A 64,030-nucleotide genomic window follows, 5' to 3' on the forward strand; every position below is an offset into this window, starting at 1 on the left:
GCCGTAGAGAGTCCTCTGGTCCCTGCCTCCAGACCCCCTCCTCCCCCCCGGTTCATCGATGGTGGCCCTGTTTACACTGTCCGCAAGCTCCTGGCAGTCCGGCGTCGGGGCCGGGGGTTCCAGTACCTGGTTGACTGGGAGGGGTACGGCCCTGAGGAGCGTTCCTGGGTCTCAGCCAGCAACATTGTGGATCCCTCCCTCATCCGGGACTTCCATCGGGCCCACCCTGGCGAACCTGGGCCGTCTGGAGCCGGCCGTGGGGGGGGGGGGTACTGACATGCCTCAGCTGGATAGCTGAGTTCCCTTTTTTGTTTCCCCTAGTGTGTTGTCTTGTACTTCCTGTTTTATTTTGAGACTCACCTCTTTTCTCGTTTCAGGTTCCTCACTTCCTGCCCTCATGTGTCCTCCCCTTGTGTGATTACCTGCTCTGCCCTAATGTGCTGCACCTGTGTCTCATTGTCTTCCCTCTCCCTGAGTATTCAGTCTCTGTGTTCCCTCCCTTCTGTGCCAGTTCGTCTAGTTCTGTATGACTACGTTCCAGCCTTTATTCCCCATGTGCCTTACTCGTATCTTGTCTAGTTTTTGGTTTTTGACCCTGCCTTTGCCCACCGATTTTGATACCTTTGCTCCGCGGACTGATCTCCAGTGTACCGACTTTTGCCTGATTAAAGGACATTGTGAACTCGCTACTGTGTCAATCTGCATCTGAGTCCGAGCCATTGTTCAGCCCTGACAAAATACTCACATCAACGAAGCTTCTGAAACCCACAGCTTTTGTTCAGATGGCCAGACTCTCCCAAAGGTATTTTCATGTCCGCACTTGTGTCTCAGTTCAAAGAGGCCCCTCCCCTCTCTTACAGAAACATAAGTGTTCTCTGCTTAACATGATCATTGCATTGATCATTACATTGATCACTGTATATTTTCAGCCAGACAGTTCAAACGACTAATTCGATTTTGTCATGAGATCAGTTTTTTACAAAACACAACCTGTGTGCTCAACCCCTGTATTCTGTAATCCTTTTATACACCAGTTTAAGACAACAGACAGAGCTCTGCTTCCCAGGATCCAGCGGCATTTTCAAAATCAGTAACTTCAATCATATTTAAGTATTTCTCAACTCAAATATTTTACTTTAAATGCAGTAAAGTTGAAATCGTTACTGAGTAAAAACAAAAGTCACATGATGAGGTTATGATTAACCATGGGTGACAACACAACAACTGAAAGAGTCAAATCAGCAGCTTCAGCAGCGAAGAAGCTGCTGATTGGATGCACCATCTGACGACCTTGGCATGTGTCCCAAATCAAATCATAAGCTAATGCTAAATGCTAAAATACTGACAGTTGATCCTTCAGCTGTGACTTCTACGTTCACTTCCTCCGTCTGTGAGGCGTGCACCACCTTTCTGGTGTTTGTGATAATCCCTGTTGTGACTGCGGAGCTCTTTGAGCTCAGTGTTTCACAAGCATTGAGAACCAGCGGAGAAGTGGGATGTAGCAACAACATGTTCCTGCAGTACCGGAGAATGCAGTTTCAGGACTGTCCTGAAATTGCATATACTGTTCAGACTGGACGTTGGATTTTGGTCACTTAACAACACAACTTAAAACTAACAAAATAACAACATCATCTGTCGCCAGTCAAATAAATGTTGGCGTTAGACGTTGTCCTGACATCAGTGTCTTTTACCTGCTGGGTAAAAAACATTGATGACTCTTCAGATTCTCTTATAGTGAGTTAGGTGGAGGCCTGCAGCAGTGACACACTGACTGAGCTACTCATCACTAGTTTGACAGGAAGAGACAGCACAGTGTGGTCTGACCACACCTGAGCTGAGAAATAGAGCTGATGAGCTCTAAAACTGACCCTGAAGGTTTTCTGACCACAATCTGACAGAAGCAGAAAACAATCAGCATCTACAAGAGTAGTTTGTGGAAAATATAAAGCAGCAATAAAAGAAACTGTTGATTTAATCACCTGTGTGTCTGTTTTCATTTGTCACATATCTGGATGAAAAGTAGAAAGATAAAGAAGAAGTGTTGGTAGAACAACTATCACTGAAAGCTACAGATGAAAGCTGAAGCAACGTCTCCACCACAGGAAGACTGGCCCTCAGCTCTGTGCATCATACACACAAACAACAGGGTCTTCTTGTAGATGTAGAACCTGGAGTCCTAAAACGCTCATACTCTGGTGTAAACACACTTTTCAGTGCGGACAGTGTAAACTTTTGAAAGTAAGAATGACAAACAGTGCAGTTTTTGGATGGATAGCAGGACAGGGAACTGAGTCAAGTCTGACATACAGACATATACAGTATATGTGCACATATTAGATTTGCATATGACTGGTTGAGATCGTGGCACAGGCTGATTGGTTACCAAAAACACCAGACGTGTGGGGTGAGAGAGGGGGAGAGCGAGAGACAAATGTGAATGAAAGAGGCCTAACGATACAGGAGTCTTCCTGATTGAACTTACGCTGAGCTTCACTCCTCACATTGTGGGAGCAGCTGAAGAACTCTGCATCAAGACAATGATAGAAGCAGATCATAGCAGAAGTTTCCTCAGGGCTCTTTTCACACAGAGCTGATCTAGACTGTCATATGTACAAATCACTTCATTTACAGACACACAACAGGAACAAGACAGGAGCAGTGGGGGAGGTGGGGGGTGGGGTGGGATGGAGGGGATTTGGGTTGGGGTTGGGGGGCTTGAGGGAGGTGGGGGGTTTGCCTCCGTCTTGCATGTGTGTGAGCTGGATGCCTCCTTCTCGAGTGTGTGTGTGAGTTGGACGCCTCCTTCTCGAGTGTGTGTGTGAGTGTGTAAGATGCCTCCTTCTCGAGTGTGTGTGAGGTGGGGAGGATGGAGGGAGGGGAAGTTAGGAGTAGGGGTATAGGGGTGGAGAGGGTTGGGGCTGGTGGGGGTGGTGGGGCTGGGGTGGAGGGAGGTTGGGAGTAGGGGTATAGTGGTGCTGAGGGTTGGGTTGGTGGGGGTAGAGGGAGGTTGGGGGGTTGGGAGGGTGGGTAGGGGGGATTAAAGGCACCCTGACCTCCAAGACTCCAGCAGGTCAATGGTGTCACAGAAAGGAGTTCCAATCTTCTCTCTAGGTGTGGAAGCCTCCACCACGTATGTCTGTGAGGGGGGAGGCAGGAGAGAGGTTGAGGGGGTTGGAGGCGGGGTTGCAGAGGGTGGTGGGGGTGAAGGGAGGTGGGGGGTTTCGGGGAGGATGGGAGCGGGGTTGGGGTATGGGGTATACAGGGGTGGTGGGGGGAGGGGGGAGGGGTAGGAGTTTGGGGACGGGGATATGTAGGGGTGGTGGGGGTTGTGATGGAGGGAGGTGAACGCCTCCGACTCAAGTGTGTATAAGTTGGAGGCATGCATGGGAGGGGGGTTGGGGTAAGGGGTATACAGGGGTGGTGGGGGGAGGGTGGAGGGGTAGGAGGTTGGGGGTGGGGGTATGTAGGGGTGGTGGGGGTTGTGATGGAGGGAGGTGAACGCCTCCGACTCAATTGTGTGTGAGTTGGAGGCATCCATGGGAGCGGGGTTGGGGTATAGGGTATACAGGGGTGGTGGGGGGAGGGTGGAAGGGTAGGAGGTTGGGGGTGGGGGTATGTAGGGGTGGAGGGAGGTGGGGGGCTCCATCACCACTGTCTGTACTGCGGTGACACACAGCCTCTTCTCTTGCTGTGTGACCTCAGGCTCAACAGCAGACGCTGCAACACAAACCAACAACAACACAAACACTGATCAGTCACTGAGAGTTTGTAACATCTGAAAACCAGACGCTGCTTCTTAAACCTGCTCTGAGGAACATCTTTAGTGCCAGTGTCAAATAAAATCACAATTCAGATTCATGTTCATGTTTCTGACAAGTTATGCTCCTCATTGTTATTCATCACTGTTTTCATCACGTCACATGAAAACACACAGTGATCCACAGAAATATTGTTGCACCTTCAGCCCTGGTGGGAGCCTTCCTCCTCACCCTCTTCCTCTTTTTGCCCTACACACAAACAAACACATTAGGCTTTCCACCTGATGTCAGCGACTGTGTTGCATCATCGTGTGTAATGATGTAAACATGTATGAGTTGTATGTCAGTGTAGTGTACATACATAATTCTGGCTGCAGGACCACTCTGGGTGTTGCTGGGTGTGGCGCCGCCTCTCCTGCTCTGCTTTCTCATAATATTTCTCCTGCTGCTCCTTTGACAGGGACTTCCACTGTGGACACACGACAACACACTGTCAGCGCACACATGCTACACTACAGGCTGACTGGTGCCCAAACACAGGCATGAAAACATGTTACCAGATACACACAGATCCACATTAATAGGTGCAGGCCCTGCAATGCAAACTCCCACATGTGTCATAAAACACTGGAAATCCTGTCTAAATGTCAACATGTTTTCTGGTCATGTGACAGGAAACAAAAATCATTCTCTTTCAAGAATAAAAATACTCCCAAGATGTGAAGATTTGTGATTAGAGGAAAATTTTAGAAGTGTTGTTTAAAACAGTGCATCAGCTTTTACCAAACTGTGATGAGGAGTCTCAAACAAACAGAGCAAAGACACTCACCCTCTGTCCCAGGACGGTGTTGACGACCGCACTGTTGCTGTTTTTGAGTTCGGCCACAACATTTGGCCTCTGCTCCTCCCTGAATATCATGAAGGCATTTGGTGGCTTCTTGACATAGGGCCGGCCTTCATCCTCCAGGCTCTCATGCTTTCTCTTTCTATGGGAAAACAGAAAAAACAGAATAAGAGCATCACCACAGCGACTGTGAGGAGAGACGTATTTTAGAAACAAGCAACATCTTGGTAGACAAATAACAGACACCTGAAGCTGTGAGAAATGAAATATAAGGTGAGTGTGATTTGATTGTTGTGGTTTTCCAGTTCCAGATGCTGAGCCAGTCAGGCTGACTTACTGTGACAGGGAGGTGTTGGGTGGAGGAGCAGCAGGAGCAAGAGGAAGCCCGTACACCACCTCTCCGTTCCTACATGAATAACATCAGACAGATACATTAGATAGCAGAAAAAAGTGTGTTTGAAGATACAGAGGCTCACAGATGTGCACGCTCATGTGTGTTTGTTTGCTTTTGTGTTTGTGTGTGTTACTTACACTATTCCAAGAGGAACCAGGTTCTCCTGTACACCATCAGGGAGCCTCACCACAGGAATGTTGTTGTACTGGAGACACAAACACACACAAAACAGGTGATTAGATGAGCTGCACCATCATCTGCAGCACCTGTCCAGCAGGTGTCAGAGTTTACCCTCTCTTCAAGTTACAGGAACTGCTTTAATGAACTTCAGAAGCACCTGTGGAGACCCCCATGAAAAACTGTTCAACTTTACAGCAGAGATAAACATGTTTACAGCCTGGTACAGAAAAAAACTGGTACAACATTTTCCCCTTCATGACGATCATCCATATCACAGTGATGCTGCTAAACCTGCTGTCTCTGCCTCTTCAGAGTGGGTGTGGTTAACCAGGGTCTTACCTGGTGAAGAGGAGCGGCTGCTGGTTGGACATAACATCCAGGCCACTGATATGGCAGGTACTGTGAAGAGAGAGGGGAGGTTAGCCAACTGCAATACACACTCTAAATATTATCTTCCATATATATGTAAACACTGGATTTTTTCTGTAAACCAACACAGGTTTAGTCCAGTAAAAATCACAATGAGCACCACAGGAACATTTATAGTTTGAGGAGATTCTGTTTGCTTGCTCAGACAATTACAATACAAGGAGACTGAATTACCAACAGACATATGGTAAAACTGACACATATTTATTCCTAACCCGGCCTTCTATGATCCCTGTCCTGATCTTAATATTGTCATCCCAAACCTGACTTAACAAACAATGAAAAAAGAATAAAAAAACAACCAAAGCAAAGATGAATAACATCAGTAACCTTTCATGTAGGTGCAATGTTGTACATCCCAGAACTCCTGCCTAAAGATAATCCACAGAAGAACTAAAGTTTACAGCTTGTGCTGAGACAATTAACTGATTCATCAATCAGCCGTTCAGGAGAAAATCAATCAGGTAGTGTTCAGATTCTTATGAATCTAACCTATACCTAGTATCTTACCTGTCCCTGGCTGTAGGCTGGGGGTGGAGGTGGGGGTGGAGGGTTGGGTGTACCTCCCAGCATTTCATTGACCATCGCCAGCACAGTGTCATGGATCTCATGCCACTCCATGCCCGCTATGACGCGTTCAAACTCTTCTCTGAGATCCATTGTATCTCTTACTGAACCTGTGACAGTGACAGGAAGCTGGTTTTGAGACATTTTTATAGGGAACAGCATCAAGTTATAAAAGTACCAATTACAAACTACTACTTCACTACATTTACCTGACAGCTAAAGTGACTACTTACTTTGCAGATAAAGAGTTTATGTAGCTCATTTAATATATGATGCATTTGTTAAATATTAAACTGTCCATAAACATATAGTAATTGTTTTCACCTCTGCATTAAACATTTGAAAAAAGCTTACAAGTATTAATAATCCGCTAATATAACCTAAGGATACAACCTTCAAAAGAAGCCAGTGCTTTTGATTTTAAGCAATAAAATGTGATTAAACTTAAGAAGTTAAATCATAAAATTTCTTGTAATATTTCTACATAGTGGTTTTGCTTCTTCTACTAAAGTAAAGAATCTGAAGTCTCTTCCCTGGGCTGTAATTGTATTAACCATCAGTCAATATCCCAATAAACTGAGTTTCTTTACTTTTCTCAACTATTTTTTGGTTTGAGAAATAATGTTTTATTGATAGCAGTTGATAGAAGTGTGTGTTTAGAGAGTCAGGTCTATCTAAATTATTAAAACTAAAACTACTGTTTATGCATTTGAGAACAAAAACAATTTGAAAACACATTCAAACCTTGCTTTAAAAGAATGTGTCATTTCAGTACTTACCTGCTGCGTTTACTGGTGCTGTGGTTGGTTAACAGGTTGTGTATCTTGTCTTTACTGTGGGTTTTTCAGTTCCCAGTTGTCTCTGACTCTGTTAACTCTGTAATATCTTCAGGTGAACTGAACCAACTCAGTGTCTCGTTGTGTGTCACGTTCCATAGAATCATCATCACAGAGTCATTTAAATATTCTGTTCTATTCTATTCCATTTTAATATTCTCATCCATGGCCAATACAGTTTACTGGTAACCATGACAACCACTATCAATGTCCCAATCTCTTTTCTGACCATTCACATGTTACTGGGTGCTGGAATGTAATTAAGTACATTTACTCTGTTTTGAGCTGCTGGTATTGACTGGTGAATAGGAAAACTGAGGTCAGTGTATTATTACAAAAATGTAAAAATACTTCACTACAAGTAAAAGGAAAAATCCTCAGAAAAAGTACTGAAGTATTATCAGCAGTTATACAGTATGTATTAGTATTGTTAGCATATATCATGTTAACATATGTTAGATTGCTAATACTGCGCAATAATTTGTACATTGTAAAACATATTTCAGTGGTACTGTCCATATGACTTTGTTTTTAAAAGTATATTTATACCAATAAATTAATTTATTTTTTGTTAAGTTATGTGCTCTCATCAGACATATTATTTTGTATGAATTTTAAGATGTATTGTGCTATTTGCTTTAATATGTTCACATAAGATGTAGTTTGCAACTTATGTATTTTGTGAATGTTGCATACACCTGTGTTGCAAGCTATACGTCCTGCTTTTATTGTGAAGTAACTTCCTGTGGGACTGTCGTAACCTTTCTGTGAGAGGGACACTTTACGTTAAAATCATTCTTGCTTCGTGAGGAAGGCGCGGGCAAGTGGATCATTTACCATGGCAACTGATGTAGTTCCCATCGCTGTGAAGAAATACTGTGTAGCAGGTGCAAACTGTGTGATCCTTCCTCAATGTGGCTAACAAAGCTGAAAGTACAGTATTTTTATTTTTTATTTTTTTGAGTTATCCGTAAATAAAAAGTGTGAATATTTTCGTAACTTAGTATTTTCTATAATAAAACTAATTTTATAGGACTTCACCATAAATTGATTTTACAAAACTCAGTTTTAACAGTTTATATCAGAAGTAAAACGACGCGACCCGCCCATTTGCAGCAGCCCCGGCCAGTCTGTCACTCCGGTCTTCTCCAGCAACTAAAGACATTTTTCGCAGAGTCAGTCTAGGAGGGATAATACTTTACACAACACATGTGAGTAACTGTTTGTATTGTTTAAAGTTAGATTTTACCCGAATTACCGTAATTCATATCACGCACTTTGCAAAAGCATGTCCGTGTTTCCTCCATTATGTTTGCTAATGTTGCCGCCGCCACATGGCGTTATGAATGTGCTCTAATCTCAAACAACTGGTTAACTTTAGCCAAATACTGTTTTCACTTTGTGTGCTTTTTATAATTAACAAATGCCATCCCCTTGTTGGCGTAGGAGTTTGACATTTTAAATAAATTGGCCATTAATCTTTTTTTTTTAAAAAAAAGCAAAAATGATTTGTCATTTACCATATTATTGAGCAGGCGTATTATTTCTGTGTGGGAGTGTCCTGCGTTTTGCGGTCATTACGGTCACATTTGTGTCTCAGCACCTACATACAGGGGCGCGGTGCGGAGCACAGACAGAACCAGGTGTTGGTGCTTCACTGCCCTGATCCAGCTGTCTGTCAAAACTAGAGCAAATTTTGTTTGGAAGTGTAAATCTCTCTATGAAATATTATTTTCATATGCTAATTTAACCCTAATGTTTGGAGCCCTGGAGGCTCAGAGAAAATCATATTGTTGTTTTATCAGCCTGACATGTCATGACTTTACCCAATTTTACATACACATTGAAGTTTAATAAGATCATAAAATATTTGAAGGATGCAGTTATTAATATTTTTACACATACAGCAGAGAGGCCTGTCACATTCCAAACAACAATAAAGTAAATTGGCTTCAGTGTCAACAAAACACAATGGCTAATTAAATATTCTTCAGGGAGTACAGATTTGAATATACTGGTATTATGGCTTAACAAAAGTCTATGCCCACTATGAGCAATATACATAATGCCTAACCCAATTTCATAATTAAATTGTTATATGATTTTGTTGGTTGCAAGTACCTAACCTTAATCTGTTGATATATTTGTCTGAACATTGTTGTTACATTTTAAAACTATTTGTTCAAGTGAAAAGAAGTTGCAATTTTCTTGTCTAACTTATTTGCATTAACATCCTTCCTCCAGATATTATCATAAGTTAACTACCTGTATTCTTTCATTTATATTTCTTCTTCAGAAGACCATCAGAGCTATTGCAATTTGACCAACCCTACGAAGCTTTGTTTGTCATTCAGGTACACATTAGGTAAGTACCCAAGTGGGTCAGACTAACATAAATGTCTCAGGTTGTTGCAAAACATACTTTTGTGTCTAACTATTATGTTTCATTTTCTTGAATAAGTAAAATGATAGTTTGGTTTATTTGAAATGGGCATGAATGAGGTGCTTGTCTATTATCAGTGTATTGCCTACAGTAGATATGGGGCGGCATGCTTCCAGTGGGGACAAGGGAGAAACACATATGGTAGCCAAGGATCACATGAAAAATCAATATCTGTTTATGCTATATACAGAGCATCCAGAAAGTATTCACAGTGCTTCACTTTTTCCACATTTTGTTATGTTACAGCCTTATTCCAAAATGGATTAAATTCATTTTTTACCTCAAAATTCTACACACAATACCCCATAATGACAAAGTGAAAAAAGTTTGCTTGAAACTTTTGCAAATTTATTAAAAATAAAAAAACAATAATATAACATGTACATAAGTATTCATAGCCTTTGCTCAGTACTTTGTTGAAGCACCTTTGGCAGCAATTACAGCCTCAAGTCTTTTTGAGTATGATGCTACAAGCTTGGCACACCTATTTTTGGGCAGTTTCTCCCATTCTTCTTTGCAGAACCTCTCAAGCTCCATCAGGTTGGATGGGGAGCGTCGGTACAGCCATTTTCAGATCTCTCCAGAGATGTTCAATCGGGTTCAAGTCTGGGCTCTGGCTGGGCCACTCAAGGACATTCACAGAGTTGTCCTGAAGCCACTCCTTTGTTATCTTGGCTGTGCTTAGGGTCGTTGTCCTGTTGTCCGGAAGATGAACCTTCTCCCCAGTCCGAGGTCCAGAGCGCTCTGGAGCAGGTTATCATCAAGGATGTCTCTGTACATCGCTGCATTCATCTTTCCCTCGACCCTGACTAGTCTCCCAGTTCCTGCTGCCGAAAAGCATCCCCACAGCATGATGCTGCCACCACCATGCTTCACTGTAGGGATGGTATTGACCAGGTGATGAGTGGTGCCTGGTTTCCTCCAGACATGACGCTTGGCATTCAGGCCAAAGAGTTCAATCTTTGTTTCATCAAACCAGAGAATTTTGTTTCTCATGGTCTGAGAGTCCTTCAGGTGCCTTGGGTCAAACCCCAGACGGGCTGTCATGTGCCTTTCACTGAGGAGTGGCTTCCATCTGGCCACTCCACCATACAGGCCTGATTGGTGGACTGCTGCAGAAATGGTTGTCCTTCTGGAAGGTTCTCCTCTCTCCACAGAGCAACGCTGGAGCACTGTCAGAGTGACCATCGGGTTCTTGGTCACCTCCCTGACTAAGGCCCTTCTGCCCCCATCACTCAGATTGGCCGGGCAGCCAGCTCCAGGAAGAGTCCTGGTGGTTCCAAACTTCTTCCATTTATGGATGATGGAGGCCACTGTGCTCATTGGGACCTTCAATGCTGCAGGAATTTTTCTGTGCCTTCCCCAGATCTGTGCCTCAATACAGTCCTGTCTTGGAGGTCTACACACAGTTCCTTGGACTTCATGGCTTGGTTTGTGCTCTGACATGCACTGTCAACTATGGGACCTTATATAGACAGGTGTGTGCCTTTCCAAATCATGTCCAATCAACTGAATTTACCACAGGTGGACTCCAATCAAGTTTCAGAAACATCTGAAGGATGATCAGTGGAAACAGGATGCGCCTGAGCTCAATTTTGAGTGTCATGGCAAAGGCTGTGAATACTTATGTACATGTGATTTTTTTTTTGTTTTTTATTTCTAATATATTTGCAAAAATTTCAAGCAAACTTTTTTTTCCTCTGCTTCATCTTCCCATCAGTCTGCCTCATAATTTGGAACTATATTTTCTCAACTATAATATGGCCATATTTCTATGCATACGTGTGGTTGAGAAAATGCGGTTCTAGATGAAAAAGCCATCTGAAGCCAAGATAAAATTGTGAAAATATTTTAATTATAGGATGCATTAAAACAGATATTAAGATGCTCAAATGTTTCTCCCATGTTCCCATTGAGTAGTACATTGAGCAGTTTGTTGCTCAGTTATCTTGCTTATCTGGGTGATTTTAACATTTAACATTTTTTGTTTTCAAAATAGTTTAAAGTAGTTTCGATAATTAACAGATTTTAAAGTTGAACAAAAGAAACTGAATAAGTGATACAGACCCACAGTAATAATGGTATTGCAGGTTTGGAGTGAAATTGCCTGTAAGATGAATTTATTCATTATTCTTCTATTAACTCTAGGACCCAAGTGCCTCTACGGTGAAGAAGAGAGGTGTAACTCTGAGATGCCTCATTGAGTATATGGGAGAGAGTGGACAGGAGCTCATCTCTGACTACTATGTAAGCATTGTTTAATAGCAGGGTTGGATCGGTCTGGTGTACAAGCTTAAATTGGGTTGATTTTATGTGAACCGACTGAACTGGTATTTGTCAGGTGGAGGTGGAGAGAGCTAGCAGCATGCAGTCAGTTAGCAGGAGCCCAGGGATAGCTGATTAGCCCAGCACCACAGAGTGGTTGTCTTTCGTTGTTTTGTTTGCTCTAGCATTTCAGTGGACAGAGACCCTTTACTTTTGAGTAAGGCTTTTATTGTGAAACATTTGCAGGAACTTCTTGTGGAGAACTCATTGACGGGAAAGGTTCCCATACAGCACTTGAAATGTAGCTACTGCCATCTTTTCTTAAAGGGACAGTTCACCCAAAAATCAAAACTGCATATTTTTCCTCTTACTTGTAGCACTGTTTATCCATCTATACTTTTTTGGTGTAAGTTGCACAGTGTTGGAGAGAACTTCTCTCTCAAATTTAATGAAAGTAGATGGAATAAAATCCACCTTAAATGAACTTTTTAAGTGATATTTCAAGATTTCTTTTTTTTTCTGCTGTTTCTATTCAGGTTTTTTTTTTTTGTTTTTGTTTTTTTTGTGTGTGTGAATTGAAAATGCGAATAAAACCAAGTGGATGGAAATGCACCTTACGTCTTAAGTCTAATGTACAAGATCTCAAATTAGGATTGTCTGGAATTTTGTAGTTTTCAAAGTGATCTTCACAAAATTGTCATTATCTGAATTAAACCACATATCTTTTGTTTAATTTATTTTTCATCAACAAATGAGACAGTTTGTCTTAATTACTGTGTTTGTATGTCAAAGGGAACAGCAGAGACCAGCGTGCATGAGGACCTGACAAAGCACAGTATGAGGATCTATGTTAGCCATGAGCCAGATGTGGTGGGCATCATCATCGAGGGAATCCCAGTGCTGACTAATCTCGGCAATCTGGCCAAAGCATGCAGCCTACTCCTAATTATTTGAAGCAGTTTCCACTTTTAAGACAAAGAAAGGGAGAATTCGTCAAAATCAATAAAATAGAGTACATGAATTCATTCAAATCAAATTCTTAATTTTTCATATAAATGTTACTTGTGTTTAATATGCTGACATTTTTACATAGGTTTTACTCAATTTCTTGGCTGTTTCTGGCAAATTCTGCTTAATCTTTTAGCAAACAGTGAAATGCACATTATGAAGTTTTCCCAACTCAAAATACCAATTACTTCACGAAACTTCCAAAAAGTGGTTGGAAAATGTTGCCTTAACTTTTTTGAGTTAGATCAAAGTAACAGATTTTACAGGTAGGTGCCCTGTAGTACATGGGATGTACTACAGGGTACTACAGGTAGTTGTTTTTTTATTCTTTTTTCATTGTTTGTTAAGTCAGGTTTGGGATGACAATATTAAGATCAGGACAGGGATCATAGAAGGCCGGGTTAGGAATAAATATGTGTCAGTTTTACCATATGTCTGTTGGTAATTCAGTCTCCTTGTATTGTAATTGTCTGAGCAAGCAAACAGAATCTCCTCAAACTATAAATGTTCCTGTGGTGCTCATTGTGATTTTTACTGGACTAAACCTGTGTTGGTTTACAGAAAAAATCCAGTGTTTACATATATATGGAAGATAATATTTAGAGTGTGTATTGCAGTTGGCTAACCTCCCCTCTCTCTTCACAGTACCTGCCATATCAGTGGCCTGGATGTTATGTCCAACCAGCAGCCGCTCCTCTTCACCAGGTAAGACCCTGGTTAACCACACCCACTCTGAAGAGGCAGAGACAGCAGGTTTAGCAGCATCACTGTGATATGGATGATCGTCATGAAGGGGAAAATGTTGTACCAGTTTTTTTCTGTACCAGGCTGTAAACATGTTTATCTCTGCTGTAAAGTTGAACAGTTTTTCATGGGGGTCTCCACAGGTGCTTCTGAAGTTCATTAAAGCAGTTCCTGTAACTTGAAGAGAGGGTAAACTCTGACACCTGCTGGACAGGTGCTGCAGATGATGGTGCAGCTCATCTAATCACCTGTTTTGTGTGTGTTTGTGTCTCCAGTACAACAACATTCCTGTGGTGAGGCTCCCTGATGGTGTACAGGAGAACCTGGTTCCTCTTGGAATAGTGTAAGTAACACACACAAACACAAAAGCAAACAAACACACATGAGCGTGCACATCTGTGAGCCTCTGTATCTTCAAACACACTTTTTTCTGCTATCTAATGTATCTGTCTGATGTTATTCATGTAGGAACGGAGAGGTGGTGTACGGGCTTCCTCTTGCTCCTGCTGCTCCTCCACCCAACACCTCCCTGTCACAGTAAGTCAGCCTGACTGGCTCAGCATCTGGAACTGGAAAACCACAACAATCAAATCACACTCACCTTATATTTCATTTCTCACAGCTTCAGGTGTCTGTTATTTGTCTACCAAGATGTTGCTTGTTTCTAAAATACGTCTCTCCTCACAGTCGCTGTGGTGATGCTCTTATTCTGTTTTTTCTGTTTTCCCATAGAAAGAGAAAGCATGAGAGCCTGGAGGATGAAGGCCGGCCCTATGTCAAGAAGCCACCAAATGCCTTCATGATATTCAGGGAGGAGCAGAGGCCAAATGTTGTGGCCGAACTCAAAAACAGCAACAGTGCGGTCGTCAACACCGTCCTGGGACAGAGGGTGAGTGTCTTTGCTCTGTTTGTTTGAGACTCCTCATCACAGTTTGGTAAAAGCTGATGCACTGTTTTAAACAACACTTCTAAAATTTTCCTCTAATCACAAATCTTCACATCTTGGGAGTATTTTTATTCTTGAAAGAGAATGATTTTTGTTTCCTGTCACATGACCAGAAAACATGTTGACATTTAGACAGGATTTCCAGTGTTTTATGACACATGTGGGAGTTTGCATTGCAGGGCCTGCACCTATTAATGTGGATCTGTGTGTATCTGGTAACATGTTTTCATGCCTGTGTTTGGGCACCAGTCAGCCTGTAGTGTAGCATGTGTGCGCTGACAGTGTGTTGTCGTGTGTCCACAGTGGAAGTCCCTGTCAAAGGAGCAGCAGGAGAAATATTATGAGAAAGCAGAGCAGGAGAGGCGGCGCCACACCCAGCAACACCCAGAGTGGTCCTGCAGCCAGAATTATGTATGTACACTACACTGACATACAACTCATACATGTTTACATCATTACACACGATGATGCAACACAGTCGCTGACATCAGGTGGAAAGCCTAATGTGTTTGTTTGTGTGTAGGGCAAAAAGAGGAAGAGGGTGAGGAGGAAGGCTCCCACCAGGGCTGAAGGTGCAACAATATTTCTGTGGATCACTGTGTGTTTTCATGTGACGTGATGAAAACAGTGATGAATAACAATGAGGAGCATAACTTGTCAGAAACATGAACATGAATCTGAATTGTGATTTTATTTGACACTGGCACTAAAGATGTTCCTCAGAGCAGGTTTAAGAAGCAGCGTCTGGTTTTCAGATGTTACAAACTCTCAGTGACTGATCAGTGTTTGTGTTGTTGTTGGTTTGTGTTGCAGCGTCTGCTGTTGAGCCTGAGGTCACACAGCAAGAGAAGAGGCTGTGTGTCACCGCAGTACAGACAGTGGTGATGGAGCCCCCCACCTCCCTCCACCCCTACATACCCCCACCCCCAACCTCCTACCCTTCCACCCTCCTCCCACCACCCCTGTATACCCTATACCCCAACCCCGCTCCCATGGATGCCTCCAACTCACACACAATTGAGTCGGAGGCGTTCACCTCCCTCCATCACAACCCCCACCACCCTACATACCCCCACCCCCAACCTCCTACCCCTCCACCCTCCCCCCACCACCCCTGTATACCCCTTACCCCAACCCCCCTCCCATGCATGCCTCCAACTTATACACACTTGAGTCGGAGGCGTTCACCTCCCTCCATCACAACCCCCACCACCCCTACATATCCCCGTCCCCAAACTCCTACCCCTCCCCCCTCCCCCCACCACCCCTGTATACCCCATACCCCAACCCCGCTCCCATCCTCCCCGAAACCCCCCACCTCCCTTCACCCCCACCACCCTCTGCAACCCCGCCTCCAACCCCCTCAACCTCTCTCCTGCCTCCCCCCTCACAGACATACGTGGTGGAGGCTTCCACACCTAGAGAGAAGATTGGAACTCCTTTCTGTGACACCATTGACCTGCTGGAGTCTTGGAGGTCAGGGTGCCTTTAATCCCCCCTACCCACCCTCCCAACCCCCCAACCTCCCTCTACCCCCACCAACCCAACCCTCAGCACCACTATACCCCTACTCCCAACCTCCCTCCACCCCAGCCCCACCACCCCCACCAGCCCCAACCCTCTCCACCCCTATACCCCTACTCCTAACTTCCCCTCCCTCCATCCTCCCCACCTCACACACACTCGAGAAGGAGGCATCTTACACACTCACACACACACTCGAGAAGGAGGCGTCCAACTCACACACACACTCGAGAAGGAGGCATCCAGCTCACACACATGCAAGACGGAGGCAAACCCCCCACCTCCCTCAAGCCCCCCAACCCCAACCCAAATCCCCTCCATCCCACCCCACCCCCCACCTCCCCCACTGCTCCTGTCTTGTTCCTGTTGTGTGTCTGTAAATGAAGTGATTTGTACATATGACAGTCTAGATCAGCTCTGTGTGAAAAGAGCCCTGAGGAAACTTCTGCTATGATCTGCTTCTATCATTGTCTTGATGCAGAGTTCTTCAGCTGCTCCCACAATGTGAGGAGTGAAGCTCAGCGTAAGTTCAATCAGGAAGACTCCTGTATCGTTAGGCCTCTTTCATTCACATTTGTCTCTCGCTCTCCCCCTCTCTCACCCCACACGTCTGGTGTTTTTGGTAACCAATCAGCCTGTGCCACGATCTCAACCAGTCATATGCAAATCTAATATGTGCACATATACTGTATATGTCTGTATGTCAGACTTGACTCAGTTCCCTGTCCTGCTATCCATCCAAAAACTGCACTGTTTGTCATTCTTACTTTCAAAAGTTTACACTGTCCGCACTGAAAAGTGTGTTTACACCAGAGTATGAGCGTTTTAGGACTCCAGGTTCTACATCTACAAGAAGACCCTGTTGTTTGTGTGTATGATGCACAGAGCTGAGGGCCAGTCTTCCTGTGGTGGAGACGTTGCTTCAGCTTTCATCTGTAGCTTTCAGTGATAGTTGTTCTACCAACACTTCTGTTAAGTTCCCTATTAGGTTAGGACCCCGGAGCAGAGACGCACAGAGACAAGAGTTGGAAACTGAAAACCTCTTTAATGACACGAAGCCAAAAACAGTCCAACGGAGCAGGCGAAAAGAGGCAGGAGGCTGGCAGGCAGGTGAATGGCTGGAAAACAGAGCGACGGAGAATCTGGAGACTGGGTAGCCAGGGAACCGCATGCAGGGAGAGAGCATGGAATAATCTGGCAGAGAGTGGGTGATGAACTGGGGGTTTTAAACTGGCTTAATGACTAATGGGCTGCAGGTGGGTCAGGCCTCCACTGCTGCACCACGCCCCTGCCACACACAAGCTCTGCAGGGAAAAAACAGAAAAAGGGAGGGGGAACAGAAAGAGAGCAAAAAGTGCAACAAACAAAAACATACAACTCAAAACCGTAACAGTACCCCCCCCTCAAGGGACGCCACCTGGCGGCCTACCAGGCTTGTCCGGGTACCTAGCATAAAAGTCACTAAAGAGAGCAGGGTCCAAAATAAGGGAGCGAGAAACCCAAGAGCGCTCCTCAGGTCCATACCCCTCCCAATCCACCAAGAATTGGAAACCCCGGCCTCGTCTCCGTACATCCAACAGCTGCCGGACAGAAAATGCAGGGTGATTGTCGATGATCAGAGGGGCCGGAGGGGCTTCGGCCGGAGGGCAGAGAGGGCTAGTGGAGACAGGCTTGAGGAGTGACACATGAAATGCTGGGTGGATATTGAGGGATGGCGGCAGCCTTAGCCGCACCACACTGGGGTTAATGACACGGTCAATGACGTATGGACCAATGTACCTGGGAGTAAGTTTCCGGGACTCAGTATGGAGAGGAAGATCACGGGAAGATAGCCAGACCTGCTGACCGGGCTGATACAGGGGGGCCGGAGAGCGGTGAACGTCCGCCAGTCTCTGGTTACGGGCCGCCGTTCGGGTGAGAGCTGCCCGGGCTTCACGCCAGACTTGACGGGCCCGCCGGAGGTGCGCCTGCACCGAGGGAACTGCCACCTCAACCTCCTGTGCAGGGAAGAGCGGAGGCTGGAAACCATTAGCAGCCATAAAAGGAGACATACCCGTGGCCGAGCAGATCAGGGAGTTGCGGGCATACTCAACCCAGGGAAGGTAGGCAGACCAGGAGGCTGGGTGATGAGAGGCCACACAACGAAGCGCTGCCTCCAGATCCTGATTCGCCCGCTCAGTCTGGCCATTAGTTTGTGGATGGTATCCAGATGAGAGGCTCGCCGACGCCCCCAGACTCCGGCAAAAAGCCCGCCACACCCTGGAGGAGAACTGCGGCTCCCTGTCAGACACAACATCCTGGGGGATGCCATGCAGTCTAAAAACATGCTGAGTGAGCAAAGCAGAAGTCTCGAGGGCAGAGGGGAGTTTAGGCAGAGGAACGAAGTGCACTGACTTGGAAAAACGGTCAACCACAGTTAAAATGGTATTGTTACCTTCTGAAGGTGGCAGGCCAGTGACAAAGTCCACAGCAATGTGAGACCAGGGCCGGTGGGGGATAGGAAGGGGGCGAAGAAGACCAGCAGGAGCGCGATGCAAAGCCTTACTGCGGGCACAGACTGAGCAGGCAGAGACGAACTCCTTGGTGTCAGCAGACATGGAGGGCCACCAGAAGCGCTGACGAAGCAGAGCCAGGGTCCGATGAAAACCAGGGTGGCATGCCACCTTGGAGGAGTGGCCCCACTGGAGCACAGGGGACCGAACAGGTGGAGGCACAAACAGTCGGTTGGGCGGGGCACCCTCAGGGGCTGGATGGTCCGTAAGGGCCTCCTGGACCAGCTGCTCCACCTCCCACCTGGCTGCTCCCACCACACAGGAGGTCGGCAGGATAGTGTCCTCAGCCGGATCCTCCACAGGGGAACAGAATTGACGAGAGAGGGCATCAGGCTTGACATTCCTGGAGCCGGGCCGGTAGGTGAGAGTGAAATTGAACCGACCCAGGAACAAGGCCCACCGAGCCTGGCGGGAGTTGAGTCTGCGGGCGGAACGGAGGTAAGACAGGTTCTTATGATCAGTCCATACCACAAAAGGATGAGTGGAGCCCTCCAACCAGTGCCTCCACTCCTGAAGGGCCAGCACCACTGCCAACAGCTCACGATTCCCCACATCGTAATTCCTCTCCGCAGGGGAAAGACGGCGAGAGAAGAATGCACAGGGGTGCAGCTTCTGGTCCGAGGCGGAGCGTTGGGACAGGACTGCCCCCACACCGGAGTCAGAGGCATCCACCTCCACCACGAACTGGCCTGCGGGATCAGGATGACACAAAACAGGGGCAGAGGAAAACAGACTCTTCAACTTAACAAAAGCAGCTGCTGCTGTGGGTGACCAAACAAAAGGTGACTTGACAGAGGTTAACCTAGTGAGTGGTGCAGCTACTCGACTGTAGTCACGGATAAACCGACGGTAAAAATTGGCAAACCCTAGAAATCTTTGCAGCTGCTTTCGTGTGGTAGGAACAGGCCATTCTACCACTGCCTTAACTTTAGCGGGGTCGGACTTGATCTGCCCTTTCTCAACCACAAAACCCAGAAAGCTCACAGAAGAAACATGAAATTCACACTTCTCCGCCTTAACAAACAGCCTGTTCTCAAGGAGTCTCTGGAGAACTAACCTAACATGTTGCACGTGTTCTGAGAATGTACGAGAGAAGATCAGAATGTCATCTAGGTACACAAAAACAAACCTGTTGAGCATATCACGCAGAATATCATTCATGAGACACTGAAAAACAGCAGGTGCATTGGTTAACCCAAAAGGCATGACCAGATACTCAAAATGTCCCAGAGGAGTATTGAAACCAGTCTTCCACTCATCCCCCTCCTTTATTCTAACCAGGTGATAGGCGTTGCGCAGGTCCAACTTGGAGAAAATGGTGGCCTGATGGAGGGGAGCAAAGGCAGAGTCTAAGAGAGGAAGGGGGTACTTGTTCTTGATTGTAATGTCATTCAAGCCCCTGAAGTCCACACAGGGACGAAGAGTCTTGTCCTTCTTCTCGACGAAAAAAAATCCCGCCCCCATAGGAGAGGAGGACGGACGAATGAGACCAGCTGCTAGTGAATCAGAAATATAGCACTCCATAGCCTCTCTCTCTGGCCTGGAGAGGTTATAGAGTTTGCGGGTAGGATAGGGGGCACCCGGGAGCAGGTCAATACAACAGTCATAAGGTCTGTGAGGCGGCAGGGACAAGGCCCGGTCCTTGTCAAAAACCTCCTGGAGGTCATGATATTCGCGAGGGACCGAAGTGAGATCCACAGGTTTGGGGGGAACCAGAGGACTGGAAATAGTGTCGGGGACGGCTGAGTGCAAACAGTGGGAGTGACAAAACAAACTCCAGTTGGAGATGGACAACGTAGACCAGTCAATATGTGGGTTGTGGAGCTCGAGCCAGGGGAGACCTAAAACTATAGGTGAAGCCGGAGAGGAAATAAGGTAGAGGGAAATTGTCTCCTGGTGATTACCGGAAAGTAACAGGGACACTGGGACAGTGCGTCTAGTGACACGGGCCAAGAGTCGACCGTCCAGGGCTAGAACGACCTTGGGCTCAGGCAATGACTCGGTGGGGAGGCCAAACTGAGTGGCAACGCCAGAGTCGATGAAATTATCATCAGCGCCCGAGTCTACTAGCACCTGGAGAGGTATGCTAATCTGTGCCCATGCAACAGTACCCTTAAGCTTAACGCGTCGAGAGGGGGATGGGCGAACTGCAGAAGGGCTCACCAGCATCCCCCTTACGACTGATGAGCCAGGTCTTTTGGCCGAACGGGACAGCTGGTGAGGACATGACCCGTTTGTCCACAGTAGATGCAGAGCTTGTTCAGGAAGCGCCGCTGACGCTCTGCTGGGGAGAGCCTCATCCTCCCCAACTGCATGGGCTCCCCATCACCGGAGGAGGACGAGGTAGCCGGGTGAGATGCGCTGGCGGAGGGTGGCCCCAGAGGCAAACAGGAGTCAGGAACAGGAACAGGGGTGGGAGGAGACTTGAACAGAAAGGAAGGGGCCCTCTGGCTAACTACTCTGTCCCTGCGTCTTTCTCTGAGACGGTTATCAAGACGGATGGCCAAGGAAATAAGTTCCTCTAAAGAGGAGGTCTCATCCCGAGCAGCTAGCTCATCCTTAAGCTCCTCGCTCAACCCACGTCGAAAAACCCCCTGCAAGGCCCTCTCATCCCACCCACTCTCAGCCGCGAGAATGCGGAAGTCAACTGAGTAAACAGCAACAGAAAGAGATCCCTGGCGCAAAGAGAGAAGCCTATTACCGGCTTCCCTACTCTGGAGAGGATGGTCAAAAACTCGACGAAATTCGTCACTGAATAACTGGTAAGACTGCCAGGAAGGTGAGTTCGCGTTAGCCATGGCCACAGCCCATGCAGATGCCTTCCCAGAAAGTAAACTACAAACAAAAGCTATCTTAGACTTCTCAGAGGAATACGTTAATGGCTGCTGGTCAAAAACTAGAGAACACTGGTGGAGAAACTGACTACATGACCCTAACTCTCCTGAGTACCTGTCTGGAGTGGGGATGAAGGGCTCACGGGGATGATTGGGCTGGGTAGATGAAACAGCTGGAGCAGCAGAAACAACAGGAGGATCCTGGGTAGGAGCAGGAGCCGCCAGTGTGGAAAGCTGAGCGGAGACCTGGTTCAAACGGTTGTCCAGCCGAGTTATGCTTGAGGTCAAATGGAGTAGTCTGTCCATAATTTCACTCAGGGCACTCTCATGTTGCCCAACACAGACTCCTTGCGCAGTGAGGGCTTGTTTTACCCTCTCCATCTCTGCGGGGTCCATACTTGGCCAGATTATTCTGTTAAGTTCCCTATTAGGTTAGGACCCCGGAGCAGAGACGCACAGAGACAAGAGTTGGAAACTGAAAACCTCTTTAATGACACGAAGCCAAAAACAGTCCAACGGAGCAGGCGAAAAGAGGCAGGAGGCTGGCAGGCAGGTGAATGGCTGGAAAACAGAGCGACGGAGAATCTGGAGACTGGGTAGCCAGGGAACCGCATGCAGGGAGAGAGCATGGAATAATCTGGCAGAGAGTGGGTGATGAACTGGGGGTTTTAAACTGGCTTAATGACTAATGGGCTGCAGGTGGGTCAGGCCTCCACTGCTGCACCACGCCCCTGCCACACACAAGCTCTGCAGGGAAAAAACAGAAAAAGGGAGGGGGAACAGAAAGAGAGCAAAAAGTGCAACAAACAAAAACATACAACTCAAAACCGTAACAACTTCTTCTTTATCTTTCTACTTTTCATCCAGATATGTGACAAATGAAAACAGACACACAGGTGATTAAATCAACAGTTTCTTTTATTGCTGCTTTATATTTTCCACAAACTACTCTTGTAGACGCTGATTGTTTTCTGCTTCTGTCAGATTGTGGTCAGAAAACCTTCAGGGTCAGTTTTAGAGCTCATCAGCTCCATTTCTCAGCTCAGGTGTGGTCAGACCACACTGTGCTGTCTCTTCCTGTCAAACTAGTGATGAGTAGCTCAGTCAGTGTGTCACTGCTGCAGGCCTCCACCTAACTCACTATAAGAGAATCTGAAGAGTCATCAATGTTTTTTACCCAGCAGGTAAAAGACACTGATGTCAGGACAACGTCTAACGCCAACATTTATTTGACTGGCGACAGATGATGTTGTTATTTTGTTAGTTTTAAGTTGTGTTGTTAAGTGACCAAAATCCAACGTCCAGTCTGAACAGTATATGCAATTTCAGGACAGTCCTGAAACTGCATTCTCCGGTACTGCAGGAACATGTTGTTGCTACATCCCACTTCTCCGCTGGTTCTCAATGCTTGTGAAACACTGAGCTCAAAGAGCTCCGCAGTCACAACAGGGATTATCACAAACACCAGAAAGGTGGTGCACGCCTCACAGACGGAGGAAGTGAACGTAGAAGTCACAGCTGAAGGATCAACTGTCAGTATTTTAGCATTTAGCATTAGCTTATGATTTGATTTGGGACACATGCCAAGGTCGTCAGATGGTGCATCCAATCAGCAGCTTCTTCTCTGCTGAAGCTGCTGATTTGACTCTTTCAGTTGTTGTGTTGTCACCCATGGTTAATCATAACCTCATCATGTGACTTTTGTTTTTACTCAGTAACGATTTCAACTTTAAATGCAGTAAAGTAAAATATTTGAGTTGAGAAATACTTAAATATGATTGAAGTTACTGATTTTGAAAATGCCGCTGGATCCTGGGAAGCAGAGCTCTGTCTGTTGTCTTAAACTGGTGTATAAAAGGATTACAGAATACAGGGGTTGAGCACACAGAGCCACTTGAACTCAGAACTTGTCTGAATCAGTAATATAATCCTGGAACAGGGGCACTTATATTTGGGATATCAGTGGCCTAAAGAGTAACAATTGTGTAAGTACATATACAATAACTGTCAGCCCTGTCAGAGGCTTGTGTATATTTTCATGTTGCTAACTGGCTCTTTGTTATGTACCTCAGTAATACAGGAGTCTATGCTGCTGTCACCTGTGGAAAATTGACTACAACAGTACAGTCAAGCTTAAATCTTTACACTGATTTAGTCTTTGGACACATTTGTCCTTAAGATGCTGCATGCAAGTAGAAACAACCGGTTCTTGGCCCAGGTAAATCGATGCTTTGAGGTTTTGCCTGGCAGCTATAACCGTCACATTTCTTCACTCTTTAGTTCTGTGGTTGTTGTGCAGATGCAGCCAATCTTCAGCATTCCACTGCCATGAGTCAACTGGATGATTATGTATTTAGAAGAAACATTTGTGATGACAGAACCCTGAAGGTGACTGAACACACATCACGAGTAAAACCCTGACTCAGCTGCTTAGCAGATCAGACAGATCGGCTGTTCATTAGTTCAAGTGTGCTGCTGCCTTTAGTGATTACAACTATAAAACACTTGTCACTATTATCATTTGCTGTTTATCACAGTTCTTGAACATGTCAAAGACAATTTCATTGTCCATCAGCTGCCCTTGAATGCTAATTCACAAATCTTTGCCATCAGTCAAAGCTACTTTTTTTTCCATGTAATCTCTTTGAATGTCAGCTATTGTCAAAGACTGAGATTAACTTTTAAAGTTGTAGCCATTCTCTTTACATACAGGAAGCATGTGCCTCAGGTTGCTAAGGCATAAAATATGTCAGTTGATATATGTTTATAGTTAGACAAATGTGAGCATTACTAAATTCATCAGAATAAACATAAACAATGAACTTAAAATGTAAAGTTAACAATTTCAAATGAATTTCAAAAGGACTTAAATTGTTCCAGCAGGATATTCTTATTCAATTATACTGCATTTAGCATCATTCTGATTCCAAGCAGCTGCAGAGAATGTCAGATGGAGGAAGGACTGAGGTGTTAGCACTGTGGCTACCAGAGTCTTGCAATCTGCTGCCTCTGTAGATGTGGTCAGAATGTGCAGTCATTTTTCATTTCACCTACGTGAGCTGCCAAACACAATATCAACATTAAACACTCAGGTGAGAAAAACCTTTGCCTGTAGTATTCTGTATGTGCAACATGAAAGTTTACTACATCAATAAACTCACACAACAAAAATGACAAATGTCTACAAAAATAAATATGGTAATCTAACCAGCATGTAATGTGCAGCAAATGCCTTTGATTCTGTGCAGGCCTGGCTCATCACAAATGAGCTTCTTCAGTTTAGGGACTTGACGTAAAAAACAAAAAACAAAACTGAATTTACAGAGGAACTACTGTACTGTAGATATTATGTAAGTATATCTCCAGTACTATGTAAGTAATAATACATTTTCCCTCAAACTGCTACTGCTTTATCTGCAGTCAATCTGTGACATGGTCCAAGTGCAGTCAGCTTGTAGAATAAGCTATAAAGGGTCATCTTTGAATGCGAGTCCTGCAAACCCTATTCATTTCCTTTCACCAAACTGAAATAACTATAGAAACTGAACTGTAACCCCTTGAAAACTTATCTTCCCTGTTGTCATCTGCTACACTGGAACCACTTCACATTTACGGAGGCAACAACGTTTCTTTTTCTTATAATTGTCTTTATGCTTTTGACAGCAACAGTCGTATTCTACAGAAACAGACAGACACATTTTTTTCTGGGGAAAAAGTTTAATCCTTGTCATAGTGAACATGGTCCAGAGCTGCTGAAGTGATCACAGCTGAGAGATGGCTGCTCGACTCATGAAAACAAACACCATGTTTGGGTCACGTGTTGGACAGACTGCACAGAGGCTACTGAAAACGAGATATTGAAATATAGGCTACTGACTGAAGTCGGTTGATTTCGGTTCATCACAGTCACAATGCATCGCTGGCCGCACATGTGGTTAAAGGGGAAACTCACTCAGTTTGGGAGCCAAATACAGTAGCACTGCTTTGGTCTACGACAGCTGAACATTATTTGTTCACTAAAAAAACAGTATTACCAGAGTTGTTGTGAGGCAGGAAATTAGAGGACAACTTGTATTCTCTGAAAAATACAGTCACAAAGTTGGAAATTGTGTTAAAAAATATGGTTCTCTCAGGACCAATAACATAAGTATTGTAGTAACACTCAATGTGGGAATTCTGTGGCAGTGAAAAATAGCAACATATAATGCGGAGATATTTCCAAGAAGAAGCAAATAGAGCAAGCAAGACCGCATAATTATAATATTTCTTCTATTTGATGGACATTTATCACAATCAGTATGGAGATGTAGTGCTCCAATGCTTGAATTTTAGAAAAGTCCCATGAAATGGTCAGATTCTACATTTCAAGTGAACACCAACATATGTAACTGCAAAATATCCCAAAGCATAAACACTGTCAACATGAACATTTGCATACGGCAAATACATTAACAGCCTAACAGTGACCCTGTGACTTGAATCCCCCACTAGCCAAGAACTAAACCCAACACAATCTAGATTTGTCACGTTACAGAACATTAACGCCGGTGTTCAGGTTGGGACCTGCTTTCTAACTTAATGCATAACAACAGCCCGTCAGCCGTCGTGTGCCGAGGTGCATCTGTTCAACACACAATCTTAAGTGCAGAACTGTGATAAACTGTGTGACACAAATTAAGTCAAAACATTCAGTGTTGCATCTATGACATAAACTCACTCCTGTACAGCATCAAAGCTGTCATCAGTGTGAGGCCTAGAATGTCTGACACCTCCCCCCTGTATCTGGAAAGCTGAACACCCATATAAAATACAATTAAGAAAAAAAAAAAGATAAAATCTAAAATACATTTCCAATCACAGTGCAATAAATTATGAGATAAATCCAAACCAATCCACCATCTACTCAAACTGTGTCTGTTTCACATTGAGCTGAGACCAGTTTCACAACCAGGGACCACTAAGAAAACTGCAGTGAGCATCTCTTCACCATCCATATCAGTCCTGCAGTCTAACTGTCCTCCAGCAGGCGGTGCCATTACACTGTGCTGCATATGAGGATGTAACAAAATACAAACATGGGAGACTGAATGCAGAACAAGAAGAACCTGTCTCAAAACCTTCATGGCTGTGTGAACTAAAACAAATAATATCATATTGCTAACTACTCCAGGAGCAGCTGTTACTTAATTAATGCATATACAGTGAAGAATTATGTTAATATGGTTCATTCTTTTTAAGACAAACTGGGATTTATATGCTTGCTGTTGTTTTTCTCTGCAATGTTTTGCAACGTTTTTGATGTGACACTTTTTTTTTTCTTTTAAACACAGAGACACTACACACATCTGTGTCCACAGCAGATCACTGACTCCAGTATTCGATGCAAATACATCAACAACTGTAAGTGATTTCATGACCTCGGCTGTGATCACACTGTATGGAAACAGGTGAAGTATTCTAGTGGTTTAAAGCAGCATGTTTGTATTATATTCAAATTTAATATCTCCAGAACAAAACAGATTGCATTAGTGATTAATTTAAATTACTTCAAAGGTCTGTCTGGTTATATTGTGTGTTTTTCCTGCTGTTAAATTCCATGCAAATTCCAAAGTCCACAAACAAAACCTGATATATCTCATTCCTAAGTGTAATAAACTGGTGTCCAAAAGCCTGCAAAACACACAATGAGCCACACTGCTGTGCTGAATTACACATTCCTCCATTACCATGAACACACACTAGTTGAGTGGTTTAGACTCAGTCCCATACACACAGTCATGCTGCCAGAAATACTCCTATGTGGATTAATCTGCAGCTGAAAGCAGCCTCTAAAAATACACAATTTCCTCCTTCTAGTAATGCTCGCTAAAAACTACAGTATCCAACGGTTTCAGGATGTTGCTGAGCCTTGCTTAAAAAATGAAATGAAAAGTGTATATTTGTATAATTATGTCCTCAAGATAAATTAATCGATTTGGGATTAAGTCAGTAAATTGCAAAGTACTGAAAGACTTTTTGATTTTGGTCTTTTCACTGAATTTGTTGACAACAGAAATACACAGTATCATCAGTGGTTATCCTTAGAAGTTCCCCCTTTTTCCACTTCTAGGGTTACACTGGCAACATACAATCAAACCCACTGTGAAACTGTTCAGACCTCAGTATATTTCAAACAGTGTTTGTCAGATTGTCCAACATAGTCTCTGACCCCGCTTCCAATAGCAGAATCCATGGGACGATTTGTGTAACTTGTCCTGCTGTGTGCACTTGTGAAAGTAGGCAGGGTTTGACCTTTGAAGACCTCTTTTTCCGTTCATCATGCAACACTGTTAAAGCATGGAACTAAGTGTAACACCACGCCATCTTTGAGCTGAAAGACTTTCGAAAAACGGACATTGTAAGGATTAAAAAAAAAAAAAAAAAGAAAAACACTTGTGCAAAAAACTGTGTGATGCAGGCAGGTGGAGGCTTTGACAACCAGCTTCTGAGTGTTGTCATTTAGTACAGGTACAAACAACTTTGCACTTGACATACTAAGAGGACCTGGTTTGTTTTAAGCAAACTGAGGCCTTTAGGATTCAGCACTTCAGAGCTAACAATAAACCAGCCACGTTTGGATGATTTTAGTGTCTTAAGGTCTTTCCGCTGAAGGTCACTTTGACCATCTGAACTGAAATCTTTACACATCGAAGATAAAAAATAGCGGCAGTGGCCTCCTGGAAAATACAGCAGTCCTATTCAGTGGCAGGGAGTTTTGAGTAGCAGTGACTTCCACATCCAAGCGAAAGCTTAAATGCAAAAGGAAACTACTTTACAGATTTCTATTCTATTTAATGCTACACATGAGGCCCAGAGACATAGCAGCTGGAGTTGAGATGTATGCTTCTAAGCCTAAAGCCAAGTGGAGACAGAATGAGAGAGCAGTCAGTATATAATGTTGTGTCTCCAGGAAATCGACCTTACACAATAAACAGAGGGTTTTCTGGTCTGCTAGCTCTTTCTTAGCTCACTCAGGGCGGCTGTCGTTAGCCACAATTTGAGGGATGGCATTTTAAGACAAGGGAAGGTGATGGAGGCTCTCACAGTTGGAAAGACTGAAAAAGCCCTCCTTCAGTGACCTGATGCTTTTGAACTTCTTAAACCTCAGCAACGTAAAATAATCTTCCCCAACAGCCAACTCAATCAAGTTTAGTTCCATTTCATTCAAACGTCCCAGACCGGGAGGCCTGGAGGATGAAAACCCAGAGAGGTCACAGGAGAAGGACCATCTTCTCCAAACTGGAAGCTTAATGGTGCTTGGTTGACTTCTGCTCTCAGTGCACTTCATGTTGACCGTGGTCAATCGAAGACAACCACAGTCGATCACCTCAGAGTGGGGTTGGGGGTGAACTAGAGTTCGAAAGTTTGTTCCTCTGTCAGTCTCACCCCCCCCCCACGTTCCCGTTCTCATCTTCGCATGACTTAACAGCGTCTCTTTTTGGAGGCACGAGAGTTGGTGAAAAGAGGCATACCATTGCAACGTGATGAGAAGTGAGTGTATGAGCGGGTGGGTGGGGGCTGGTGTTACCATATGTGGGATTCACAATGAGTCATTTTAATGACACCCACCCCTCCACCTAGCCGGCGGTAGTTCATTCCTCCGTACAACCTGGAAAAGAGGCGACAGTCAAATGGCTGAACAGAAGAGGAAGAGAAGCAAGAGTGTGACAATGAAACCTGATTGCTCCCTTATTGAGGCTGCCATGATGGACAGTTTAGTGGGTCTGTACTTGATAAACAAGAAATGTTTAACCTTTCACCTCTTCTTGAGTGTAACATCACTCAGTCCAAGTTAAGAGTTGTTCTGTCGTCCTGTGACTTTCATCATCACACTTAACGTCTAAATTCATATATGTGGTCTTCGCTTTTATTGCTAAAACAGGTCAATGAGTAATTGATTTATGATTTTAATGATGATGATGAGGATGCAGTAATGTTTTTTGCAGCTGTATTAGCTAATATTTGTCCACCCGTACTGAACAATAATGATAGTCTTAGCAAAATTCACCAACAAAATGTATGTAAAAATCTCTCTCCACAGACAGTGTAGCTGTTACTTTGGATAATATAGACATAATCTGTGACTGGACTACAACCCCGCCCTGAGGGAGTTAGACGTAAAGAGCTGCCTCTAATAAAAGTTTGTTATGATCTGGAGTTGGAAGCAAATAAAAACAGAACTATTGTGGGGCACCCTAGTAGAGTACATGCCATATGAGCTTAGTCTTTGCCCTGGTGGCCCAGTTTCGAGTCCAGCCTGTGGCCCTTTGCCACATGTCATTCTGTTTCTCTCTCTCTCTTTCTCCAATTTTGAATAATCTGTAAGAAGTAGTTTCTATCAGAGATATGCTGGGGTTATGTCTGGAAAGAGATGCTGCTGCTGAATACTTCAATTAATGTAGCACCGAACTGAGATTCTGTTAACTTTAACGGAGGCAGAAATCTCAGAGACAGACATCCCTCAGTGTTTGTGATGTCTTAACCAATGGAAGCCAGTCTGACAAGTTGTGTTGCCTGACTTAAGCTCACAATCATGGTAACTTTACGTACTAAATATGAACAGTAAAAACAATCCTGTACGGGTCAGATAGAGCCTTTTCAAAGCTAATTTCATCTGACAGAACATAGCTCACAATGCTGGCACTCACAGATGAATAATTTTCTTATTTATTGTGGTGCAAATAACAAATGCAATCTTGTGACGATTTCGATCAACCGGTGAGGTTTAGACACCAATTAGCAAAGAAAATACATGATCTTCAACAATATTCTAATAATAATCTGTTCCATGTTGTAGCAGGTGTATGCATGAACTAAATGTGTTAGTGTAGAAGGCAGAATAATATAATATGTAATATATGATATAATAATATGTATAACTAGAATAATGTTTATATCTAAATATTTGCTTTACTGTTTTGTTGTATTGTTTCACTGCTGTACAGTGTAACGATATTTTGTAGACTTTCTCAAGTGCCACATACCTCCATGTGTTGGCATCAGGGTCGTAGACTTCTATAGTTTTGAGATACGTCGTCCCATCAAAGCCTCCTACTGCCATCAGCTGACCATTCACCACAGCCAGGCCCACCTGCAGGTACCACCACACAAATTAGAATTTTTGAGAATAAATTGAGTACCTTAAAACCCACAATGGCAACTGAACTGACACATGTAATTAAACCTTTTAACCCCACGAAACACACTCACCCCGCTCCGTCTGGATGTCATGGCCACGACAGGAGACCACTGGTTGGTCCGGGGGTTGTATCGCTCTGCACTGCTCAGCTCTGTGGTGTCGTCTCTCCCTCCAACAGAGTAAATCATGTCCTGGTAGACTGCACAGCCAAGGTGCTTCCTCCTGGTCCCCATTGGAGACACAGTGTGCCAGCGGTTCTCTTGAGGGTTGTAGCGTTCCACTAAAGAAAACAGAAACATGGGAAGACACAAATCAAAACAATAGAACAAGAGTATTCAATTCAAATTCAAGTTGTCCAGTTACACAGAATTTCCTCAAACAAGTTTAATAGTTATCAATAATTTAGAGGGTTACAAGTCCAGGTCTGGATGGGATGGCAGCTGGGTCCAGACCCAGCCCGTGGTCCTCCTATTAGTTACCTTGGCAATGGACATGCAACATTAAGAAAATTAAGAGAAATAACCGCTAACAGTGAACATGGCGGTTAGACTTCTGAGTAACGCCGGAGGAGAGGAAAACGTGCCGGTGCGCTTGCGCGTCTCCGCCGGCGCGGACTCCGCACACCGCTCCCAGGTATCTTTCTCTCCAACGTGCGTTCACTGCCCAACAAGCTGGATGAACTTCAGCTGCTGGTGCAGAAGAACAGAGACTTTTCTTCATCTGCCGTCCTGTGCTTCACGGAGACGTGGCTGTGTGGATCGATTCCGAACTCTGCGCTGGAGCTGGCCGGCTTCCAACTCTTCAGAGCGGATCGCGACACAGAGCTGTCCGGCAAAACGAAAGGTGGAGGAATCTGCTTTTATGCTAACAGTGGCTGGTGCAAAGACGTGACAGTGATCCTGCAGCACTGTTCTCCTGACCTGGAGACTTTCATCATAAACTGCAGGCCCTTCTACTCCCCCCGTGAGTTCACCTCATTCATCCTGGTCGGTGTTTCCATCCCACCACAGGCAAACGTGCAGGAGGCACAGCGGGCGCTCGTCGATCAGATACTGTGTGTGGAGCGGACCAACCCGGACTCCGTAGTTATTGTCCTTGGTGACTTTAACAAAGGTGACCTCAGTCATGAACTGCCCAAATACAGACAGTTTGTTAATTGCCCGACCAGAGAGGGGAACACTCTGGACCACTGTTACCCCACAATCAGTGGTGCTTATCATACCGTCCCCCGGGCTGCACTGGGCCACTCTGACCATGTGATGGTCCACCTGATTCCCACATACAGGCAGAAACTAAAACTGTGTAAACCTGTCGTGAAGACATCGAAGCAGTGGAGCAGTGAAGCCATAGAGGATCTGCGGGCATGTTTGGACTGCACTGACTGGGAGGTGTTCAGGACTGCTTCCAACAGTCTGGATGAGTTCACAGAGGCTGTGACGTCATACATCAGCTTCTGTGAGGACTGCTGTATCCCATCATGCACCAGGGTGAGTTATAACAATGACAAACCCTGGTTTGGTCACAGCTCAGCTCAGTCAGCTCAGGAGGCAAAAGGAGGAAGCTTTCAGGAGTGGGGACAGGGACAAGTTTAAAGAGTCCAAGTACAGGTTTAGCAAGGCGGTGAGAGAAGCTAAACGACTGTACTCTGAGAAACTTCAGCTCCAGTTCTCAGCCAATGACTCTGCTTCTGTCTGGAAAGGGCTCAGAAAGATCACAAACTACAAACCTAAACCCCCCCACTCCATTAATGACTTCCGTCTGGCCAACGATCTGAATGAGTTCTACTGCCGCTTTGAAAGACAATGGGACAAGCCTGACACTAACCTCCACATCAGAGCCACATCAGAACCCCCCTCCTCCTCCCCTACCAAAGGAACATCTCTCTCTATCCTGGAGAGAGATGTCAACAGGCTTTTTAAGAAGCAGAACCCCCGCAAAGCAGCTGGTCCTGACTCTGTCTCTCCATCATCCCTGAAGCACTGTGCTGATCAGCTGTCTCCAGTGTTCACGGACATCTTCAACACCTCACTGGAGACCTGCCACGTGCCAGCCTGCTTCAAATCCTCCACCATCATCCCTGTCCCCAAAAAACCAAGGCCCACAGGTCTAAATGACTACAGACCCATTGCCCTGACCTCTGTGGTCATGAAATCATTTGAGCGCCTTGTCCTGTCTCACCTCAAATCCATCACTGACCCACTCCTGGACCCCCTGCAGTTCGCCTACAGAGCCAACAGGTCTGTAGACGACGCCGTCAACATGGCTCTCCACTTCATCCTCCAGCACCTGGACTCCTCAGGGACCTATGCCAGGATCCTGTTTGTGGACTTCAGCTCTGCCTTCAACACCATCATCCCGGCTCTGCTGCAGGACAAGCTCTCCCAGCTGAGCGTGCCTGACTCCACCTGCAGGTGGATCACCGACTTCCTGTCTGACAGGAGGCAGCACGTGAAGCTAGGAAAGCATGTGTCTGACTCCCAGACCATCAGCACTGGATCCCCACAAGGCTGCGTTCTTTCTCCTCTGCTCTTCTCCCTGTACACCAACACCTGCACCTCCAGCCATCAGTCTGTCAAGCTCCTGAAGTTTGCAGACGACACCACTCTCATGGGACTCATCTCTGATGGCGATGAGTCTGCCTACAGGTGGGAGACTGACCGTCTGGTGACCTGGTGCAGGCAGAACAACCTAGAGCTAAACGCTCTGAAGACAGTGGAAATGATAGTGGACTTCAGGAAGAGCCCAGCCCCACCCACCCCCATCTCCCTGTGTGACTCCCCCATGGCTACCGTGGAGCATTTTCGCTTCTTGGGAACCACCATCACACAGGATCTCAAATGGGAGCTAAACATCAGCTCCCTCATCAAAAAAGCTCAGCAGAGGATGTATTTCCTGAGGCAATTGAAGAAGTTCAACCTGCCAAGGACTATGATGGTGAACTTCTACACCTCCATCATTGAGTCCATCCTCACCTCCTCCATCACCATCTGGTACGCTGCTGCCACGGAGAGGGACAATAACAGACTGCAGCGTATCATCCACTCTGCTGAGAAGGTGATTGGCTGCAATCTTCCGTCCCTCCAGGACCTGTACGCCTCAAGGACTCTGAGGCGTGCAGGGAAGATTGTAGCTGACTCCTCCCACCCTGGACACAAACTCTTTGTGACACTCCCCTCTGGCAGGAGGCTGCGGTCCTTCAGGACCAAAACCTCTCGCCACAAAAATAGCTTCTTCCCATCTGCTATTAGCCTTATCAACAAGGCTAGAGAGCCCCACTGTTGCTGATCAATTGCACCAATCACCAGAAAAAATTCCTTGTATGTGAAAACATACTTGGCAATAAAACTGATTCTGATTCTGATTCTGATTCTGAAAAGAGTTGATGGTGTACACAATGTAAACATAATTTGTTATTGTTTTTGGTTTTTTTTTTTTACATGAAAACTCGACCTAAAGATGCAGAAAACTTAAGGATGTGAAAACTGGAAACTGCCCAGTTGATTTAGGCTGAATTGAGCTCTATGTGGGACGTCCCTTTGGTTCATAATTAACACGTAGAAAACCTGCTGACGACCTTCTTCTCATTCCTCGCCATCATTAATGTTACAGCTCACAGTTTGTGATTGTATTTTTCTACTAAATGAGTTCCATACCTGTATTTAATGGTGATGTCCCATCAGACCCTCCCACAGCGTACAGGAATCCCCCCAACACAGCCACAGCTACACCCAGTCGCCTGGTGCTCATGGAGGCCACACGAGTCCATTTGTTCTCCTTGGGATCATATCTGAGGGAGAGGAAGAATGATTCCAAATACATGGAACCATTTCACATTTTAAGTGATAAATACAGAAGTTAATACATAATTATTAAATCTGTATGTGAAGTGGGAGCAAGTCAAGACTGGTGAGTTGCAGCTGTAACTAATAACAGAATGGTGAAGCAGCTGTCATGGACACATGGAGTGTCATGGAGTTTTGACTGATACCTCTCCACAATGTTGAGACAGGAAACCCCGTCCTGTCCTCCTACAGCATACAGATAACCTCCAAGGACAGCCACGCCCACACTGGTACGGCAAGTGCTTGTGGGAGCCACATCACTGCTCCACTGGTTGGTCTTAGGATCATATCTGAACAACAGAGATGGAACAGAGAAAAACATTTTACTTTTTATAAATGTGAGTTTAATGGAGATAATGAACAGAACAGTAAAGTCATTTCTGGCAAAAGCTTGAGTGATCACCTCTCCACGGAGTTGAGATATGATGAGCCATCATGACCTCCCACTGCATACAGCAAGTCATCCAGAACACTAACACCCACTCCACATCGCCGTTTACTCATCGATGCCACCATCCGCCACTCATTGGTCTGAGGATCGTAACGCTCCACACTAGAAATGGCATCTCCACTGCACCAGCCGCCAACTACAGCACGGGGAAACATGACACACTTTTTACAGTCCTCCACATTAGCTGAGGAGTCTACACAGTGAAACTTTTAGTGCCTGAAGATACTGACCTGCAAAAAGTACCTCACCACAGCGGATGGGTTTCCTCGGCCGTGTTCTGGGGCCCTGCATCAGCGGCCTCTCCTGTGGCAGCAGCAGGTAATTCTTAGCCTCATCAACCAGGTCTCTGCAAAATCAGAAATGTAAGTATATGATATCAATTACAAATCAAAGTTACATATCATCCCTGTATCAGCATATAAAATGTGTGTAAAATAGTGGCCTCTCAGATATTTTTCAAATAATCCTTTAAATTAGGAAGTTAAAATTTGAAGTTTAGGAAACCAGAAAATTCCTGGATATAGATCTGCACAAGGCAGCAGTCTTCCACCAAAAATATTTGAACTTTTCTGTACACAAACAGCATCCACCTGCACTCCTCGTCACTCTTGATGAGCGGATCTGAACCCACAGTGCCCACCAGAAACTTGGGACTGAGCAGCGGCAGACGGACATGCTGCAGGACCTGGAGGAAACAAGTGTCCTTTAGCTACAGCAGATTATTTTGAAAATAATGTTGAAACTACCCTGCTTGTACACTGATGAGCACACCGGCCGCAGTACCTGTGACGGTTGTGTTTGGATATTTTGTCCTGCAACAAACCTGTGGCAGCTGTGGTCTGCGCTCCTGGATGCTGTACTTCACCCAGGCCATCACAGCATTGAAAACCTGCTCCTCGCTCCGCACATTGAGCTCATCGCTGGAAATGATGTCAATCAGCTGGTTTGCAGGCAGCAGCATGAACTCCTCACTTTCCATCACCTACCACACATCAGAGTACGAGAGTTAGTCAGCAGCTCTGCCACAGAGACAGAAACACAAAGTTCAGACTCTCTACAGATCAGGTCAAATCAGTAAATCTAGTTTATCACAACACATGACACATGAAAACCAATGTCTACAAATCATGTGGCGTTAAGTGAAGAAAGTAGAACCTGTGTCAAGGTGAATGATCTTTCTCTTTGAATTTCCTGACTAAGATGTAAATTTCCAAATGAACATACATGTGAGGGACATACTGTACACAACTTTTCTAATTGCTGACATCTTGACAGCTAATAGCAGGAAAAAGACAGGTCTAATTGATAACATTAATAATGGTTGTATACAGTTTTGCCAGTTTACTGGTATTCTGCAGGATGGCTCACTAGAAGGACTGAGTGGAACATGTTCTACCTGTGCTTCTCTGCACATGTCAGCTGTCTGTAGCCAATGTTAATAATCAACAAAATGAATTTGTAAAAACAAACTTCACACTGTTCCACTCAATTACAGAAAATGTCATGATTTAAACTGTCCTCCAGATGTAGCTGTTGATGACATTAGCTGTAAATGGTACTGTCAGCTGTTTGCCTTGTGACACATCGCAGGACGGTCGATCAGTTGTCCATGTTCCAGCCAGACTGAAGGAAACTTTGAATTTATTTCAGGGACTGGTTTCACAAAGACAGGTTTTGACTATGGCTTTGATCGAACAAACAGACAGATGTCAGAATCAATCTGTGGCCTAAAGCTGTCTAGTTCTTCACTTTCTGAAGTAGAACTAATTTGCAGTGAATTCTGGGTAGACATTTTTCTAATGTTTTTTAGTTTTTCAGACTAAAAAACATAGCCAACTAGGCAAACATGTCAATCCACTCAGTCGTGTCAAACACAAAGCGATGTTTCAATGTGCTTCTCTCAATCACTTTTGAGTCCCTGAACTTTGGGCACTATGTGAAACGGCTGTATCTCCCACATGGTTCTGTCTGTACTGATGTAAACTTGCTCAATTTAAAGCTGAGATTTGGCACTTTAATGTAATGTTTGTTTCAGACTGAATGTGCTGGAGCACAGAGTCTGAGGACCAACAATGTTACTGGTTATTGGACACTAAGCATTTCCTGTTCTTAAAACACAAAACACAGAATATCATGACAGGTCATTTCCTGCATTTAGGAATAAATGTGGAGCAAACAAAATAACATTTTTTTCAATGAATCACTGAGGTCTGTTTTTTTTTCCTCTGATAGATAAAGTGCTGCATTTTCCATCAAAAGTCATCACTGCTTCTGTTTTCCTTGTGTACTGAGCACTTTTCAACCATCACAGTTCACAGCACAATAACTCTGTATCATATTGCTACTCTGGTAAGCTGCAAGTAATTTAGTTCTGTTTTCTACCATCTGTCTGCACACACATCAGAAGATTTCCTCTTCATAGAATATATTAATGGTTGATTTTATTGTTGTGCTAAGAAAAATCCTTAGAGCACACTGTTTGCTGTTAATAGGTCATCATGATTCATGAGGTCATGTGATTAATAACATTAATAATCGCTACATTTGTTTCAGGCCCACTTGCTGCTTCATTACAATGGCTCACTGAAGCCCTGATATTACATAATTAATGTTATTACTAACACCGGTGCTTTTCCTGCTAATGTCAATTCAAAAATGTCTAAAGGTCCATCAGGCCCTCTAGTTTAAGTTGGGCAGAGCTATGCTGGAAACCATGCAATGTCACCAAACCTTATCAAGTAAAAAAAGGTTTACACTGTCATATTCCTCATCCCCCTATTTATTGTGTGTATTGCATGCATTTACTTGTTATGATGTGTCAATCAACTGCAGTCTGTGCATTTCTACAGCGTCCTGAGAGGACGTCTACTCAGGCAGTATGAGTGAACACACCTGTGTGGATTGACTAAGCCTGTGCAGTCCTGTTAAGATACATTGACGATCATTTAATCTAAGATCTACGCACAATCTGTAATCTTTTTTTTTTTATTTTTTAAAAGACGTTCACGTTATTTTTATCATATTAATACCATCAAAATTAATCATTAAAAACTAAATTCCTTTTTGTGTTCTCACAATAAACAATATATCCTTATTAGGACATCAACACATCCTCAATATGAATAATAATGAATAGAGGTCAGTCAAAGATCAGCAAGAAATTCTCAAGTTCCATCAGATGAGAAATAATCACTCTGGTGTCTGTTTCTCTGTTAAAACAGTCACACAAGACACAGTTTCCCCTTTTTATTGACTCACAAGCCACAAAGTGACATTTCTCTGGCTGCTGAAATTTAAGTTCCTGGATGACAGTTAAGTGTTAAACAAGACTAGGTCAAACAATTGGCTAAATCATTTATGGTCATCGCTTTTCCATCCTGCCTAGTATCAACTGCTTTCAGACCTTCATCTGTTTGCTTCTCTCCTCCTCTTTGTGCTCTAACACAGTATTTTAACACAGCCGGATTCTCAATAAAGCTGTTCTCATTTGCATGTTTTTCTGTTTCCGCTGTCTGACAAATTGTGACTGAATCACGGCCCATTAAGACTCCATGTTAACCAGCTGCCACTTCCAAGCCATTTGCAGGCTTACTGGTGACTCTTTTGAAAAAGGATCTGAAAACTCAAAAAATAGGCCCAAAGTTGGCAATACTAGCCCCTGATGACATAATAGAAACTGCTCCAATTTATTCTGAAGGAGTAACAGCCAATGGGGAAATTCCAAAACTCGGCCAGCCAACAAATGGTGTCACTTCATCACACATTCAACTCTTTCATTCATGTTTACATGGCTAGTGCCGCTGCTGCAGTCCAGCCAAAATGAAACAGAGAAGAGTCACTTTTTCTCTTTAAAAGTCCACCTTCCATTCATTTTGAAAAGCAACAATATATGATGCTAGGAGCCTCTTCTAAATTCAACGCTTCCCTCCCCTGTGCTGTGTTAGCACAAGCCACAAAAGTCACATGCCTCCAAGTGATGTTTATAATCATGAGTCAATAGACTGTCTGGACTTTTTCCATGTTTACAAACCCCACTGTAACTACACTGTCAAACACAGCATCACACCAACAACCATATTAGTTACTGTGTGCACACATCCTGAGGCCTGGAAAAGGGCAGTGATGACAAAACATAGTATATAAACACTGACACATGCTTGGTTCAACGTGCTGTTCAAAAGTTGTTCACAAGCACAGGATCCATGTTATTGGTGAGTTTTTAAACTATGGTTTTAACAAAGACCAAAGGCATGAAAAGTAAAGCTCTGACTCTTAAGTGTAAAATAAAAACCTTTAGGGGACTGTGGACAGTTCATCTCATAGATCTATGTTCTTACCTCCTGAAAGTTGTGCTGTGTGAACTTGTCTGCAATGCGGAGCAGCTCCCGGCAGGAGTGCGTGTCAGCGAAGGCCCTGATGCCCAGACAGTTGGAAGGATCCAGCTGCCTCTTGAGGAACTCACAGCAGGCCTCCTGGATCTCAGCCAGCTGGAGGAGGCAGGCTGCAGGGAGCAGTGTCTGAACGTTCCCCTCCTCTACAGTCACCTGGGAGCAGGGTGGGCGGAGGGCAGAACATCACAGACGTTTCACATATAGAGTACATAAAGCCAAAACTAGGTAAGTAGCAAATAATGTTACAGATAAATAATCTCAAATCAACTAAAACGAATGGCTGTATCAGTGATGATTTAGGTGACTCATATTAAAGCATGCAATTGTGATTTTGTTTTATTTAACAGGGATAATCCGCCATGCGTGTATTGCACCAGACATAGATAATTTTCATCTGTGGTCTCTGGGCAGAGATCATCGAGAAGCTAAATTTCAAGTGTCTTCACAAAGGTTCTGGATATTTGTCAATGTGATATTTGAGTTTTTCCTTTTTAATACATTTGCTAACATTTCTAAAATTATATTTCCACTTTGTCATTATGAGGAATTGAGTGTAGGTTGATGCCACATAAAAAAGTGAGGAAATAAATGCATAGTGAAGATTTTTTGTATATACCACAAGTAATGTTAACATCTATAACCCAAGCCTGAAAACAATGTACTTGGGAAAAAAAAGGTTATTGTTCTTCAACCCTTTGCAGTGATAACCCAGGTCTCATCTTAAAGGTAACTCTTTAAATTTTACAACCAAAAAGTGTGACCCACAGTTACAGAGGAACAAAGATGGTAGGAAGGAAAGTTTTTTAGCTTTGCCTTTATTGGCATAAAAAAGCACAGAAAGAATCAGGAGACTCAGTCTTTACACGACCTTGACAAATTACATACGTTGTTTGAAAGATCAGAGTCTGGTTCAGATCAAAACGCACCTGAAGTACCACTAAGTGTTCCACCGGTGGGACGGTGTAGTTTAAAAGTAAAAAAAATAAAATAAAACAAGTCATTTCATCAGTAAAAGAAACTACAAAAATATTCGGAAGCCCTGTTTACCCCACATGTCGCCCAGGGCCATAAATGCAGACATGGTTAAATAACGTTAACATTTTCAACGTTCTTTTATTGACTTGCAACAGATTTGCAAAGCTCCCTCTCTTGTTAGTATTTATTCAAAAGCAAATAGCCTCTGAGCAACTGAAGCCAATCCATGTTGAAGCATTTCTGCAAAAGCTGTCATGTCCCTCTTTTAGCAGGTAGCAGGATTCATCTGCTGATGGTTATGCATTCCAACCAACACTACTGCAAACAACATACCACCAACCCCTGAGGCCAAATATTAATAGAGCACTGTTCTCTGGTGCTGATGTTACCTGTGAAGTGTAGGCAAAGTCAATGAGCAGCTCCATGGCTCTCTCATCGATGTCACGTATAACTACTTCAGTCTGCCTGCTTTCTGCCAGCTCTCCAGTGAACATGGCCCTGTAAAGACACATTATGTTGTTACAGCCCTCTGAAGTACTACACCTGCACTTTGATGTTAGTTCATTGGCCAAAGGATTAATTACCTTTACCAGATGTGAGTTACTACAGTGTGTCTCTAGGTACCTGAAGTAGGGGCTGCAGGCAGACAGGATCACTCGATGAGCGTAAATCTTCTTGGCACCCACCACCAGCACCACGTCACAGAGCTCCCGGTGTTTTCTCAACAGGTTGATCACTTCCAGGGTCTGTCGTGGGTGTTTGTCTGAGACGTAGGGCATGCGCGCAGGCTGGGGGACCCCTTCAGGGAGTTTGTTGGGGTCCCCCAGAGTACAGCGGCTGGTGATGTCCATTCCAGTGGCGTCTTGGCGTGCGCTGGTGGCCCTTGACATTAACCAGATGGGCAATGATTAAGTGGGGATATAGATATATATACCTAGTTTTCATTTGACATTGCATTAAACACAAATTGAAAACTTTTTTCTGTAGTCAGTTGAGTTGGTGCTGGCTAACATAATGGTACAGTGAGTGGAAACATTTGTGTTTACTCTAAGCACAACAGGAAAGAAAAGGATGTGAGGAAAGATCCTTCGTTCATTTAGTAAGAAAGGGTGAAAGAAGAAAGGCTTTGTTTCAGCTTAACAAAAAATATGTCTGCAAAACTGGATTCTACAACTGGAAAATGCAAATGATTTATTTGTTAGCCTAATCCAAACTGGGATTTTAGACATCCTTGACTTTCTTGTAAATACACAACATGCACTAAATATATGCAGCATATCATAAGAACAAGGTCGAGTAGCGGATATTGGGGGACAATGAAGCTACAGACTGGCAGAGGGCAGAAATGACTCTCCACTTCCAGGATGACATTTGCAAAAGACCATAAGGATTGGTCTGTTGCAGACTGGAGTAAGGTCACCTTCCCTGATGAGTCAAATTTTTGGCTTTGCCCAACACATGATCGTTTGATGGTTAGACAGAGAGCTAGAGAGGACTACTAGCCAGTGTCTCACACCCACTGTGAAATTTGGTGGAGAATCAGTGATGAGCCGGTGGTGCTTTCTTTAAGATTTGTCTTTGTGAAGGACGCGTGTATCCAGCCAGGTACAAGTTTATCCTGGAAGAAAGCTTGCTTCCTTCTGTTCTGACAATGTTCCCCAACTCTGAGGACTGGTTTTTCCAGAGGGACACTGCTCCACGCCCTCCAGCCAAGTCAATCAAGGTGTAGATGGAGGATTTTGAGTTGAAGTGGGAGCGAGCAGGGAAGTTTGCCCGCATCTTGACGTGAAACTTAAGGCTATACCCCTATTAACATATGGCCTTATACTCACATTTGGACATATCTTGTATGTTATAGACATTTGCAAGTAATTATGCTCTTAAATTACACCAAATATGGCAGGTCTAGTACACACCAACAACATGTGGGTCATTCTCAGTGTATGGGGAGACTGGCAGAGGTGAAGAGGTTGGAGTTCTGTTTTGGGGGAAGCAATACAGCCATCTTTTCTGCTACCTCTCTTTTAAGGACCAGTGTGCAGGATTTAGTGGCATCTACTGGTGAGGTTGCAAATTGCAACAAATTGAATCCCCCATCCCTGACTCCTCTCTTTCCAAGTATGTAGGAGAACCCACAGTCACCTTCAAGTAACATTAAAACGCAAAAGTCTCACTTCCTACATTGACATGAAGTGCTCATTCTAAGCTAATGAAAAACAATGGTTCTTAGTTCCAGGTGATTACACACAAATTAGAACATGATAATTAATATTTAAATTCATTTCTGCCAATAAATGCCCCTGAATCCTTAACATTGGTCCTTTAAGGCAGTAGAAAATGTTACACATTTATTTCACAGTGGGGAGCCTGCCAGGCTCCTACTAAGTTAAAGTGAAAAATACACTGTTTTAAATACACGAGTGAGAGGTAAATAATTGTGAGTAACTTCCAAAATGAGCTTCGAGTTTTCCAACAAATCACAATATCCATCTCCTTTCCCGAGTAAATTGTCCATTTCCCCTAAAATTACATCTGGTAATTCATTCAGTGCAGTTTTTATTTTTGAGTTGTGGACCTGGGTGGTTCCCATCAACGTGAGGGCACTAGTTCATTTTCCCACCATATGTGTGTCTCAGACTATAAAAAGAACTGTGTGGATTTCCTGCTCAACATCATCCGTTCACCTAACTCTCCCTCAAAACATTAACCTGTCAGAGGACAGACATTGTTAACAGGCTTAAATTAAAAGCCATAGTAAAGCAATAGAGCCGTGGTCAGATCCACCCAGTCCTCTAGGAGGTGTGAGGAATTCTTCATAGAGGCCCCAATGACTGGTCTTCAAGGGGATCAAGTGGAAGCTGCATAGCAGGGATTTGTCTGCCTTGTACAAAAGCTTATGTGGTGACGTAACCAGCACAATGGGTGTCACTGAGTCATGGGGGTTCACACAAGATCAGTAAATATGACTAACACTAGATTTTGATGAAGGAGGAGGGAAGGATCACACATTCCTCCATACTTTAAAACCACACCTACCTGCGCATTGGCTTTGCTTCCATGCACTAAAGAACAATGTTTGGTCCCACACACACACACCTTGAGGTTAACCTACAAAGACAACAAAACAAATCAGACTCTCTTTGTAGCCAGTTAAAAAATTGCCTATCAATGCAGCAGTGTTTGGCAGAGTGCCCTTTCACAAATTTCCATCAGGTCCATTAAGTTTTTAATGATATCCTATGATTCCCTTTGAAAAACATGCTCAGCCTGCGGACGAAACACTATAATATCTTCTTGCATTGTTCATTGTAGTTTGTACCGTACCCGTGTCCTGCTACTTACTGAATTTGATCTGTAGCCATTTCTCTCAAAGATATTAGAGCACTCTGTTTGCTTTACACTGAGTCACCAGTTTTTTTTTTAGACACACCTGTACAATCTACTGCAAACAAATACTGTCACCCTACAATAAACCCTGCCTTTGTAAGGTTTATAATGTATGTTTCTTTGACACTATGTCAAACAGGTGTTTAATCCACTCTGTGGTCATTTGGAGACTATAATTAGTTGCGGAAACATTTCAGCTGCTCTGTTTCCCATCATGTACGTAAATGGGGGTGGACATGGTGTAACTTATTTTCAATAAAATGCAGTCCCATACCACCACAATACTACTACTAACTGCAGCCTCAGAAATGACCACAGATTTGCACTTTTCTGGAAAAAAACCCCAAAAAAACCAAACAATAAAAAAGGAAGGTAATTATGCAATACATTTAACAGATGTTACTAATATACTCTTAAATGAGTGTATTTGCTAGATACACTCTGGTGTTTGAATTAATTTGAATAGAATCCCTCATACTGTGGAAAACCCATTAAACTACATCATCCCCATACAATGAATCTCTGCTCTTAATATTGTCATACAAATTGAAAACGTCAGGCAACTAATCATTTATTACTAAAATAATTGTCCATTTGACACTGAAAAACAGTTTGGTCTCCAGCTAACTGCTGAACTCTGACTGCTGATGCTCAAATCCGCAGTTCTCAGATAAGATTACACTCAGGTTAGTAAGCATATAACAGATCAGGGTTAATCAGTACTGGACCGGGAGGGAAGAACATGTACTGTTGCCCGGGATCAGCTAGACTTCGGCTTAGATGTACATTTAATATTAACATCAACTTTGTGTCAAAATATTCCCAGTGTCAGTCATATCAAACCATATAATGTTAATACGTGGTCGCTCATTGTGAGTTATTTGTTTCTAGCCAGCTACATTCTTTGCGTGACTAACAAGTGGCTTAGATAGGCAAACTGCTTTTGGTTAGCTATTTCAGCAGATAGCCAGATCCGGATACGCGGTCTGCTAATCAGTTAGCTAATCACAATATCCGACAGTGTGTTAAACATTAGGTTTCGTTGAGGTTTATCCATAGTTGTGGAAGAAATGTATTGGCTAAATAGAAGGAACACGTACTTCTGAGGCAAAATTATGTGTCCATACCTATAAAAATCAACAAGCTAGCTAACATTAGATCATTTGGATGTCTGGGAACGCTATGTGCTATCGCTAGCTCTGTGGTAAGGAATCCACAGCTGATTCCGACCTCAAAGCAAAGGCTTAACGTTAGAGTGAATCCATTCAACCACTAAACACGAACACTAACGATAAATTAAGACGTTAATTTGTTACCAAAATGCCCAGGCTATCTGTAGCCGCTTGGGAGTCTGTCTCACAGCATCAGGTCAGAAACCACGGGTTGGACATCATAAACTGTAATGCTAACATTAACTAAGTTAACGTCCGCGCTTCCGAAATTGCATGAGTGATTTTGTTAACAGTGACAACTATCTGACAAAAGGTAGACATGGTTAAGATGGTGTTTACCTTATATTCCCATCCTAACAACACACAGAAGTCGTCCAGGCTGCTAATGTTTACACTTTTATGCCGTCGGTTAAACACTGCTGCTCTTCTTCCTCGTTAATATGCGCATGCCAAATGCCAGACGCCACTTCCTGACAAAGTATTTTCAAAATAAAGGCATGAGATTACGTCATTGAATAATACATGTATATGCTTGTATGCAGACCACTGACAAATATACAAAAATGTCAAATTTACACAAATCTGCAGTTCATTACATAATAAGACATTGTGGCTGAACTGGACTGTGGACTGCCTGCTGATGTTTCATGTGTGCAGGAATGGACTACTCAGCCTGGACAGGAAAGCCCACCCAGCTTGGCCCTTTAAGTAAGAGCAAAAGCAATAGGCAAAATCATTTTTTAGTCTTTTATTTATTTGGCTTTATATTTCCACATTTTTTATTTACTTACCTATTCTTTTATTCATTCCACATTTATTTTTGTATTCTTTTACATGTTTAGTGTTGTTTAATGGCACTTCTATGACTCCACAGTGGAAGTATTGTTGACACGGTCACCAGCATTGAGGCAAAGTGGTCTGGATGAGTCCACGTGTCTGCATTGTGTCACAGGCTGAATCATGGTATGACAACTGTACGTTGTATATTATTTTTGCTTATTTTTAACAAAACCAGAGTCAGGATAGAAATTACATTTGGACTACTGAAGACCTGAGTCAAATGCCTGTGTGGGCTCAGACTGTTCACAGACTGGGTTTTCAAAATCATTGTGGTATGTGTTGTGTTCCACAATGCAGCCACAATGAGGACAGAGAAGGCCCCTCCTGTCAACCAGCAACCCCCTGATGTGGTTTGTTTTTTATTACATTGTCATTTGTATTCCATATTTCACTTTTTGCTGTAGAAACTGAATGAATAGGCCTTTGTCTTTTAATGTACAGCTTTTATTATTGAATTATCTTTTGTTCTCCCGTTCCTCTTAACAAAGGGATAATACATTTTAGTTTAATTGTTTCCCATGCCTGGAAATAAATTACCTTACTGAATTAACTTCCATTCGTACTCTAACTTCTCCCCCTCAAGTTTCACTTTTTTCAGCAAATGTTTTTTATAATCTATCTTGAGTGTCTTGTACTCAATGTTGAGCCTTTTGTACTCAATATCTAGTTCTAAGATTCCTCTAGTAAGAGGAACCCAAAACAAATAATACATAATGCAGAGGCTATGTTACAAATGTCACATTGAGCTCTCTGTTTAGATTAAGGTTAATTCATTACCACTTGTGATCCTCTTGGCCTGGAGGTGGAGCCCACAGGTTCAGGGGGAAGAACATTTCCTACTTCCTGCAAAATTAACACCATAGCAATGGAGGCAACTGATTCATTTTAGGACAGAGCACTTGAAGCAGTCATTGTTCCCATGTGCAAACCACCAACATTAGCAAGTTATTAAAGATAAACTAATTAGTGTTCACTCTCATTATCGGTGTTGAGATGGGCAAAGTGAAAACTGCATGAAGTTGGTAATAAAGGACAAGAGTGTACCCCCCAAAGCTCTGTGAGCATTCAGACATTGTCTCATCATCAAGGGCTTCTAGCTGAGAAAATAAGACATGTAAATTGTTTATGTAATCCACAATGTTACCTGGGTATGGTGAAAGTGGGTGGTGGGAGCAACACCAGTGTCTCCCTATCAACTGTACTGAAGACAGATATGTGATTCCCACAATGATTATTAAATTATATAATTATTTTTTATTTGCAACCTGGTAGTTTAACATTGACTCATATCCTGTACAAGTGTGGCCTGTTGGAAGCTGCCACTTCCACCAGGGTCTGATGATACACCCCCTTCCACCTCTTCTATTAAGGGGTAGCCCTCATTTTTGCAGTGTCTGCTCTTCAGCAGGAGTGTACTTCTGTGCAGGAGGGCACACTAATGTCTTCTTAATTTCATTATTTTTCCTGTTGGTTGCAACAATGAACTCACACTCATTCACATACATTCTCTACATTTTTCCAATAAATAGTAAAAAACAAAAAAACATCACATTAAGAGCATCAACATCATAAGATAACATCAATAAGTACTGTCTAAAATATTGCACAGTGTCCCAAGATTATTGCACAAAGTATGACCACAGTGATTGCACATAAGATGAACAGATAATGATGGCTCTCAGGATGAAGCTGTTTTTCAGCCTGGAGGTGCGGGCTTTAAGGGCTCTGTAGCGCCCTCCAGAGGGTAATAGTGTGAAGAGCTGATGAGAAAGGTGAGTTTCATCTTTCAGGATTTCATCTTTCCAAGAACTTAAAGCAGAAGACCCTCTCTAATTCCTCTCTTTGGATTGTTATTGGAGTGAGGTGACCCTTGTGTCCCCGGAAGTTGATGATTATTTCTTTTGCCTTTTTGATGTTCAGTGTAAGCTTGTTGTCTGTACACCATCCTGTCAGTTTGCAGACTTCATCCCTGTAGGCTGTCTCGTCACTGTTTGTAATCAGACCCACCACCGTCAGGTCATCTGCAGATTTGATTGTTGTGTCTGAGGGCTGTGTGGAGATGCAGTCTGATATGTAGAGGGACTAGAGCAAAGGACTCAGCACAACCCCTTGGGGTATGCCAGTGCTGAGGGACAGACTGGAGGAGAGGTGTGAACCAAGTCTAACTGTCTGTGGGCGGTTGGTCTAGGAGTCTAGAGACCAACATGCTGGGGACAATGGTATTAAATGCGGAGCTGTAATCGATGAAAAGCATTCACACGTGTCCCTTTCTGATCGAGGTGTCAGTGTTGTATGGAGGGCTGTGGCTATAGCATCTTCTGTAGACCTATTGGCTCTGTAAGCATACTGCTGCCAATCAAAATTAAGGGGGAGAGTGGATTTTATTTGTTTTAAAACCAGTCTCTCAAAACACTTAGTGATGGTGGGGGTGAGTACCACTGCTCTGTAGTCATTTAAAGAGCTGATGTTGCTTTGTTCAGGTACTGGGATGATTGTGGCAGATTTGAGACAGGTGCAAACAGCAGTTTCAGACAGAGACAGAATGAAAATGTCTGTGAAAACATTTGCAAGCTGGTGGGCCCAGTCTCTGATGACTCTCCCTGGAATCCCATCTGGCCCCCCAGCTTTCCTGGCAGTCACAGAGCTAAAGATTCACCTCACCTCCTGTGTCTCTGTGGTCAGTGTCAGCAGGAGGGGGAGGAGTCACAGCGCCATCATCAGGCCCAGCTGTTTCAAAGTGGGCAAAGAAATGATTGAGTTCCTCTGTCAAGGAGGCATTGTTGTTTGTGGGTGGTTCTTGTTTATTCATGTCAATGTTACATAATTTTACTTTCTTATACTACCAATATCATCCCACAGCAGAGGCTAATTGAAGCACTTAAAGCTTGTACTTGTTCACTTGACCCTGCTGCAGTTGCAGTTGAAAGAATGAGGCTAAAACTGTCATTTAGACCATAAGAATATATGTAAGCAACACATTAATTTATTAGAATACACAACTGTAACTATAGAGCTACTTGTGCCCTAACGATGGGGCAGTGACATTTTAAATCATTAACTTAGACATTTACATAGTTGGTGATTTTTTTTGCCAGCTGTCCTTTCTGCATTTGGAAGCTTCAACTGTGTTACTCTCAGCCTGAATTATGTGTTTATGTGTCTCTGAGCTCTGCAGGCAGTTCCTTCCTGCTTATGGTTTGCCATGGCCAATCAGCTGAATGTACCACAGGTGGATGCCAGTCAAGGTGTAGAAACAGCTCAGAGGTGATCAAGAGAAATGAGAGGCACCTGAGCTCAATTTCAAGTGTCAAAGCAAAGTGTCTGAATGCTTATGTCAATGTGATATTTTAGTTTTTCCTTAAATTCTTTTTCACTGTCATTATGGTGTAAAAAAATGAAGCAGTATTTATCATTTTGGGCTTAACTGTATGTTGTACAGATTAAACCCCTTGAAGCCAATTTGTCATTTGGGTTGTTGAGCTATATAAATAAAATTAAGTTAAGACAAGTCTTAAAATGAGACAGAAAGGAACAAGAGATTTTTTCCAAAAATGTACCATCTCCAGTGGCTTTAATACACAGTATAACCCAATCCTGAATCTTCTAGTAGTCTTCACACACAGAAACCATTTGATTCTGACAGAAATGACATTTTTTCAGTTACATCATCATCAAAAAAAAAAAAAAAAAAAAAAGTTGAAAGCTGAAAACCAAAGAAATTTTACATTGTTTTCCAACAAAGTGCCTTTTCTCATATTTTCCAAATAAATTAAAGAAATTCATATCACATACATATTAGTTTAAGTTTTAGACAAGTTTCATCCACATTATAACGTGACATTTTCAACTTCTTATCTGTGAATCCCTGTATGATTGAATTAAATTAATTCAGTGACTTAACAGTCACACATTCGTGTCTGCTCACATATTAGGCAGTGAAAATTAAATTGTTTGATTACTGTTCATTTTCTTTCTTTTATTAATTAGTAACAATTTGTTCTTCATCCTCCTCACTTTTCAGGAGTTGGGCTGTAGCTCAGGCCTCAGGCATGGCTGACTGGCAGTTGTGTCAGTGAATGGGATATGAGTGGCTGAAGCAAAAGTGGGTCTGGAGTTTGGACTGGGAAAGTAAAGAAAAAAAAAGAAAAAAGAAAGCTTATAAATAAACCACTAAGACCATTAATTAAAATTACTGTGTGTGTGTGTGTGTGTGTGTGTGTGTAACACACACACACACACACACACACACACACACACACACACACACACACACACACACACAAAAGCCTTGTATAAATGATACAGATTGTCAACAGTGAGTTAGCTGTGTATGGGTATTTGGAAGTGTAATTTTTTTGTAGTTTCTTACCATCCATATAAGTCAGCGTAGTGAGGAGAGGTGTGTCTGGGGCCATATAGGTTGTGTACTGCAGATCCTCCATTAAAGGTGGGGTCAACTGACCAGGAGCAAGTGATGTCATCATGGCTGAGGAAACAGGATTTGGGCTGATGTGTTTCTTTTGACGAGCTCTGCAGTTCTGAAACCAAACCTGCAGGAAGTAGAACAGACTGATGACTGGACATTACAGTGATATTTTCTCCTTTAAGATGCTGACGTGGCAACTGCTGGTTCAACAATACTTTGTTTCTCCCTTTCAGACACAGAAATACAAAGCAATATTTAATCATGAAACATTAAAATTCAATTTAGAAACAAATATGGAAGTAGAAATTGGTGATGTTCAAGTTCCTGTAAATAATGCAGCTATTAGTTCAAATGAATTCAATCAGTAGGACAGTAAAGATGTCAGTCTTCTAAGGGTCATGTAAGGCAGATCTGAAATTTAAATTTTCAGTGAACTGACAAAATAGGTGGCTTGTCCTTTAGACCCCAATTATAGCACTTTCCTTCAAATAATGCAGCTTCACAATACAAAGCTATCATTCTTTCTCTATTGTGAGAATTTATTCTGACTCAACTGCTAAAGTCAATCGGCATTTTGGACATAAGATATCACAAGAGCTTCTTCCAAGAGGTAGTAACCGTTGCTTCACCTGGATAACCCTGCGGCTGAGACCAGTCCTCTCCGCCAGTTTCTGGAGAGTCTGGGCATCTGGGTTGTTATCTTTAGCAAACTGAGTTTGCATTACCTGCAAATGTAGAAATGACAGAGGGGGAAATGTTTATTTGGTTGACATTTCACTCAAGTTTGATAATGTGAGTGTAACAGTTCAGAAGAAAAGATTTCGAATACAGTGTATTAACTGCCACTACCACTAGAGGACAGAAAAACACAAGCTGACCAATTGTCACTAGCTCATACATTTGGTATGAATAACACTGACCATTTACACATACAGCAGTCTGTAATCATCTGTAATCTGTTAACCCCACGCACGAAGGAATACCTGTAACTGGTCAACAGTGAAGCTGGTCCTGGCTCTCTTAGCAGGTCTGGGCATGGAACCGGAGTCATCTTTGTCTGCCACCTCGTCCTCTACTTTTGGTTGCTCTTAAGACAAGACAAAGGACATGTTACGAGGATTGTTTGACATTTTGAATTATGGGCCCTCACTTAAAGACCCTGTTTTAGATCAGTTTCTCCTGTGAGCATCTTTCAAGTTTGCACTATAGTGACAGCAAAGATTGGCTTATCTAGAAACCCATTTGTTTTTTTTTTTTTCCAAACTCTAGGCCTGAGTGGTGTTGTGCCTCTTTAACTTTGTAATAAAGAGTGGTAATGAAAAGATCTGACTGTTTAACTACAACTACAAAAAAATTATAATAAAATTATAATTTAATCTAGTGTGTGATGTTGCACGACTAATTTACTCACTTTGTTTCCTACCATTCAACCTGACCCTTGTTATCCAACCCATTTGTATTCTCACCATTTTCTTTAGCACGTTTGATATTCTCCATCACAATTTCATAGTGTGGCCGGCAGAAGACCCTGTTCTCAAGTAGTCCACATTCCTCCCCAGTCGACAGCTGGCGCTTACAAGAGGTGCAGGAGAAACAAGCCAGGTGGAAGGTGCTGCCTCGTGCCCGACGCACCCAGTCACTAGAGTGGATGTTACGGCCACAGCGAGCACAGCGGGTCCCATACCTCCTTAAGAAAAGTGAGAAACAGGAAGAGAGGTGGGATGTGAGGAGGAATAGTCTATTTCATACATTTAAAACTTAGTCAAGCATTAGATTAAATGATGCTTGAATCCTAGCATTCAGTGATCTTGCATATCAGAAAACTGACATGCAGCTTGACACAGTCCTCAGATTTCCCTATTAGCAGAACATGTGTCATATAAATATTTGAAACAAGCACATCTCTGCTATACCAATTTTTACATTGTATTTTTTTTATCTCTTAGACACATCACACCACATGAAATACATATTTTCAGTTGGACCATGTGGCACCATGTCACCATTATTCTCCTTAATTGATATAAAAACAAGAAACTTTAAAAAACTTCTAACCAAAAAAAAAAAAAAAAAGAAAAAAAAAAAAAAAAAAGGTCACTGGAGAAGAAATGATGGTCTGATTTACCTGAAGTAGTCGAGTTTGCAGAAAACCTGTTTATCTTTGATGTAGCAGCTCACGTGGCGCCCTAGTGAGGTACTACACACACTGCATGAGAGGCAGCGCACGTGCCAGCACAAATTGTTCACCTGGGGGGGGGAAACAAAAAATGCCCCAGTATACTTGAATGTAGAGGAGGTTACTCATTGTTGACAATGGAATTTTTTTTATTTATTTACCACAATGTTCTTATGAGTGACTTATACTACTATTAATCGAAAAGGTATTTGGTTTGCAATCAGAGATAGAAACACAACCATCTTGGGGGGAAAAACAAAACTAAATCTGTGCAGTCCATAAATGTAATTATGAAAAGTCCAGTAGTCCAACAATAATCAAAAATTACTTGAATGAAGTTTTTGAAAACATCAAATTCATTTAAAGTAAACAACCTAACAGGCTGAATAATACCCCAATGGAAGCCAGGGATTACAGGATTATATCCCTTCTTTCATTGAAGTAGAAAAAAACCTTTAAGTAAGGTGTAATAATTACATTTCCCCCAGTTAGGAACCTAGTTGAAATGTTTCTATATTTAAATAAAACGAATATAAATAAGGCGGTTGACACTGGCTCTTTTGGGACTTTGTTTTCTCATAATTAGCTACAACTACATAGGAGTACTTTTGCAGTGTTGCCAGGAACATCATATATGAGCCTGACCTTGAGGAGGTAACGGTCCAGGATCTCCAGGCCGCAGGAGGTGCACAGGGTTTTCCCCTGCAGGGAGGGCACAGTGCGGACGGAGGACGACGAGGAGGAGGAGAGGGAGGACGGGGAATACGAGTCCTCCTCGAAAATATCATCAGGCCCAGAGGAACCCTGTCAGAGGGAAAAACGCCAAAATGTTTAAATAAATAAATACATTGTAAGACTACAAAATACTTTGCAGACGTTTATGCTTATGTTCATGTCATAAAATGCGGAGCCTGTCACGAAACCATGTCATAGAGTATAATTTTGGGGTCAGGTAGCCGGTCAATGAAAAGCATAACACCAAGAGAATGAAGTGTCTTGGAAATAAAATAGCTTTCAAGCTAATTAGCTGGATTTCTGTCTGGGCAGACGCTGTCCGAGAGTACAACGCTTTCTTTTACATTTATTTGGCGGCACTTTGAAGTGCGCCAACAGTCACGCAGGCTACAATTGACACACGAAGCTCTCCACGCTTCACCCCACGACCATAAGCGGAGAGACGAGTCTGCCTGATGGAAAACACCTACTGTGTCGACGGAAACATCCCCCTGTTGCAGCTCAGCGACCACGGCCTCCGCAGGTCGCCCGACTCCCTCCGACATGGTGTCACTGACAAGTCAGGAGTCACGCGACAGACACGATTATGACCTTGTCCCTTTCGTTTCCATGGCAACCACGTAGATGAGTCCACTCCCTAAATACAGGCCTCCCACTGGAAAACAAACACTGGCGACAACTTTTTGGTGGCATTTTGTGCCTCTGTTTCATTCGGTATAAACCCGACCGTGGCCTACAGCCGTCCAGATAGTCACGTTGGTATGGACGCGTGTGTGTTTATGGAAGGAAGCAACATTTGCGCCATGTGTTCATTTAACGGTGACTTCCGGGGCCGGCGTCCGGCACCTGCCCACAGCTGGAGCAGATCGGGACTAATTGCGTTCACAGCCGCGCATCACTGCAGGTCAGGGGTCACTGCAGTGGCGCCCAGGTGTGTTCCTGCAGGTGTGTTCCGCTACACCGAGAGAAACTGTGGGCACCAATCTCACTGCTTTTTTTTAGCTTTTCGAAACTGTGGACACATGTAAGTCTGGGAGTCTATTTTTGTGTAGTAATTTAAAAAAAAAAACAACAGCAAAAAAAAAAACAAATAACCCGCAAGTACGTATTTAAATAAGGTCACATTTTTAAGAATTGGTTCACCTTCGACACCTTTCATGTAATATATTGCCAGAGAGAGACTAGCCTTTAGATTTTAATGTCGGGAAATGTTCTAAGACAGGATCCTGCGTGGCTATTGGATATTTTTGTTAAAACAGGTACAATAAGCAAGCCTATTGGACTGTTTGAAAATTACCTGTGAGAAAACAGCATAAAATGTTTACGCCAAAAAAGAAAAAAAAAAAAATCCCGTAAACATTGTCCTTGTTGTCCTGATATAACTCAGTATAGGCCTTAATGATATGACCTCTGAATTCATATCAGAGTTTGCTCGCTAATTACAATAATGACAATAATTTTCGATTATTTAAGCCTTAATATGTGGTAACATTCATGCGCGTTGGAACAGTAGCACTTACACTTAGACTTCCACCTCTTTTTATTAGCTTAAAATAATGTAGGCCTAGTTCGTTGCATGAAACTGATGATTTTAGAACAGGCCTAACATTTCTAAATATACGATGCTCCAAAATGAACAAAAACAGTAACCTGACAGTAAAAGTGTAATGCTCGTATGAAAATAAACGTGTGGCCTATTTTGCCTAGTGCATTTAAAGGAAAGTGATCATTTGTTCATTAAGTTAATTGTGGCATAAAATTAGACCGAGAAAAAGAGTTTCTCCAAAATTGTAAAATGAATCTGATAAAACGTGTCTCCTTTTTAAAATAGCCATTGATGAATGAAACCAACGAATTTAAGTGAAATTTTTTTTCAAGTTATAGCTTTGTAAAGTAGCGTTATTCCTCTAAAACATCTTACTACTCACCACGCCGGTGGAAACAGAGTTAAACATTTTCATGGAGCATCTGCTGGCTCCTCCTGTGCATCCCTCCTCAGCCAGATGTTTGTATTCCACTGCAGTCGTCTCACCCCGGTATTAGTCCACTGTATTCCAGCCTACCCACCAGTTCAGCCTTGCTTCTTGATCTTCTGAAGACTTGTTCACTGACCACTTTCTGGGAGGCACAACCTTTCCATTTTAAACAGCCCTGCGCACCTCCCACTCTCATGGCCCGGACCCGCCCGCTGCAGCATCACTGAGCAGTTTAGATTTTTATTGTGAGGATAAGATGAACTTTCGTTGTTCTTTCTTTCTGTCTTTTGCAGATGGGACAAATACAGTATATGGAGGTTAATGACTGGAGCTTATTATTTAAAGCAGCACAAAAAGCTCATTATTTAAAATCCTTCATAAAGAACTCACAATACAGAAATCTGTCATCAAATAACCACTCAACAGAAAATGTGTTTATATTATTACATTCTCCACAGCCTACTAAGACAGCAGCACAAATTCAACTCAACTTTCAAAAAAATCGTTTTCCTGTGAGAGGCTCTTAGATTCACTTCTACTACATTATCAGTGTTTCTTCTGTCTTTGTGTGTCTTGCCATCAGGGACATTATGAACACAGCACAGGTCTTTGGGGAATGATCTACATTTGTTCAGACATCCACACTGTCTGACCAGCAGCACTTTCAGGGCAACGCACCAGCAGCAAAACCTGTTGATCTAATTCCTCATACCTGGAGTAAATTAACAACATAGTTTCATAGATTAAATTACCTGAGACTGAGTGAAGTCTGTTGTTTTTTGTTTAAAAAAAATATATTCCCACACACTGTCAACTCATCTGTTGTATTTATTAAACATTTATATTTTGGTAAACCATCCCTCATCAGGCAATTCCTGATCAAGGAAATGTTGACAGTGTATGGAAGTAGATGTTTTTTCTTTTGTACTTTTGCAAGTGTTTATTTACTAGTATGCAAAGGCTCCTTCTTTAAGATTTTTTTGGCATGCAGCATTGAATTAGTGCTCAACAATTTACCTTCATATTCTATAACTAAATACACAAATTCCTGATATAATGCATTAATTTCATATAATGGCCATGATTTAAGGTTTTCTTTCTTGTTTCATATTCTAGTATCTGGATGCAGAGGGGGTCTGGCTGTGCAAAGTGATTTTCCTTCTTTAGAAAAGAGAGAGTGCTGTGTTAGACTTTAAGTGAAGATGATGGCAGGCCAGATGCATGAATAAAAACACTCTCGGGGGGGCATCCTCTGAATGGCAAGGCAAGAGACCGGGTCAAGAATCCCTTTGGGTCTTATCTGTGTATATATGTCTGCAATCCAATACCTCAGTCCCCCAGCCTTCCAAACTGGGTCTTTAAATGAAATGGAATAGCTTGGATGTGTGACACAGAGTATATCTAGCCTCTAAGAGAAAAGTGTACAACAGGTTTTCAAAACTAATCATAAAACTGAAAGAATCAACAGCATAAAAATTATTTAATTCATAAATTCATTATTATTATTATTATTATTATTATTATTATTATTATTATTATTAAATTTGTATTTTTAAATTAAACCTCTGCTTTAGTAACCAGTATCTGGGTTGTCAAATAGCTCATTCTCTGAATTTTTCTGAATTTCTATCTATCTCCACCAGGTAGAACTTTACAATTTTTAGATGCAAGTGTCTCTCTAAGAAGATTCTGTATTAAGCTCACAAAATATGATTTTTATTTGGGCAGCATTAAAACCTCAATAGCAAATTTCCCTGTTGACTGTACTGTGAAGAAACTGAGGATGCAGTAAATATATCAGTGTTTCTTCTGTACTTCCCTTTCATGCTGAAAAGCACACTTCACAGAATCAGAGGATGACAGGTTACAATAAAAAACTTGACTGCAACTGTTGACATGAATGTATGCAGCCACTCTGTACTGAGGGTGGCACAGCAGCTGATCACTGTCACACCAGGTCCTGCATGGGTTCAAATTCACCCCGATTCACTGAATGTGAGGTCTGCGTTTTTCCTGCTCTTGTGTCTTTTGTGCAGCATTTTCATAATTTTCGATGCTAACTACCCAGTTTTCTTTTTTTATTCTGCATAAACCTGTATTTCTGTTTACAACAGCAAATGCAAAAGGTTTTGTCATTCTAGGAGTAAAAACACATGCAAAAATAAATGGTGAAAAGGTGAGCCAACTGCTTTAATTAAAATGAATAGAATAGTATAAAATCCTTACCTGTGGCCTGTGGCAAAGCAGGAAACTGCTCCAGGGCCCAAGACCTGAAGCAGCCTAAATGACCACATAGGTCACTTGTCCCTGCCCTTGGATACGACCCATAGGCGCGTTACAGCAGCAGGTGTACTGGACCTTTGTCATCATGGTAACAATAATAAACACAGTTAAGACTGTGGTGGGTTAATGGTTTGGTTTAAGCACAAAAACCACTTGGTTAGGTTTAAGTGTGCAGGTTCGATGACCTTTGTTGTCAAGGTTACAATAATAAACACACAGTTAGGGTTGTGATGGATAAAGGAAATAACAAACATCAGTTTCCCATGTGAAAGTCCTGTGTTTTGTGGACCCACCCATCCACCCAACCCTCCTGCTTCAACACCACCTGACTTCTTCTGACATGACTGTGGTTGCTAGAGCTCGTCTAAAACGTATGCTTGTCAACATTGCCTTGACTGCAAATTTGTTTATGCATTTCCACCAAAAAATTACAATAAACTGCATCATTCATTAACAAACCTTGGTCTTGTAGAGGTTTACTCATCAGTTAGTCAGCCAATTATTCTGATTAGTAATCAGTTGATTGTTGCATGTGTGCATATATATATGTATATATATCGTGAATTTGGAGCCATTTTACTTTTAAAATATTTAAGTGATTATTAAAACTGTTGCAAAATAATTTTCTGCTGATCAACTAATCATTTAACTGACTGTCTATTGAACTAGATTACTTGTTGGTGTCTTGGTTTCAAGGCTGCCATGTATAGTAGTAGCCAATAGGGGACCAAAGATTTTTGTCCATGGGCCTGATAACAGGTCAATCAAGCCACACCCGTGGCAGACGTCTCCACTCCACTTCCTCCTAATCCAGGCTCTTCACAGTGTTGGAGGATTTAGGGCAATTCCTCTTACAGACAGCATCTGCTGATCCATTCACATGAATAGGTGGGGTGAGGTTGGGGCAGCTGCCCCGTTAGCTTTCTGGCTATTTATCATCACTGCACCAACAATTGGAGCTAAAAGTACACTTTGCCTTTTGTTTTGGCCACTTTTTTTTCCATTGTCACAGTACAACTTCTGGTTTATAATCCTATTTGTGCTACCAGTCCTACTACTAAACTGTGGTTAACTGACATTTGACAAATATACACGGATGCTAAAAAACTGCATCAAATTGTGTGGCTGCTTTAATTCCCATTTGTGTAAAAAATGTCCACGAGTTAAGAAGGTCTGAGAGCACTCACTGTGGACACCTGCTCCTTTATGAGAATGACTGGGTAATTTAGCTGTCCACCTGTTAGTGTAAGCACTGGTCAAACAATCAATCACAAGACAACAGGATTAGATGAGGTGAGCACTGATCAGATGGAAAAAGAATATATCCATATATATATCTATATCTATATCTATCTATCTATCTATCTATCTATCTATCTATATATATATATATATATATATATATATATATATATATATATATATATATATATATATATATATATATATATATATATATATTAGGCCTATAATTCAATTAAATTCAATTCAATTTTATTTGTATAGCGCCAAATCATAATATACATTATCTCAAGGTACTTTACAGGGTCAGGTCAAGACCTTACTTTGTTACAGAGAAAAACCCAACAGTTCCCACAAAGAGCAGCACTTGGCGACAGGGGGGAGGAAAAACTCCCTTTAACAGGAAGAAACCTCCAACAGAACCGGACTCAGGGTGGGGGGGGGGTCTGCCTCGACCGGTTGGGTTTAGGAGAAGATAGAAAGAGGGGGAGGGGGAGGAGAGAGGAAAAAAGAGAGAGAGAAAGGCCAGGAACAGCTGTGTAGGTAATGGTGTTATCAATAATGATGACAGATAACAGTGGTTAATAGTAATAATGAGTAGTGGTGGATCTGGATCCTGCTGCTCCAGAGGCAGAGAGACCTGCAGAATGAGGACAGAGAGAGAGGGAGAGAGAGGAGAAGCACAAACTACGGGAGAGAAAAAAATACAAAGTTAATGGCATAAAGTAATTGGGAGAAAGAGAGAGAGAGAGAGAGAGAGAGAGAGAGAGAGAGCCCAGTGAATCATATAACATTTGGACTTGTGCAATGTGATTATTGGTGGGACTATCTGATGAAATAATATCTAATAACAAAAGTTCAGTGCCTTTTTCTACCTTCTGAACTGCACAGTGGCATGTTTATCATCATGATGTCAGGGTTCGTGAGCAGTGGCAGTGTTTGTCAGTGGGCTTGGTTTCCCTCCTCAGGCAAAAACAATCTCAGCATCCTAAAAACACACAGTTGTTTGTGGTGCAAAGCAGAGGTTGCTTTTGGTTTGGCCATGATACTCCGTGCCTTATCTCACTGCTTGGAAGTGTCATAGTGTGTGTGTGTGTGTGTGTGTGTGTGTGTGTGTGTGTACACGCAAGTGCATATCAGATTACTTAGCGTGATGTCAGGGAGAGCTGCTGGTGAAAGATTGGATGTGACTGTCTGTGCAGTGTCTGAGGATGAGAGAAGAAGACCACCTTCCTTGCCAACTATGTATACAGTAAAACTTCATAAAACACAGAGTCCTTTTTACTGGCCTGGTGTGGCTGCACATTTTGTCAAATAAAGGCAGGTCTAAATAAGACACCTGGTTGTTTTGATTTATTGTTACAAGAGTGAATGACGCTCATATTAAAAAACCAAGGCGGCAAAGAGATCAGGTACGATGTTAGTTATCAAATCTGCTCATGCAAATAAGATTTAAATAACTACTAACTACTACTACTAATAATAACTGCTGCTATAAATAAAAACTACTTCGACTTTCATCCTTTCTAAGGTAGGCGACCAGTATTTCGATATGGGTCTCTCTCTCTCTCTCTCTCTCTCTTTCTCTCTCTCTCTCTCTCTCTCTCTCTCTCTCTCCTAGATGCGCTGTATCTGAGAGCAAGATCAAATGAATGATTTGTAATATGTTATCTGATAGCCTGGTAATATTTATACGAGTAATATTCATACTGGTTTAATAACTTAATCAAAGGAATTAAAGGCCTGTCCCATGTAGACACCTGTCCTAAACATAGGCTAGTTGAGTTCAGTGACTGAACCAAGTAACAGCCTGGGCTATTAAGTTTTACTGTATATACTATACATATTGGGTATTGTGGTATTGCTTGCTAATGAACTATGTAAATGACATTACAGTTCATTTTAAGAGTTACTGTTAATTTTCTGATGATTTGCATTTCCACCTCTGCAGCTACTTGTTACAAAGGATGAGACTAGCATAAACATCAGTTTAACAGAATGAGGGCCTTTTATGTAAGGTGTATTCATATTAGGGCATGACCACTTGATCAATATTAATATCGGTATCTGAAAGAAAGCTTAGGGAAACAAGAAGTCATACCAGCCATCACAGAAGACGGAGCAGCCTGTGGTGATGTTTCAGTCTTATCTGTTTCTTCCATAATGAATAATTTGATATTACAAATGTCTGTGAAGAGTCTCAGTCCTTCAGGTCATGGTTGGCCAAGAACGGTTGAATCCACTGGACAACTGGACCTCGTTGTAGATACTTCAGACATTTCACCTCTTGTCCAAGAAGCCTGTGTAAGCCTGTAGTTATTTGCTGGTATATCCTGCTGTTCCCTGTGGAAAACAATGGATCTGAATCACCCACTTGGACCTATTCAAAGCTACATGGGTCACGTGACCCACTATGTTGTCAACCCCTTGTTGTCGTAAATTTCTTATCTAAAGGGCTCTAGTCTGTACTCATCCTTCTCACCATTGTCACACATTTGCCTCATTTTGTGAGCCCCGCTTTCTGTTTCATGTGAATCATGAGAAATAAGCTCATTTTACTTTTCTAATGACACAAACTTGGTATGAAATCAGACTGGACTGTTACTGGAGGTGACCAAGCAGCCAATAAGACAATTATGTATGAGCATGTGCACATAGATGCATCTTCCAGCCCCTCTTTCATCTCAGCTACAGTATCACATCACCAGGACAACCAGTGACATGTATTCTGCCTGGTGATACAGGGTGAGGCTGAATGGTGGTCTGAAGGGTGGGAATCAACATCACCATGGGAAACTTGGCTTGAGGAGCCATTTATGGACCTGGAGGAAAGTAGTTAATTTTTTATCCTGTATCTCAGGGTGGTAAGATCTTCACTGATGAAAATATTATTACAGGATGCATTATTGTTCAGTATTATTTTATTCCACATCACCTCATCTTTTTTTTTCCTTCTGCTCATAAATCTGACTTTTATAAGTTGGATCTTGTCCTCCTCCTTAGCACCACCCAGAGTGATGTGGAGATCATTTTCCTTAAAGGAACTATTTGTTATTATACCTACTTGTTATAGTTGTACAGTAGTACACAGCCAGCTGTTCACCTGCCAGTCTAGAAGAAATGCTTCAAGTTCAGCATTAAACTTCATTCCTTTACTTGCCAGGAGCTGTCTCCAACAGCAGTTTTGCTTCTATCTATCTTTCCGATACTGAGTCACTGTAGCATCCAGTCTGTCCAGACAAGGTAGCACTGCTCAGAGGATGTAGTATAACCTCTTTTATTGTAATGCAACAATGACTGAAGCTCTTGGCAACACTGGTAAGTAAACAGCTGTTAATGCTAATGTTGGCTATGTAGCAATAACAAAACTCACTATTGCTCTTTTCATACTTGTGTTTGCAGCTAGAATGAGTTTTTACTCCACTGATGATTCATCTTCACCTTATACCTGATTTCCAGGATGTTTTTGTGAAGTTGGCTACATGTGCCATAAGATATTTCTGCAGTGCTTTAACTATTGGCACTGGCACTGCTGCTTTGATAGTGATGAGTACAAAGTTGGTGAGATCTTCAATTTTTTAAATCTGCCAGAACTGAGTAAATTTTAACTACATCTGCTGCCATTACATCTACGTGCATAACCATTAAACATGTGGGTGCATCGGACAGGTGTCTTACTCATGCTTTTTTGGCCCTGGGTCTCCCTGGGTCCCTGTTCTCAGACAGTATCATCTTATCCCAGGTTACTTTTATGCTCAAAGTGCCATCATCCTTCTGTTACCTTCCTAAAAGGCACCATTTACTGGTTTTGTTGTTGACGAGAATGCCATTCCTCACCCTACTACGCCTCTTCTTCACTCAAGATACAGTCACACACATGAACCGAGGGTGGAACTAATTAATGATATTGCCAAAAGTGTTTATTTACTTTTCAATCTGCCTCAAGTGAAACTTCAGTCACATCTATCAAAGTATAATGTCAAAGTTTTCAATAATTCCACTGCACTCAACTCACTATTTCTGCCTTCCCGTTGTGCTGAGAGGTAAAATACTAAAATTCCATTGTTTTTGTCCTAATGTAAATAAATGGACCTGCAGACTGAGGGCTTTTGCACGTATAACACCCACTGGGAAATATATGCATTTCAGACCAAATATCTGAGACAGAGGCAAAACAATGTTAGTTTGTGATTCTTGATCATTAAAAGTGTTGAATAGTGATGCTTTAATGGTCCTTATTGATATGATCTTTGACATTGTTATGCTGATAATAGCCACCCATCTATTATTTATGTACACCAGCTTAACCTATGTGAGATTGCAGGGAGGTTGCAGCCTACTCCAGCTGACACTGAGCGAGAGGCGGAGGGCACCATCGACCCATGGAGACATCATCAGCTTATAATGGAGCTGACGCAGGAAACTCATACTATGATTCACCTATGTACTTAAGTGCATTTTTCTGTATCTATTTGAGTATTTCCATTTTATTCTATTTCATTATTCTACTCCATTACATTAGGGAGGGAAATATTGTACTTCTTACCCCATTGCATTTCCAGATGTGTGATGGTTGCGCTTCTGGAAGTTTCTCCCATCTCCACACAGGATCTCTGGCAGGTTCTTGGTCACCTCTCCTTCGAGGACATTACTCACTTTGGCCTGGCAGCCAAATTCTAGAGGCCACTGTGCTTTTGGGAACCTTCAATGCAGCAGACAGTTTTTTTGTGGCCACTTTTTAATAAATTGTTTGGTTGCCGACTGTGGACTCTTTCTAAAAAGTCAGTTTTTGCTTTGTTTGGTGTATTGAGTGTAGATTGATTAGGGGAAAAACTAATTTAAACAATTTTAGCACAAGGCTGCAACATAACAAAATGTGAAAATAGTGAAGGGGTCTTACTCCCTTCTGAGTTTTCTGAGTTTTTTGATATTTATGTTCCATGATATTATCAGACAAAACACTCTTTTGTTCAAGTAAAACTCCACGCCAGTGAGTTTCTGTCAACTCTCCTTCCAGAAAGTCCTGAGGCCTGGCTATGGTGCTGAGTGCTGAACCTTCAAAGCTCTGTCTGTCAGTCGGTTGACTAGCACAGCTAAAACACAAAGTCTAAACTCACTGAAAGCCTGTTGTTGGTGTTGACAGACCACTTTCATGCCTTGTTTGTGTTCCTGTACTGGCACACTCACGCGCACACACACACACACACACACACACACACACACAGTATGTTGCAATAAATAAATAAGAGAGCTAAGGGCAAAAATTTCTCTAAATTTCTTTGTTTGCCATCATGTTTGATATTTGATCTACGTACTTCCTCCCTCTGTCACTCTTGTGTTAAAAAACACGGAATGCACTTAAAACAAGGCATAGAAAGTACTTTATCTGGAGCAACCATGTCTCCCAGAAACTACATTTCAGTTCAATTTTATTTGTATCGTGTTGAATCACAACATTCATTATCTCAAAGCACTCAGGACCTTATATATATATATATATGTGTGTGTGTGTGTGTGTGTGTGTGTGTACACTCACCAACCACTTTATTAGGTACACCTGTTCAACTGCTTGTTAATGCAAATATCTAATCAGCCAATCACATGGCAGCAGCTCAGTGCATTTAGGCCT

General features: G+C 42.8%; 4 protein-coding genes across 7 annotated transcripts; 1 reads left to right on the forward strand and 3 right to left on the reverse strand.

The window, feature by feature from the left end:
* Positions 1-3,040: 3,040 nt before the first annotated feature.
* Positions 3,041-7,534, reverse strand: LOC139629320 (transcription factor 7-like 1-B). Its single transcript, XM_071491870.1, has 9 exons — positions 6,955-7,534; positions 6,119-6,285; positions 5,519-5,578; positions 5,137-5,204; positions 4,943-5,011; positions 4,591-4,747; positions 4,123-4,230; positions 3,962-4,010; positions 3,041-3,720 (listed from the first exon to the last, which is right to left on the reverse strand). Exons 2-9 carry the CDS (start codon positions 6,266-6,268, stop codon positions 3,041-3,043), a joined length of 1,341 nt encoding a protein of 446 aa, XP_071347971.1. The 5' UTR covers positions 6,269-6,285; positions 6,955-7,534.
* A 47-nt stretch (positions 7,535-7,581) lies between these two features.
* LOC139629324 (transcription factor 7-like 1-A) lies at positions 7,582-16,064 on the forward strand. The gene is made up of 11 exons (XM_071491874.1): positions 7,582-8,222; positions 9,308-9,376; positions 11,603-11,701; positions 13,373-13,432; positions 13,747-13,814; positions 13,940-14,008; positions 14,204-14,360; positions 14,721-14,828; positions 14,941-14,989; positions 15,231-15,533; positions 15,886-16,064. The coding sequence occupies exons 3-11, from the start codon at positions 11,663-11,665 to the stop codon at positions 16,062-16,064; spliced, it is 1,032 nt and encodes a 343-aa protein (XP_071347975.1). The 5' UTR covers positions 7,582-8,222; positions 9,308-9,376; positions 11,603-11,662.
* Positions 16,065-27,472: 11,408 nt separating this feature from the next.
* Positions 27,473-46,056, reverse strand: klhl20 (kelch-like family member 20). Of its 2 annotated transcripts, XM_071490988.1 has the most exons (14): positions 45,063-46,045; positions 43,201-43,272; positions 40,789-41,046; positions 40,554-40,662; positions 39,136-39,342; positions 35,622-35,780; positions 35,389-35,483; positions 35,029-35,144; positions 34,751-34,934; positions 34,494-34,637; positions 34,159-34,292; positions 30,577-30,785; positions 30,351-30,457; positions 27,473-28,975 (listed from the first exon to the last, which is right to left on the reverse strand). In XM_071490988.1, the coding sequence occupies exons 2-14, from the start codon at positions 43,221-43,223 to the stop codon at positions 28,891-28,893; spliced, it is 1,830 nt and encodes a 609-aa protein (XP_071347089.1). In that variant the 5' UTR covers positions 43,224-43,272; positions 45,063-46,045; the 3' UTR covers positions 27,473-28,890. The 2 variants fall into 2 exon arrangements, with proteins under 2 accessions (XP_071347089.1, XP_071347090.1); XM_071490989.1 differs by lacking the exon at positions 43,201-43,272 and having other exon boundaries at positions 45,063-46,056.
* Positions 46,057-48,957: 2,901 nt separating this feature from the next.
* LOC139628864 (LIM/homeobox protein Lhx8-like) lies at positions 48,958-53,841 on the reverse strand. Of its 3 annotated transcripts, none has more exons than XM_071490991.1 (8): positions 53,371-53,510; positions 52,811-52,969; positions 52,115-52,236; positions 51,456-51,673; positions 50,973-51,076; positions 50,619-50,714; positions 49,933-50,113; positions 48,974-49,683 (listed from the first exon to the last, which is right to left on the reverse strand). In XM_071490991.1, exons 1-8 carry the CDS (start codon positions 53,443-53,445, stop codon positions 49,607-49,609), a joined length of 1,032 nt encoding a protein of 343 aa, XP_071347092.1. In that variant the 5' UTR covers positions 53,446-53,510; the 3' UTR covers positions 48,974-49,606. The 3 variants fall into 3 exon arrangements, with proteins under 3 accessions (XP_071347093.1, XP_071347092.1, XP_071347091.1); XM_071490990.1 differs by having other exon boundaries at positions 48,991-49,683; positions 51,456-51,676; XM_071490992.1 differs by lacking the exon at positions 52,115-52,236 and having other exon boundaries at positions 48,958-49,683; positions 51,456-51,676; positions 53,492-53,841.
* Positions 53,842-64,030: the final 10,189 nt, after the last annotated feature.

Source organism: Trachinotus anak, unplaced genomic scaffold (genome assembly GCF_046630095.1).
Source record: "Trachinotus anak isolate AG129_WGS33_773 ecotype Australia unplaced genomic scaffold, CSIRO_AGI_Tana_v1 ptg000012l, whole genome shotgun sequence".
In the NCBI taxonomy this organism is placed as follows: domain Eukaryota; kingdom Metazoa; phylum Chordata; class Actinopteri; order Carangiformes; family Carangidae; genus Trachinotus; species Trachinotus anak.

What these genes read in the sequence shown, in the direction of transcription:
- LOC139629320 (XM_071491870.1), bottom strand. Translation starts at nt 6,268, where the DNA reads ATGGATCTCAGAGAAGAGTTTGAACGCGTCATAGCGGGCATGGAGTGG. An exon ending in CCCAACACCTCCCTGTCACA is followed by an intron (nt 4,748 to 4,942) that starts GTAAGTCAGCCT and finishes GTTTTCCCATAG; the next exon opens with AAAGAGAAAGCATGAGAGCC. An exon ending in GGTCCTGCAGCCAGAATTAT is followed by an intron (nt 4,011 to 4,122) that starts GTATGTACACTA and finishes GTTTGTGTGTAG; the next exon opens with GGCAAAAAGAGGAAGAGGGT.
- LOC139629324 (XM_071491874.1), top strand. Translation starts at nt 11,663, where the DNA reads ATGGGAGAGAGTGGACAGGAGCTCATCTCTGACTACTAT. An exon ending in CCCAACACCTCCCTGTCACA is followed by an intron (nt 14,009 to 14,203) that starts GTAAGTCAGCCT and finishes GTTTTCCCATAG; the next exon opens with AAAGAGAAAGCATGAGAGCC. An exon ending in GGCTCCCACCAGGGCTGAAG is followed by an intron (nt 14,990 to 15,230) that starts GTGCAACAATAT and finishes TTTGTGTTGCAG; the next exon opens with CGTCTGCTGTTGAGCCTGAG.
- klhl20 (XM_071490988.1), bottom strand. Translation starts at nt 43,223, where the DNA reads ATGGAAGCAAAGCCAATGCGCAG. An exon ending in CACAGCACAACTTTCAGGAG is followed by an intron (nt 35,781 to 39,135) that starts GTAAGAACATAG and finishes GATGTGTGGTAG; the next exon opens with GTGATGGAAAGTGAGGAGTT. An exon ending in TGACATCCAGACGGAGCGGG is followed by an intron (nt 30,458 to 30,576) that starts GTGAGTGTGTTT and finishes TGGTACCTGCAG; the next exon opens with GTGGGCCTGGCTGTGGTGAA.
- LOC139628864 (XM_071490990.1), bottom strand. Translation starts at nt 53,445, where the DNA reads ATGTCGGAGGGAGTCGGGCGACCTGCGGAGGCCGTGGTCGCTGAGCTG. An exon ending in GGGATGTTTCCGTCGACACA is followed by an intron (nt 52,970 to 53,370) that starts GTAGGTGTTTTC and finishes TCCCTCTGACAG; the next exon opens with GGTTCCTCTGGGCCTGATGA. An exon ending in CAAACGTGCTAAAGAAAATG is followed by an intron (nt 51,077 to 51,455) that starts GTGAGAATACAA and finishes TCTTGTCTTAAG; the next exon opens with AGCAACCAAAAGTAGAGGAC.